Source organism: Schistocerca americana, chromosome 3 (assembly GCF_021461395.2).
Source record: "Schistocerca americana isolate TAMUIC-IGC-003095 chromosome 3, iqSchAmer2.1, whole genome shotgun sequence".
NCBI lineage: Eukaryota > Metazoa > Arthropoda > Insecta > Orthoptera > Acrididae > Schistocerca > Schistocerca americana.
In genome coordinates this window covers 403704113-403776201 of record NC_060121.1, presented here as the reverse complement: position 1 = coordinate 403776201, position 72089 = coordinate 403704113, and the positions used below count along the sequence as shown (strand labels likewise).

Sequence of the window (72089 nt, the reverse complement as noted above, 5' to 3'; positions counted from 1 at the left end):
TCTTCAGCATTCTTCTGTAGCACCACATTTCGAAAGCTTCTATTCTCTTCTTGTCCAAACTATTTATCGTCCATGTTTCACTTCCATACATGGCTACACTCCTTACAAATACTTTCACAAACGACTTCCTGACACTTAAATCAATACTCGATGTTAACAAATTTCTCTTCTTCAGAAACGCTTTCCTTACCATTGCCAGTCTACATTTTATATCCTCTCTACTTCGACCATCATCAGTTATTTTGCTCCCCAAATAGCAAAACTCTCATTTCCTAATCTAATTCCCTCAGCATCACCCGACTTAATTCGACTGCATTCCATCATCCTCGTTTTGCTTTTGTTGATGTTCATCTTATACCCTCCTTTCAAGACACTGTCCATTCCGTTCAACTGCTCTTCCAAGTCCTTTGCTGTCTCTGACAGAATTACAATGTCATCGGCGAACCTAAAAGTTTTTACTTCTTCTTCATGGATTTTAATACCTACTCCGAACTTTTCTTTTGTTTCCTTTACTGCTTGCTCAATATACAGACTGAATAGCATCGGGGAGAGGCTACAACCCTGTCTCACGCCCTTCCAAACCACTGCTTCCTTTTCATGTCCCTCGCCTCTTATTACTGCCATCTGCTTTCTGTATAAATTGTAAATATCCCTTCGCTCCCTGTATTTTACCCCTGCCACCTTCAGAATTTGTAAGAGAGTATTCCAGTCAACATTGTCAAAAGCTTTCTCTAAGTCTACAAATGCTAGAAATGTAGGTTTGCTTTTCCATAATCGTTCTTCTAAGATAAGTCGTAGGGTTAGTATTGCCTCGCGTGTTGCAACATTTCTACGGAATCCAAACTGATCTTCCCCGAGGTCGGCTTCTACCAGTTTTTCCATTTATCTGTAAAGAATTCGCCTTAGTATTTTGCAGCTGTGACTTATTAAACTGATAGTTCAGTAATTTTCGCATCTGTAAACACCTGCTTTCTTTGGGGTTGGAATTATTGTATTCTTCTTAAGTCTGAGGGAATTTCGCCTGTCTCATACATCTTGCTCACCAGATGGTAGAGTTTTGTCTGGACTGGTTCTCCCAATGCTGTCGGTAGTTCTAATGGAATGTTGTCTACTCCCGGGACCTTATTTCGACTTAGGTCTTTCAGTGCTCTGTCAAACTCTTCATGCAGTATCATATCTGCCATTTCATCTTCATCGACCTCCTCTTCCATTTCCATTATATTGTCCTGAAGAACATCGCCCCTGTATAGACCCTCTATATACTCCTTCCACCTTTCTGCTTTCCCTTCTTTGCTTAGAACTGGGTTGCCATCTGAGTTCTTGATATTCATGCAAGTGGTTCTCTTTTCTCCAAAGGTCTCTTTAATTTTCCTGTAGGGAGTATCTATCTTTCCTCTCATGAGATAAGCCTCTACATCCTTACATTTGTCCTCTAGCCATCCCTGCTTAGCCATTTTGCACTTCCTGTCGATCTCATTTTTGAGACGTTTGTATTCCTTTTTGCCTGCTTCACTTACTGCATTTTTGTATTTTCTCCTTTCATCAATTAAATTCAGTATCTCTTCTGTTACCCAAGGATTTCTACTGGCCCTCGTCTTTTTACCTACTTGATCCTCTGCTGCCTTCACTATTTCATTCCTCAAAGCTACCCATTCTTCTTCTACTGTATTTCTTTCCCCCATTCCTGTCAATTGTTCCCTTATGGTCTCCCTGAAACTCTGTACAACCTCTGGTTTTTTCAGTTTATCCAGGTCCCATCTCCTTAAATTTCCATTAATGTTTGCAATTTCTCTATAATCGTTAGAAATTCTTATAAAAATGTATTCCCTATTATTTGTGCATGGTGAATGTGTGATTACTCAATTTGTCGAACAACACCTGTCCGAGCGAATACCGACAGCACTTGATAGGAAACTTTGTCGGAGAATGTAGAACTTGTAGTACTCTAATTTTTCAGTAATTACAAGATTTTTAAAATTCTTGCTTTTCCAATACAAATTGGCTCAGAGAAAACTTTATTAGCTGTCTGGATGACTGGGTTGCAAAATCAGGCTGCCCTGAAAATAACTGGTCTCAAAGCTCTCCACGTTCATTAAATTCAGATGCCTGTGAGATTTTATGTTATGCATGCGCAGAAAAGTGCAATCAATTTGACGCCTGTGTTTTGAATGCCAATAACTGACAGAAATCATTTTGTTGTTGACGGCTTAGATTCTAACTGCTATCGCTGTTCCGTATTCATATTGCATGTCAAGATTTTCTTAAGATATTTCTGACTGGGGCGGATACATTTATGTTGTTAATCAGCCGCCTCGCCTCGAACTGACGCTAAACAACAGCGTGAGCCACTAAAGAGACCCCTGAATTGTTGGAAACTGCGTCACATTGCGAAATGTTGTCTACTCTAAGAGGATCTAGAGAAAATATTAACTGGATATTTACGTCAACTATCTAGCTAGGACTGGCTCCATAACATTTTTCCACACAAGCGACATGTCATTTGGCAGCCTCCTCCCACCCCTCTCCACTTTTTCATTTTGCCACACAGGCGTCTTATCATTTGGCGACTCCCTGTCTCGATTTTTTCACACAAGCTATCAGGTGTTTGTAATTAAAATGCAGCTACTCACAGAGATCCACCCTGGCCTGATCCTCTTCGAAACTTGACAGATATTACAGTGACTGAAGGTCGAACCAATTTACACTGGAAGAATATTAGTTCCAGTTTTAGACACCAGGTGCAAATCTGGCGCTGTGAATGCAAGAAAGATGTATAGAAATGTTCCCATATGTAATGGATTAGCAGGGCAGAACAGGTCAAACAAGTGAGAAAGTCATAATGTTGATATTATTATTAACCACTACTTACACTATTTGTTCAGTACAAGCACCGGACATGTCGACGAAATACTGCATCACTAGTAGGGCAAGGGCGTCATCAAGACAATTTGTTAGTGTGGGTTGCCTACATTCAGGAGCAAACCTATTGTTATCTTTTGTTTAACAAGTCCTTAAACCATTGTTCTGCTAAGAGGGTTATGGTCCCAAGGGGATAATCCATCTCTTTAAGCCACTTGTCCTTAACCTATTGTTCAGTTAAGTGGTTTTCCATGTCACCTCCCCCACCCCATCTTCCTCCCCCTCGCCCTCATCCTCCTCCTCTCCCCTCCCCCCTACCCATCTTGGAACTCCACTCATTGGTGCAAGCACACTTTTGATACAATTTGATTGACTAATTAATTAAATCTATCAATTAATTAACCTTTCCCCTTCAGGGAAACCCCCCAGCCCTCCTCCTCCCCTCCCCCACTTGAAAATTGGTGGGAAAAAGATTCAGCTGATCGGGCATTTGGAGGGAAAAGGATTTCCATATATGGAATATTCTTTAAACAATTTAGACAATATAGTTTATTTAAAGATTTTGGTGAGAAATCGACTGCAGTGTAAGCAATATTGTTTAAACAATTTAGACAATGTGTGGAACTTTGTTTATTTAAACAATTTATGGGATATGAGATTGTGTATGGAAAACAGTTTATTTATTATTGCAAAGAATTTGGCAGTTGGTGGGAAATAGATTGCAGCAAGTGGAATATTTAAACAATACAGCACTTTTTGCATTCCAATCACGTAAGGAAACACGTAATTACACTGTTAAAAAATCTTTTGACTGTGAAGCGTGCACCATTCTCTGGCCTGCACTCAGTGCCAGCTCACGCCACCTACATGGGCTGCCCGAAGTCGGGGTGCACCGGGGGCCCTAGGAAGCGACATGTCCGTCAGTGGCCATGCAGCTGTCTGGCCGAGTAACTTACAGACTGGATGTCACGCTAATCCCTGAACCAAAGCATCCAAGAAATTCCTGTCAAAATACATGCACTCTCTCTTTCTACTCTTCTAGCATCCCACAGTCAGGCCTGCATATGCCATCACTCACAGTCAGACCAAACTGCAAACAGAGCAGCATATACCTGGTGAATCATAGTGGTACACCAATGCACATGAAAACTCCTTCCAATGCAAATGACTGACAGAATGGATTCCACCATGGAGTGTAAGCTGTCATCTGTGCTGGAAAGGAAGGATCTCACAACAAGAAATTCAATTATATAGCACAGGATATAGTGTTTGTTTATAAAATTCGATTCACATGTGCTCGATCTCACTTTTATTTAGTGGGAAAAGCTCACATCCAGCAACTACATGTCCTAATTATGTAATTACCCTGCTGCATATTGGAGGTGTCGTCTTATTGGAAAATTTTCAGTTGTGCACTCACATCGACATGCAGGGATCGAGTGAGCTAGTGCACAATGCCACCACCAGAGGATGTCTCATGCCCCCGCACCCTATCCCTCGCCCTCTGCCTCCCCACCAATCCCAGAAAAACTTGGTAGGCGGAAAGATTTACTATGTACTGGAGAGGAATGGTGTCACGACACAAAATTCAAATCAAAGTCAATAATATATTGATACATATTCTGCATTTAATCAGTTTGTAGGAAACAGGGTTCCCCCACTTGGGTAGACATCATGATTGCACCCACCACCCTTGCTCCCCATGACATAATAACTGTAATCACCAGGGAACGGAATGAACTGCAGTATAGTAGCCACCATTTGGGGTCTCCCACATGTGTGTCTGTCGCCAGGGCGCCGCCACAAAGGTCAAAACAGCCCAAAGTCATAATCACAGATCACGTTACTAAATACCACCAACCACAGACCAGATATCAGCCTCCTTTCATCTCGTGGCCCACATACAAAGCATCAAGTGGCGACATTCTGTTGATCAGCAAATTACAGACTCATTTCCTGTCTCTGTCTCTCTCAAGATGCCACTCCTTGCTTGTCTTTGTGAACCAATGTCTCCAAACAGGAAGATGGAGGTTTTCATCTCTCCTCAGGATACTCTATTCCTATTGGCTAATGTTGGTGACAAAGTGGAAGCTGACGCAATTTCGATATCAAAAATAGAGAGAAGCAATCCATTTGCACTGCTTCATCAAATTAATTGTTTCACAATTTACAGGAGTCAACTAGATAACTTAAAACACTCACTTCCACCTTACATTGATCCTTCTTGATAATAAAACATATTTTCAACATTTGAGTATCAAACACAAACATTATGCAAATCAAGTAATGAAATTTCCGTCACAAATATATCGTAATGCTAAATACATAAGTGGTCTTTTACGCACTGATGTTTGAGAGCATATACACCCTCCTCCACCACGACGTTTCCACTAAATATACCTGGTGAAAAAGAATCCTAACCATCACGGAGCGTGCCGTCTGCCAACTGCAGGGTAGCCCCGTCTGTGCCAGCTGGGAGAGAGAGAGACCCACACCCATGCCGGCCATGCCTGCCCACACTGAATGCATGTGTGCACACAATACAACTATCGGAAATAATAAACTAATTAATCGGGAATTTGACGTCATGAGAAAAAGTACTACAGACTTACAAAAATTTTTCTCCCTGCTATATTTAAAAAGAGGGAGCAAGTTCTACTGCATGATAGAATAGAGACAATAGCAAATACCACTGCAAGACAGAGTCCACTGTGATGTACTGAGAAGCGCTAAACACGACACACTTAAATCGCAACCCAGTCCTTAGCATTAGTTGCTGTGGGTAGATGTCGGAGACCACTGAAACACTCGCACATCCCACGCACTCACCTCCCAGATGTCCAAACACAGCGCACCCATCCACGTGTACACTATGAGCACTGATGTTCAGGGATCAGAGGAAACTACAGCCACAGCTGCAGATGCAGTCGTGGCACACATGTGTGTCAGATTGCACCACCCCGGCCATGGAGGGCATCCAGAGGTGATTGGAGTGGTAGGATTTCGAATGTTATCAATGTTTCCAGTGGAAAAATCCATCATTTTGATCTTCTCTCACATAACACACACGTCCACCTCTGTCGCGTTCACGCAGCAAACTGGTCACTTCGCCAGCCCTTGCTGCTGGTGGCAAGCTCAGGCAGGTCAGCGCATTCTTTGTGCCCAAACCAGGCTGAGCTAATCCGCTGCTTCCGGTTTCCGACTCCTCGTGACCGCCGCTGCAGCCAGCCACGGTGCACTGCAAAACAAGCAGCTGCGGCTTGAATGTATACAGTAGTTCTAAGCAATTCCACCCCCGACATAGACTGACCAGTTTCAAAAATTTGCTTTAACCACTCTGAGGCAGCGATGTCATTGACCATACATCTCGAATTTCTCACGCAAAATTTAGATTTCTCCCTTTTGTACGAGTTATTTACGTTTTCACATTATCGTTATTTGTAGTGAAAATCCTGTACAGGGCTATGGCATGGGTTATATTCCATCTAAGCATTCTCTCATCAGACAGAAAAATATATTTTCATATCTGTCATGTCCTACATCACAGGACTAGAATATTAAACTCACACCACAGTCACAGGTCGCGTCCTCTTTTTCAGACTCTCTCTCAAGGTAATAACACAGAGATGTTGTAAATACAAGGTTTATACTATATATCACTTTATAAATTCGGTAATGCATCTGATTATATTACGATTGTCGTCTCTCCCTGTGTAGGTGAGAGATTCAAATATCGTTTAAAGATATCGTCCCAACGAAAAAAACTCAAAGTCAAGAATCATATCTGTGGGGCCCCATCCAATGCCTCCAGCCGCCAGATGGCATATCACTGACGTCAAATTGATAGGCTAATTAATTAAATTGATCATGAGAGTCACTTTGCATGGTGAGAAATGTTTCCTTTTGAGTGGTCGGATTATACTCACCAGGTGGTTCAAATGGGAATCCCTGGAGGGAAGACGACGTTCTTTTCGAGGAAGAATTTCGTGAACCGACATTTGAAACTGACCACACAAGGATTCCACCGCCGGCAACATACATTTCGCGTAAGGACCATGCTATTAAAAACACAATCACAATGACTATGTTACCTTCACCCTGCATAAAAAGCGGTCTCCGTTGTACAAGCACACGCAAGAGTCGCTTATAACACTGTGCTTTCTGGTAGAAATGCTCTCTACGATTTGGAATCAAGTCTCTCCATTCAACCACATATTTGCGTTGGATCCTATGGGGAAGTCTTTTAATTATAAAACCACTGGTGAATCATATTCTTGCCACGCTCATATCCCGAAACGAGTCATCTTTTTCGAACCTATATGCTGCAGCAAAACTCCAACGTGGCTTTAGACAGTCCTTCTGCATCTTGTAACTGTTCCTCAGCCTCTGCCCCACCCTACCTGCACCTTAGTCAATGTGATCGTCCCAATTTAAGACGGAACTGAGCAGAAGTCGGAGAGCGCTATGTCTATCACCTTCTGCATCCTGTGGAGAAACAAGTGGAGACGAGTTAATGCGACAGGACCGTCTTTTTTGACCACTCATTGCAAATGGGGGCAATTTGACGTAGCTCTGCCAATGGTGTACGTTGCGTAAGGTCAGCGCCAAAGCGAAGCTTTCTCCTGCAGCATGAGATAGAATAAAAAACAGCAAAGGAACTGGAGGAAGGACTGAAAGAAGGACGAGGTTTTGCTACTGCATTGCTGTGCATCTCCAGACCACATACACGTACTGCATCCCTGAGGGTGCATTCACGTCTGTCACCAAAACATTCCACCATCGATATTTTGTACCATCCAACAGAGAAAAACTACAAACTATAAAAGCTCTAACATCGTCCAACAGAGAACTTGACAAGATTTTTCGACGTCCCTGGCTTCAGAGATATATATCGAAAATTAAATACCGTCTGTGTGCTGGTGTCAAGCATATGCACTGACCCCTATTAAATATACAGTACTGACCCATTGGAGCAGGTGGTCAGTGATCTAAATCGTTTCCACAGACCAGTGTAGAGTTTCATCGCCTGTACTGCAGGAGGACCATATCCTACAGACTATCACGCGCAAGAGAGGGTCCCTGTTTTGTTGTTTGATACATTGTTTTTTTTTCTGCCGTAACACGTCCAAGCACTGATTACTGCAGCTTTGTACACAGCCATACATTTTGTTTTTTCCACCATGTCGTCGAGGTTTGTGTCAGGTTCTACAGTGGCATTAACATCTTTCAATCCATTGGTTCTAACTAAAAGATAGACATCACACAGTGTAAATCATGTTGCTGCTGCTCAGACAATGTACATATCGGATGATTGAAATAAAAGAGAGTCACAACATAAGAAAGCTGGCAGAGCTTTCCAGCATTGTGGAGTGTTTCCAAACAGCTGCCAGAAGATGACTGATTACTTCTACATTTAAACTCATCTTTCACAGTGACAGGGTAGCAAATGGCTCAGTTTTCCGTTTCGACTGATTCCTCATATTGCGGTCACGTATGCAATCACTGTTTCGGTGCTAGCCATCCCCAGAAGGTGTTGCCCCTCCACCAAGACTTTCTCCATCTCAAAAAAGTGATATCAATCAATCATTATATGGTAATCAACAGCATACCAGTTGGCAGATGGGATGGAAAAGACGCCTTCGATGTACTGTAACAAGCATCACAGTTGATAGTGCGATCTATTTTAGCAATTTTACCAGCTTTTCAAAGCCAACCAGTGACACAGCAGCATGCTTCCCAATTTCTGTATCATCTCTAAAATTGCCCCTTCACTACTTTGCGAATATCATATACTAGATTGCGAAGGTAGATAGATGACTGTGCAGTACGTCCATCACTGTTAATTGTCGAGCACATGTATATATACCAAAGTAGACCATACAGCGATCTACGTGTTTCTAGCACCTCGATCATAGGGCGTAATTTACAATTACGATTGCCCATCTTTCCCTGTGTGGATGGTAGTTACAGAGCATTCTCGCAATGGCATAATCGTCGATTTAATTTGCAGCTGACCAGAAGTAGACAGCTACTTCCCCCTTCTCTTGAAGGAGCAGAGTCCGTAACTGCTGTTTTGCACCAATCTTACTCACAGCACCTATCCAAGGGCAAAATATATCTCCAGATGCGCGCATGATATAAGAGACGGTTATGAAGAAGACACGTGTGGTTTATGCATGATGGAGGTCCAGACAGATGTAGTTTGAAGGATTTTAAGTAAATTTATTGCGCTATCAATTCAGAATTATTGTTCTAGTGTCTGAGGTCAGTACCAAGAAGGTATTGGTACGAGAGAACATAATCACATGCATTCCTAAGGCTACACGGCTCTGCACTTAAAATACGCTATAATGCTAGAGTGGTGCGGCTTCCGGCCTATTAGTCGTGCGGAATGCAACGCTGTTAATAATCCAATGTGAGAAATATATCCCCAGCACATGACATACATTCTCAATGCAAGTTTCCCTATGATAAACTATGGCGACAAACTGTCAAGAGATAAAAGAACTACTTTGCACGCCAAAGAAAACATCTGTTCTCTGTCATACAAACACTACATAGGTTTCCAGGGATGCATGACTGGAACTTTCCCCGATGATCCACTTACATGCATTTAGAACATGACTAACATGCAAAGTATAGTAAAAGTCGTTTCGTGCCCATATGAAACTAAAGATTTACATCCGAGATGTGGCAGAGAAATGGGCTATTTTGCATACATCTTCGTCCGTCTAGAGAACGGTACCGGAACAGTTTTTCATCAATAGACATGTTTCATCACACATGAGTTGGAAGTCCTCTGATTACTGTGGTTTGGGGAGGTTTGCTATTAACGATTGCAGGTAGACAGTGCTCGAAATCGCATACAGAAGACACAATTGTATACAAGTCGATTGCAGGCTATATCACAAAACTGATGCATCCTGAGAGAACAATGGAAAAAATGGTTAAATGCATCATAAATGACCTGCAGCAACATCTCCCTCTCTCCCTCGCAAAGGATCAATCCATCTACTTCCTATCGTCCTTTAATGCAGACCTATGTGAGTTTAGAGGCAGCTGGCTCTCTTTTCCAGGAAAACATCAAGGACAGTAGTCAACTTGCATGTATCACTCTTACCTCAATATACATACTGCAGAATGTTGCTATACAGCAACTGTTTGTTGGCTGACGCCGCAAGGTTGTGACTGGCGGCGAGTTCAGAGAAGCACATTGTAAATACTGTTTGTTAGGGTTTAAGCCACCTACATAGTCCTACATAGGGTCAAACTCGTGATCCATTCTGTAGCTGTATTCTGCGGTCACGCCAGCCGGTAATACAACGCTCTTTAGCTAAAGACCTTTTATAAAAATTTATAAGGCAATTATCGATAAGTTTGCGGTCACACCTGGTCTTGTGATCCGACATATATAAATTTATTACTCTGCATTTGGCAGTGGAGAGTGCGCTGATATGAAACATCCCGGCAGATTACAACTGCAGGGTGAAAATTTCATTCTGGAAACATCCCTCAGTCTGTGGTTAAACCATGTCTCCACAATATCCTTTCTTCCAGGAGTGCTGGTTCTGCAAGGTTTCGCAGGAGAGCTTCTGTGAAGTTTGGAAGGTAGGAGACGAGGTACCGACGCGAGTAAAGCTGTGAGGATGGGCAGTGAGTCGTGCTTGGGTCGGTAGAGCCCTTGCCTGCCAAAGGCAAAGGTATCGAATTCGAGTCTCGGTCCAGCACACAGTCTGAATCTTCCAGGAAGTGTGTGGTCATTGTTGTTGGATAGTGCTGTTGAGTTCTTGCATTCGATGGATATAAACTCCTGCATTCTCTGTTTGGTTCCGATCATCAACTTGTGATGGATCATGCATGCCTTTAAGATCAAAACTACTGTCTTCTTTTTTTCTTTCTTTTTGCTTCATCAGTCTTTTTACTGATTTGATGTGGCCTACCACGAATTCATCTCCTGTGCCATCTTCAACTTTTTCATTCTCAGAGTAGCACTTGCAACCTACATCCTCAATTAGCTGCTGAACGTATTTTGATCTCTGTTTTCCTCTACAATTTTTACCGTCCACATTTCTCTCTAGTACCACGAAAGTCCCTTTTTGTCAGTGTTCCTTTTTGCGCCGATTCTGCAGACAAACTTCTCATCCCTTACTTTATCAGTACCCATAATTTTCAACATTCTTCTATAGGATCAGATGCTTCAAGTCGTACTATCTTCAGTTACAGTTTTCCCAGAGTACTCCCATACAATGCTGTGCTCCAAACGTACATTCTCAGAAATTTCTTCCTCAAATTAAGACCTATGTTTGATATTAGTAGGCTTCTCTTGGCCAGAAACGTCCAATTGCCTGTGCTGGTCTGCTTTTGATGTCCTCCTTGCTCCAACTGGCAGCGTTATTTTACTGTCTAGGTGGCAAAAATCCTTAACTTCATCTTCGTGATCACTAATTGTGATGACAAGTCTCTCTCTGTTCTCATTCCTGCTGCTTCTCATTACTTTTGTTTTTCTTCTATTTACTCTCAATCCATATTCTGTACTCAAAAAACTGTTCATTCCATTTAACAGACACTGTAACTCTTCTTCACTTTCTTTCATCAGTGAATCTCGACACTTAAATCCTTTCACCTCGAATTTTAATTCCACTCTCGGACCTCTCTTTTACTTCCGTCATTGCTTCTTCGACGTACAGACGTAACAGCAGGGGCGAGAAACTACATCCCTGTATTACATCCTTTTTAATCCATGCACTTCATGCTTCGTCTGTCACTCAACTGCTTCCTCTTGGTTCAAGAGGGAACAGTGACTCGCAGAGCAACTACTTTGTATTTATATAACTCTTATATATTTGTATGACTTTGTGTAGAGAATGAAAGAGGGCAAAAAATTGATTTTTCTACAATAAAGCAGCATTTTGTACATAACTAGAAAGAGGAAAACCTCATTTAAGTGGTTATTGTTTTATGGGCATTAAGGCGTGGTCCAAGGCACGTTTACATGCTTAGCGTTTCATCTCCTAATGCTGGAGACATCATCAGAGGCTGTAAAGACATTGACGGCAGCTATAAACTTAAAGCTCAGCAAGCCGAACCAGGTTGGAGCTTCAAGTGGAGAATAGCTGGCGCTTTTTGCTGTATTTAGCGCTAACTTGTCTAATTTCAGTCCCTCAAAAGCACAAAAACAATTTGAACAGAAAAGGAAGAGGACCCAAATGAGACTTGTGGGCCTTGATGCTAAATAAAGCAAAAAATGTATTCGCAATTGCAAATATGATCAGACTCCAGCTGAACAATTTATTGGTGATAGTGAAAATTTGTGTTGTACCAGGACTTGAACCCTGATATCACGCCTTACACTAGTGGTCGTCTTAACCGTCATTTTTTCCAATTTTGTTCGTAATTGTTCGTTGTATTTCGTAGTAGTGAACGTCAATTGACATCCATTGAAGTTAGTTGTTGATCCCTTCACTAAGCTTTTATTATTATTATTATTATTATTTCTTTCTATCCGTTCGCAGATGTTATGTCTGGTTAAAAATGGAAAGTGACGCAGACCTTGATCAAGCGTGACTTCCTTTTAACTGTAGAGTATATGTTACATTGCATTTAGGAACTTTTGGGTAATTGAACATTTATCAATAATTACAGATTTCTGTAGTTGTATATATACATGTTTGGATGTAGCTGTATTGTGTTGTACTGGTGGATATTGTGTGGTATGACTCCTGTAGTTTATAGTATAATTGGTATAATGTCAACTTTATCCTGATGCCACATGTCCTTGACTTCCTCAGCCAGTTGGATGTATTTTTCAATTTTTTCTCCTGTTTTCTTCTGTATATTTGTTGTATTGGGTATGGATATTTGGATTAGTTGTGTTAATTTCTTCTTTTTATTGGTGAGTATGATGTCAGGTTTGTTATGTAGTGCTGTTTTATCTGTTATAATGGTTCTGTTCCAGTATAATTCGTATTCATCATTCTCCAGTACATTTTGTGGTGCATACTTGTATGTGGTAACATGTTGTTTTATTAGTTTATGTTGTATGGCAAGTTGTTGATGTATTATTTTTGCTACATTGTCATGTCTTCTGGGGAATTCTGTATTTGCTAGTATTGTACATCCGCTTGTGATGTGATCTACTGTTTCTATTTGTTGTTTGCAAAGTCTGCATTTATCTGTTGTGGTATTGGGATCTTTAATAATATGCTTGCTGTAATATCTGGTGTTTATTGTTTGATCCTGTATTGCAATCATGAATCCTTCCGTCTCACTGTATATATTGCCTCTTCTTAGCCATGTGTTGGATGCGTCTTGATTGATGTGTGGCTGTGTTAGATGATATGGGTGCTTGCCATGTAGTGTTTTCTTTTTCCAATTTACTTTCTTTGTATCTGTTGATGTTATGTGATCTAAAGGGTTGTAGAGGTGGTTATGAAATTGTAGTGGTGTAGCCGATGTATTTATGTGGGTGATTGCTTTGTGTATTTTGCTAGTTTCTGCTCATTCTATAAAGAATTTTCTTAAATTGTCTACCTGTCCATAATGTAGGTTTTTTATGTTGATAAATCCCCTTCCTCCTTCCTTTCTGCTTAATGTGAATCTTCCTGTTGCTGAATGTATGTGATGTATTCTATATTTGTGGCATTGTGATCGTGTAAGTGTATTGAGTGCTTCTAGGTCTGTGTTACTCCATTTCACTACTCCAAATGAGTAGTTCAATATTGGTATAGCTTAAGTATTTATAGCTTTTGTCTTGTTTCTTGCTGTCAGTTCTGTTCTCAGTATTTTTGTTAGTCTTTGTCTATATATTTCTTTTAGTTCTTCTTTAATATTTGTATTATCTATTACTATTTTTTGTCTGTATCCTAGATATTTATAGGCATCTGTTTTTTCCATCGCTTCTATGCAGTCGCTATGGTTATCCAATATGTAATCTTCCTGTTTAGTGTGTTTTCCCTTAACTATGCTATTTTTCTTACATTTGTCTGTTCCAAAAGCCATATTTATATCACTGCTGAATACTTCTGCTATCTTTAGTAATTGGTTGAGTTGTTGATTTGTTGCTGCCAGTAGTTTTAGATCATCCATGTATAGCAAATGTGTGATTTTGTGTTGGTATGTTCCAGTAATATTGTATCCATATTATTATTATTATTATTATTATTATTACCAAGCAACAAACTTAGGAACCAACACAACTGGATACGGATTATTATTATTATCATCATCACACTTATAATGACCGTAATGCTGTTGTGTCTTGAGTTTTCCTCAACTGTTCTGAATTTGGTTGAAAATATCGTGATCAAGAAGTTTTAGCTCTACAATAAAAGCACCATTAATGATTACTGTATGATGGCAAAATTACATTTGTAGGACCGTTTTTCTATTTTATTCTGTTTCTTTTTAAAATATTTGAAGTAATTATCCAAAGAAATGTATATAAAATATATTTGCAAGGTGATTTTTATGATCAAGTTTCATTACACTTGGGAGATCTGTTCTGACTGGTCGGATTACTCATCTTTTCTTGGCAGTTAGTAACTAAATTTTCCTACCTTGTTGTTTCTGTCAGCTACTTCACCAACTCCTCAAGAATAAATGTCTTTTATTTCACACATACAGAGAGTGATTGTGTGTCCTTGTAAATTTTTTAATAAAAATTGAAGTCTGAGGTTGCTTAAAATATGTAATCCATCTACAAACTAAAATTAGAAAACCACAATCAGCAACACATGGTGAAGCAAGCATAGCAACAGACTCAACATATCAAGATGTCACACACAGAACTGACTGAAATATGGAAGTGTTAACTAGGTTTTAAAAATGTGCATTTTCAGCCAGAAGATTGTGTGTAGCAACAAGGGCATGGTTAAAAAATTCTGAATTTTACCATCAACAAATGAACAGTATTTTTATTAGCACCACACAAAAATAGGATAAACAATTTCTCTGGCACTTTCTTCTGCGACAGGGTAAAAAAGGAATGTTTTATAAATTTGGTAACGTCTGTCTGCCACTGTCAATAAACCATTTCTTACAAAACAAAGACAGTTCATTTGTTATAAAATATGTCCTACAAAACGTTCATCTGTGTATACAAATAAAAAAAATGATTGTGTGTCATTGACATTTCCTCCCATACCCCCACTACAGATAAAAACAAACTATGAATTAAACAACTCGTGCTGTGATGTAAATGTTATTTAGTTACATTTCCATTTCAATATTCTTCCAGAAACTCCCTTCTCAGAACAGTTTCCTATCTGAAATATGATACTGAAAAAATAGAGAGAGGCATTGTGACTGTCTCTCTGAAACACCCATAAAAAATAGGAAACATTAAAATCACATCAAGTAAAAATTCAGTAACAGCAGATATCTGTCAGTTCATCATAGAGATAAAAAATTACCAAACACATAATAAAATTCAAGCAATGTAGTGCACATCAATTACAACTGTAAATATATTTGTGGCTACAGCTCATTTGCTTCTCTCTTTTGTGCAAAAACCTGAGGAATGCTAACAGTGACTAGATGGAATTATTGAAGTATTCATTACATTTCAAATACTCAGAATCAATCTCACTGCACAAATATAATGCAAAACACAGAAGAGGATCCTGCCAGCAGAATCTCTACCTTATTAAAGTGCTGCATATTCAATGCATACTCTGAATACTAGCAAAAATACCCAAAACAACAAAACAAAAAATTCCACTGTGTTGTTGGAGTTAACATCGTAAACTCTCAGTCAGGAACATACACTAACCTTTATTTCTACATTAAGTAGTAACGGATAAGGCTGATAAGGATGGACTAAGATTAACTTTTCCTCCACAGATTACTTGATGTTAACAGATTTGAGAAAAGCAAAGTTTTTTCCGAATATATGTAAGATCCACAGATCTCAAACCAGCATAGGTGCTGCTTATCTTTCCCATTGCAACAAATTAAAATAGATTGTAGCACTTCTCCACAAACCGACAATGCAAGTGTGTATCTAGTGGTGTAGTGTTTCAGTGGTTCAAGAGCTTTCCAGAAGAGTTTTCATTTATTAAATATGTTGGGAGATTGTATTTGAATATCTATTAGCAGAGAAACTAGTATCAGTAGGCTTGCTGCGGCACTCTGAGATGATAATGAGTAACATTACGTAAAATAAAATGTGAAGTTCATAGGATAGTGTCTTTACAAAAGTAAAGTAATAGTAGCACAGAAAAATAAGGAGTAAATTAAAACGAATATAAAAAACTGGTTATGTCTAAATTGATCAGGTGAAATAATTTTGTTATCTCTGTAGTATAATCACAAGGACGATAGAGGCTTAATGGAAGTGAAAGATTGCAGTGGTAAAACAGACATTTATGACAAAGAAAAACATTTTCACTAGCAAACATACGAGTAAAGATGTCAGAAAATCCTTTGCAAAATTATTTAAGTATTCAGAAGGGTAGACCTTGGGTTGGGTGGAAAGGGAATGAATTGCAAGCTATTGAAGTGTAGTTATAGCAGAAAATGACAAAAATGAGCTGGATGGAAAGGAAAACAACCTGGAAGCCTTAAGGAAAATCAACAAAGACAGAAAATTATTAAAGGAAATGGAAAAGAGAACAACACTTACTGGACACGTGATCACACAACACTTTTGTCATTAACATTCTTGAAGGGGAATTACCGGAAAAGAAAGGAAGAGGATGCCTAGGAAAAAGTACTTGGAAGACACTGAGATAAGGATAGGCTGTCACAATGAAATGGAACTGAAACAAACAGCCAATGATAGAAATGAGTGGTTGCACTGACAAGGCCTTAGCCCTTAGATTATCTATGTGTGAATGTATGTATATACCAATTCAATGGAGTGCCTACTGACTGTAACAAAAGGTTATGCATACAGAGATAAGCCAAGAGTTTCTCCACCTCTCTACAATTGGAGAAATGATTCTAAATTATGTTCAAAAGAACTTGCCACAAAATTAACAAATTTCGCAACCTTTAGAAAAGAAAATGATTCTGCTTGGGGAGAAGGTGATAAGGATATAAGTTTTTGCCTGTAAGGGAATGATTTACCAGTATGCAGCAACCACCTCCCTTCCCCCTCTCCCTCGCATTACCCTTACAAGAGTATTTCACGTGTGTTGCTGACAACAAGAAAGAATACTCCAAAGAAATGGGCACATAATCTTCAGTTGTGGAATGTTTTGCAAAATTCAAAATAATGTGTGTGTCATATCCATCTTTATCCTTGATCTCACTTGTCACTGGTAAGGCTCCAGGACATTCGTTCCAGGGTTAAGAAGCAGTGCTCAAGAAATATTGTGTGGTTCAAAATTATTCAACATACAATTACTTGTATCTGGAGTTTGAGGAATTATAGAAATGCTGTATTGTGCACACAAGCAGAGAGTTACTACTATGAAAAATGTTATGTAAACACACACGTAGATTTATAAACAAATGTGGAACAAATTAATCTCACTACTCCTTTATCAGCACTTTAACAGTCAAGATGCATTTTGTAAATTCTTCATTTAACTATTAGCTAGAACAATATTCTAGTTATGATGTTAAAAAGTTAACAATATGTGTACTGACACTTTCAGGTGCATTCAAGTGCAAATGATGGGTTCCTTCAATCTCGTAAAATTCAAATCTTTTTGCAGTCTTTTTAATTTTCTCAAGGACATCATGATAATGTTCAGGTTTATCAAACTTCAGGCCGGGTTTTGCTCTTATATTTAAGTACTCACATTTTATCCTTTCTGCTAACTCAAAAACTAAATCTGCTGATATGAGACCCAAACCAGCAACTTTCAGTCGGACATCTCTGCTAAAGAGGTACCCTTCTTTGGTTGATTCACAATTTGATTTTGTCACAGGATTCATACCCCTTTTCATTAGCACTTCACAAGACTCTCGTGTCAGTGAGTCTTTATAAGCACTCTGCACTATATCAATCATTTCATCATATGTATAACAAGGTGCATCCTCTGGCGTCAGGGTTTCATACTTAAGGAATCTGTCAATTCCTTGCCCCAGTTCGTGCACTATTCTGGACGGCTCTCTCACAGCTGGACTCACAATGTCTATCGAGACAAGTTTTTTTATGTCATCTGGGAATACTGAAGCATACAGAAAACCTATAGTACCACCCAGAGAATGTCCAATGATGGAAATATGTTCCCATTTAAAATGCTTCACCACACGCCGCACAATGACAAGACCATCCCAGACAATGTAATATTGTTGACCTTTAGGATAATGAGATGACAAGCCATGACCAGGGAGGTCAATACACAGAACAGCAATGTCAGCAGGGAACAGAGGAATTAGCTTGTCAAAGGTACCAGCATTGTCCTGCCACCCATGCAATGCAAGTATAGGTTGCTTCTCCCTTGGACCCCACCATTTTCCTAGAACAAATTCATAGAAGAACAGTTACATAAGTGACTAAATTATCATTAAACAAAAATACTTTTACCTTTCTCTTATCTATAACATTATTATAATATACTGTGCCATATTTTACAGACCACAAGACTCACTTTTTTCTCTGAAAAATTGTCTCCAAAATTTAGGTGTGTCATACTCAAAATTAATGCATAAATATCTAGAGTTCGATTTAAAATCCCCACCAGACTTAAAAATGGCCATTTATTCAGTGAAACCTATCTCTATCTATCTGGCTAAATTGGATTCAACTGTCAGCAGCAGTGCACTGATGTGATGAACATGAGTTGCAGGGATTTACAAAGCTGCTAACACAGTCCCCTGCCACGCTAACACAAACCCCGAACACCATCTAGACTATGATGCATCACTGCAGTCTACAATGATGATTTCCAGAGATTTTAAGTGTCACTTCAGTTTTATAAATAAAGATCCTATTTCCGTCTGGCTTTGTACTCTAATAACAAAAGTGGTAAAAATATTATTTTTTAATAAAGCTGCTTAAAAATTAAGGTGCATCTTATAGCCCATAACATCTTATAGTTCATAAAATACGGTAATTCCCTCCTAGAAGAAAGACTTTTTATATTGTAGATTATCTTGCCAGAAGCTACTGAGTTACTGAAATAGTTAAAGAATTATTTTCTACAACAAAGAGGAAATTAACAATAAATTGTTGCCACACCAGTCTCTTCCATCAAAGTTAAATAATTTACTACCAATTGAGATCACTGAATTTCCATTAGGCGATCAAAATTGAGAACTTAAAGATAATTGCCACATTGATACTGTACAAATGAAACAAAAGGAAAAAGAGAAACAGGCTTAATACTGTAATTCTAATAGTCCAAGTGCACATGCCAACATCAGATCACGATGATGAAGAAGCGGAGAAAATGTATGATGAAATAGAGGACATCATTCAGTCTGAAGGAACAGGAAAAGTAAATACCATAATCATGGGTGACTGGAATAGTGTGGTTGGACAAGGCAATGAAGCAAACATTGTTGGACAATATGGATTAGGAAAAAGAAACAACAGAGGAGGAATGCTAGTGGAATTCTGTCACCGAAATAATTTGGTGGTGATGAACACTTGGTTAAAGAAAAGGAAGAGTAAACTGTACACATGGAAGAGCCCAGGAGATATGAACAGATACCAGATAGACTACATACTCGTGAAACAGAGGTTTGGGGGCAGTGTGAAGGACATCAAGACTATGCCGGCTGCCGACATCAACTCGGATCACAACCATTTGGTTGCAGATATCAGCAGAAGGCTGAAGAAGATCTGACAGCATGGGAGGAGAAAACAGAGATGGGACTTGGAAAAGCTAAGAGAAAATAACATGGCAATAAGAGAATCGTTAGAGAAAAAATTTAAGAAAAGTGAGACGCAAAAATACAAGTGCAAGTGCGGAAGATCAGTGGTATAATGTTAAAATGGTTTTGTTAAATACTCTGAAGAGTGAAGTTGGGAGGGAGACAGAGAGCGAGAAAACCCTGGATCACCAATGAGATGCTGGAGAAGATGGAAGAAAGGAGGAAGTGTAAAAATGTTAATGAAGAAGAATACAGAAAACTTAACAATGCCCTCAGGAGGGACACAAACAAAGCAAAGGAAAAGTACTTAGAAGAAATGTGTGATGAAATAGAAGAACTACAAAGAAGAGGAAGGTATGACCTCATGTACCAGAAAATGAAGGAACTGGGAGAAGGAGAGAACAAAAGTGTAAGAACGTTCGGAATAGAAGATTCTAGAGAACAAGGAGTTACTAAACAAATGGAAGTGCTGAAAAATGGGAAGAATATATAAGGAAACTATATGATACAGAACATCGCCCAGATGACATCAACATAGAGCCAGAGGAATCTATTGACAAAGATGAAAAAGGGCCCAGTATACTGACAAGGTAAGGAGAGAAGGAGATAAAGGAGATGAAGAGCAGGAAAGCTACAAGGAATGATGACATACCAGTGGATTTCATTAAAGAAATCAGAAATGAAAGTTTGAAAGTTCTGACACAACTTATGGACAAAATCTATGAAACTGGAGAATGGCCTGAAGACTTTTTGGATGTCACAATGGTTACTCTAGAGAAGAAAAAGCAAGCCAAGAAGTGTAGTGATTATAGAACAATTAGTCTGAGGCATCAAGGGATCACAAATTTAGCTCTGGAGGGCAGCGTGGAGAATAGAAATCGTAGAGGGAGACCAAAAGATGAATACACTAAGCAGATTCAGAAGGATGTAGGTTGCAGTAAGTACTGGGAGATGAAAAAGCTTACACAGGATAGAGTAGCATGGAGAGCTGCATCAAACCAGTCTCAGGACTGAAGACCACAACAACAACAAGTCTGATATCGCACGTGGCAAAGATCATTGCAAGAATACTAAATAGACGGTTGGAAAACAAAATCGAAGAAGTGATGGTAGAAGACCAGTTTGGCTTCAGGAAAGGAAAAGGGACCAGAGACACCATTGGCACGATGAGGATATTGTCAGAGTTTGGCCGTTAACAAAGAAGTTTGCACTTGTTTTATGGACTGGCAGAATATCTTCGACAGAGTCAATTGGAATATAATGATGAACATCCTTAAGGAAATAGGAATCAACTGGAGAGATCGTATACTTATAAGGAACTTGTACTTGGGACAAAGGGTAAAGGTACGACTGAACTATGGAGAAATGAACAGTGTGGAAATAGGAAGGGGAGTGAGACAAGGATATTGTCTGTCGCCAAATCTCTTCAACCGGTATGGAGAAATGCTGGCGAGAGAAGTGCTGAAAGGATGCGGAAACTTAAAAGTAGGATGTCTCATGAACACCATCAAGTATGCAGACGACCTGGTAGTGTTCGCCAAAAATCAGAGACTGCAACATATGATGAACAATTTGGTGGAAACAGAAGAAAATGTGGCATAGAAACCAACATCGAAAAATCAAAAGTGATGCGCGTATAAAAACGTGAGAAACACTTGAAGATAACTGTTGACAATCGGGAACGGGAAAATGTGAATCAGTTCAAGTACCTGGGAAGTTTTATCACAAAGGATGCCCACTGCACCAACAAAATCCAAGCAAGAACCGCTATGGCCAGAGCTGCTTTCAACAATAAGAGGACTTTGCTGACCAGCAAGTTGAGTTTGGCATTGAGGAAAAAACTGATAAAGTGCTACATTTGGAGCATTGCACTGTATGGAGCAGAGACATGGACCATAAGAAAGAAGGAGAAAAAATACTTAGAGAACTTTGAAATGTAGTGCTGGAGGAAAATGGAAAAGATCAAGTGGACAGATCGCATAAAAAATGACGATGAACTGCGAAGAGTAGGAGAGAGGAGAAGTATTCTGCGTACAGTTCTTCAGAGAAAGGCCAACTGGATTGGACATGTACATAGACATGAGTGACTCATACATGATGTCATCGAACGTAAACTCAGAGGGAACGCAGGACGAGGAAGAAGAATTCAACATCTGGACGACATGAAAGATGGAAGAGGATACAACAGACTGAAGGAAGAAGCTGAAGACAGGGAACATTGGAATCAGAAATTCTCTGTATGAAGACAATAATAATAATAATAATAATAATAATAATAATAATAATAAACCCCGTGGAGGCCCGGGAAAATAATAGGCCTCCGGTATGTTCTGCCAGTCGTAAAAGGCGACGAAAAGAACAAACCACTAATAGGGCTAACCCCCCTTTTAGTGTGATTACTTGGTTCAGGACAGAACTAAAGAAGCCTCGGACAAGCGCCGTCATGGTCGGGGACGACACTTGAACCCTATGCCCGTCCACAATGGTAACGACACTACTAGCCACACGGAAAATGATTTAAATCCAAATAGAGGTGTTTTGCAGGATATGCTTCCTGCAACCACCCTAGAAGGAAAACAAAGACAGAGGATGAGATGGTCAGATGAAGTCAATCGACACCTCATGTTCTGTTATTACCAAGCAACAAACCTAGGAACCAACACAACTGGATACAGATCACAAGTATACACAACTTTTATTACCAGATACCCAGAATTAAAATTTTTAACAGAACAACGTCTAGCTGATCAGATTCGTGTAATAATAAAAAATAACAGGATACCCCAGTCAGAATTAGAAAACATCAAACAACAAGTACAACAAATACTGGAACAAAATAATGTGCAATCAGAAGAAGAAGAAAATACAGTAATTGACTGAAACATCCCAGAGCAAACAAACAAAGAACAACACGCATCAATTAAACAATCAGAGGAAAACGAAATCTTAAGACAGTCACCAACACAAGCACAAATAGAACATGAAGTGACACACGTTAGATATAGAAGAAAAATTTCAGTTGACATATATAGAATACAAAGACACAAATACAGACATTAGACCATTCTTGCATAGACCACCAAATAACCCACAAGTCGAAACAACAATAAAAACTATCAACACAATCATACACAACAAAATAAATGAATACACAACTATGGAAGAGTTACAATTACTGGTTTATGTAGAAGCACTCACTACACTAAATATACACACTAGGCAGAGATCAGAACGAACCAACACACAGAAGAAACCCACAAAACCAGCATGGCAACACAGGCTACAGATCAGAATAGAAAAAATGAGAAAAGACATCGGACAGCTAACACAATTTATAAGAAATGAAATATCAGACAAAAAAGGAAAAAGGTTAGGTAAAATCTCACAACAAGAAGCAATAGAGCAGTTAGACGAAAAGAAGCAGAAACTACAAGCTTTGGCCAAACGACTTAGAAGATACAAAAAAAGTGAAAATAGAAGGAAACAAAACCAAACATTCAACACAAACCAAAAGAAATTTTACCAAACAATAGATAACACACACATAAAAATAGACAATCCACCAAACATAACAGACATGGAACACTTCTGGAGCAGCATATGGTCAAACCCGGTACAACATAACAGGCATGCACGGTGGATACAAGCAGAAACAGACACATACAAGATGATACCACAAATGCCTGAAGTGATAATTTTGCAACATGAAGTCACCCAAGCAATTAATTCTACTCACAATTGGAAAGCCCCTGGAAAAGATAAAATAGCAAATTTCTGGCTAAAGAAGTTCACCTCAACACATTCACATCTAACTAAATTATTTAACATAAAAACAAAGATGAGGTGACTTACCGAACAAAAGCGCTGGCAGGTCGATAGACACACAAACAAACACAAACATACACACAAAATTCAAGCTTTTGCAACAAACTGTTGCCTCATCAGGAAAGAGGGAAGGAGAGGGGAAGACGAAAGGAAGTGGGTTTTAAGGGAGAGGGTAAGGAGTCATTCCAATCCCGGGAGCGGAAAGACTTACCTTAGGGGGAAAAAAGGACAGGTATACACTCGCACACACACACATATATGTGTATGTTTGTGTTTGTTTGTGTGTCTATCGACCTGCCAGCGCTTTTGTTCGGTAAGTCACCTCATCTTTGTTTTTATATATAATTTTTCCCACGTGGAATGTTTCCTTCCATTATATTAAATTATTTAACAGTTACATTGCAGACCCATACACATTCCCTGATACACTTACACATGGAATAACGTATCTGAAACCTAAAGATCAAGCAGACACAGCAAACCCAGCAAAATATCGCCCCATAACATGCCTACCAACAATATACAAAATATTAACTTCAGTCATTACACAGAAATTAATGACACATACAACACAGAACAAAATTATCAATGAAGAACAAAAAGGCTGTTGCAAAGGAGCACGAGGATGTAAAGAGCAACTGATAATAAATACAGAGGTGACATATCAAGCTAAAACTAAACAAAGGTCACTACACTACGCATACATTGATTACCAAAAAGCTTTTGATAGTGTACCCCACTCATGGTTACTACAAATATTGGAAATATACAAAGTAGATCCTAAATTGATACAGTTCCTAAACGTAGTAATGAAAAATTGGAAAACCACACTTAATATCCAAACAAATTCAAATAATATCACATCACAGCCAATACAGATTAAGCGTGGAATATACCAAGGAGACTCATTATGTCCTATGTGGTTCTGCCTTGCCCTGAACCCACTGTCCAACATGCTAAATAATACAAATTATGGATACAATATTACTGGACCATACCCACACAAAATCACACATTTGCTATACATGGATGATCTAAAACTACTGGCAGCAACAAATCAACAACTCAACCAATTACTAAAGATAACAGAAGTATTCAGCAATGATATAAATATGGCTTTTGGAACAGACAAATGTAAGAAAAATAGCATAGTCAAGGGAAAACACACTAAACAAGAAGATTACATACTAGATAACCACAGCGACTGCATAGAAGCGATGGAAAAAAACAGATGCCTATAAATATCTAGGATACAGACAAAAAATAGGAATAGATAATACAAATATTAAAGAAGAACTAAAAGAAAAATATAGACAAAGACTAACAAAAATACTGAAAACAGAATTGACAGCAAGAAACAAGACAAAAGCTGTAAATACTTACGCCATACCAATATTGACCTACTCATTTGGAGTAGTGAAATGGAGTAACACAGACCTAGAAGCACTCAATACACTTACACGATCACAATGCCACAAATATAGAATACATCACATACATTCAGCAACAGAAAGATTCACATTAAGCAGAAAGGAAGGAGGAAGGGGATTTATCAACATAAAAAACCTACATTATGGACAGGTAGACAATTTAAGAAAATTCTTTCTAGAACGAGCAGAAACTAGCAAAATACACAAAGCAATCACCCACATAAATACATCGGCTACACCACTACAATTTCATAACCACCTCTACAACCCTTTAGATCACATAACATCAACAGATACAAAGAAAGTAAATTGGAAAAAGAAAACACTACATGGCAAGCACCCATATCATCTAACACAGCCACACATCGATCAAGACGCATCCAACACATGGCTAAGAAGAGGCAATATATACAGTGAGACGGAAGGATTCATGATTGCAATACAGGATCAAACAATAAACACCAGATATTACAGCAAGCATATTATTAAAGATCCCAATACCACAACAGATAAATGCAGACTTTGCAAACAACAAATAGAAACAGTAGATCACATCACAAGCGGATGTACAATACTAGCAAATACAGAATACCCCAGAAGACATGACAATGTAGCAAAAATAATACATCAACAACTTGCCATACAACATAAACTAATAAAACAACACGTTCCCACATACAAGTATGCACCACAAAATGTACTGGAGAATGATGAATACAAATTATACTGGAACAGAACCATTATAACAGATAAAACAACACCACATAACAAACCTGACATCATACTCACCAATAAAAAGAAGAAATTAACACAACTAATTGAAATATCCATACCCAATACAGCAAATATACAGAAGAAAACAGGAGAAAAAATTGAAAAATACATCCAACTGGCTGAGGAAGTCAAGGACATGTGGCATCAGGATAAAGTTGACATTATACCAATTATACTTTCAACTACAGGAGTCATACCACGCAATATCCACCAGTACATCAATGCAATACAGCTACATCCAAACTTATATATACAACTTCAGAAATCCGTAATTGTTGATACATGTTCAATTACCCGAAAGTTCTTAAACGCAATGTAACATATACCGTACAGTTAAAAGGAAGTGACGCTTGATCAAGGTCCACGTCACTTTCATTCCGAACCAGACCTAAGGTCTGAGAAAGGAAAGGTAATAATAATAATAATAACTAACAACTGTACACCAATTTGTACACTTTCATCACTTTAAATATTTTACGTAATCTGGAAATTCCTCAGCAGAACAATAACTTCTCAAATTCATCACCATATGGGTCATAACTCTGTGAAACTTTTGTCTCACTTGACATGGGTGCCCTGCTTCTAATATCCACTACAGTGTCATTACTGTTAAAGTCATTCCACGAATAGGTCAGCCACCTGTGAAACACAACTTATTCATCTTTCCTCCAGCACAGATAGTTAAAGAGGTTAAGGCAACCAGACACACTATACTGATAGCACAACACACTGTCTTTTTATGGAGGATATATTATTACATTACAACAGTAAGGAACTTAAAGCTTTCTTCACTGTGTGGATGATTTCAATTAGTCTGCATTCTGCCTAAAAGCAGAACATTCTTGAGGGTAGTTGACGAACTCACTCACTCACGGCTAACTCTAATGGAAGATGCATTACATATAACAAGTGGTCAATAAATATGGCAAATCATTTGCAGGAAAGAATGTACATAAACACAAGAATATAGCTTACTCCCCTTCAAAATAGCCGTCTCACATGGTTATGCATTTCTGACAATATATGCCGAGGCCTAATAACTCTGGGCAAAGGCAGCCTATAGGATGCATTTGAGGTTATTATTCACAATGCAGTGCATATCAGCAATGCCCCACGACCATTGTCTTTTTAATTGTTTGTTCAAGAAAGGAAAGGGGAAACAATGTGCAGGGAGAAAGATTTGGTGAATCATGAAAGTCATGGAGCAAAATAGGTTCTTTTCACACTCCAGTGGCATTTGCTGTCTCATAATGTGACTGATCAATCAATCTTACCAATGGCTTGTCATAAGAAAAGCTGTGGTTGACTTGAATATTGACACACTGCACCACCTCGACTCAGGCTGGAGTGAACACCAATGGCAACTAGAACTCCAATACTTCGCTGATACCTAACTTTGCAGCCACATATCTAGTTAATAAAATTATGTGAAGAAAAGTCTTTTCCTCCTTGTTCATAGTGACAATGCAATTGTTGTATGCTAGGCATCCTGTACACAACATTCTCTCCTTTATATATCAGTATGTTTGACCAGTGTATATGCTTCTCGATGAGCTTGCAGGTTTCCAAATGAGAAATTCAAACTACTCTACATAAATGCACAAAATCATGAGCAGCATCTGCAGCAGTTTCAATACCAAACTTACCTAATGGTAGATTTGAGCAGGATGATTTACTATAGAGTCACCAAAAAGATAGTTTTCTGCATATTAACCAGGCCTGATAGAGTTTTTGAAAACACCAGTCAAATTGCTCACCCAATGCCATGTTTACACAACTGTGATAAATGATTGTTATCACTGCTCTCATTTTCATTAAACCCATATAGGATGATATTCTGAAGACAGAACATACGAATTTACAGATGACCACCTACAACTCAGTCAGCCGATATTTATTTATTTATTTTGGAAGATGCATCATCCTTGGAATTTCTGTAATTCTTTTGTTTGCAGATTTTCTAACCAGCATTCTGTAGACTATGTACTAACTCAATCCATGACCAAGCGACTTTGGCTCAAATAGCCCCACAGAAATTACTTTAAAAAATAAGAGAGATGGCTGAAGCAAAGATTCACAGGGGCAGGCACAGATGTGAGTACATGAGGCATAGTATATATGATGCAGGATGCAACAGGTATGCTGAAATGGAGAGGCTAGCTGGTAAGCAACATTACTGAAGAACTGTCTCAAACTAAGCTTACGGCTGATGACAAATAATGCACATCACAGTCATAATATTTTAATTCTGTCTTGCTGCCTGAAATTTCATGGCACTGGCTTAAGAGGCGGGTCCCCTTAACTCTCACCTATTTAATGTAAGACAAATGACCTAATACCTCAACTTCACAGTGTGAATTAGTTCAAGAAAACACACATTCCCCTGCAAGTTGACTGGTTAAATTTTGTCCCAAATACCCTCATTACTCGTGGCCAGCTGTTATACAAGTATTGTGCAGATACAGGGGTAGCAGCACATAATGCACAGGAAGTATGCCCAATGCTGCACTCAGAATGTAAACCTGAATACAATGAAGCCATAATCTAAATGTATGTGTAATCTAACCATAACTGATCTAGGCTCTTATTAAACTGCAATATGTATAATCTTCCTGCCCTCTGCATTGCTTTCAGATATTCTAACATATAACGGTTTTCAGACATTTTAAGCTTCAAGTCCCTCGGGTGAGGCAGCAGTGGCTGTGCATGAATGATATTGGATAGCTAGCAATGTCAATGTCAAATTGACTAGAGGGAATTGGTGTTTCCTGAAGACACACTGCAAATTACTGACAATTTATTGTTGCAATGACAAAGACCTACAATAGATGACTATTAACCACATGTTCAAGGGTCTTTTGTCATAGTCCATGGAAGTTACAATTTGAAAATTACTTGCATCAAGGCAACCACCTACTCATTTGAAGAACAGCATCTTGATATCTTCTCTCCACAAGTTCAGACGCCACCCTTCGGATCTAATTTAAAGGTGAGAGGGATGGGGGGGGGGGGGGGAGGGAGGGAGGGAGGGAGGGAGGGAGAGAGAGAGAGAGAGAAGAAATTTTCTTATATAAGGTACACGTCAATGACGTTTGCTAAGGTGGGGGTCATTAAGGCAACACAATAAAATACTCACATGAAATATGAAAGAGACCAAGTTGTAGACTCATCAGTAGTAAATGGCTTTCAAAAACTCTTCTCTCTGAGTATCCTTCAGTCTTCAATTCTTCTCTCAATAGGTGGGATTATACTAGGCACGGCCTTAATCTCATCAGGAAAGGGTAGGGTAAACTGGCTGGGAAAATAGCAGGAAAAGTTGGTTTAAAAGGGAGGGGGAGGGGGGGGGGGGGAAGGGACCAAACTTGCAGGTCATCGGTCCCTTGTTCCCAGTAAAATAATTACCTAAGGGAAAGAAGAAAAGAAAGAAGAAGTACAGCAGAATAACAGGGGAAACAAAGAACCAGAAGAACGACAGAAGGACAACCAACACTACTACGGACAAAACAGGAAAAAAATACCACACAGAGAAGCAAGAAACAGTATAAGGGGCAAAAACAAGAGAGCAGATGATCGTGGTTGGCCGACCATGAGAATAAAAAGGAAAAGCCAGCCACTCTGTGACACATTAAAACATCCACCCTAAAAGTATTAGAGTGGAGAACACAAAGAGACGAAGGACAAGTGCTAAAACTTATATAGAATGATAAAACCCACTGTCACGTATAAAACATAAAACTAAATTAGCCATGAGGTGTTGTCAGCTAAAATTAATGGCAGCGAGTCTGGTAACTGAAGAGCCTATCACAGGGCAGCCAAAGGAGGACAGCTCACCAAGATACGGGCCACTGTCAGCTGAGCACTGTACCAGCACTGAGGCAGGTCATCTCAGCACAGGAGGTAGCCATGTGTCACGTAAGCATGGCCAATGCGGAGCCAGCAGAGAACCACAGGGACTCAGCGAGAGGCCCGCATGAAGGACTGCCATACATTTGTAGCTCCTTAAGTGGCACACAGCTTGCTGTGCGTGCTGAGGTTATGCCATTTCGTCCCCCAAAACTGCAAAACCTTGCAGCATAGTACTGAATGTCAGTTGAAGTGAAGCCGATCTCCATAAGCGGTTTTCCGCATAGCCTGTTTGGCCGGCCTGTCGGCAAGTTCACTGCCTGGGATTCCAAGGTGGCCTGGGGTCCAGACAAACACCACTGAACAACCGGACCATTCCAAGGTGCAGATGGACTCCTGGATGGTCGCTACCAAAGGCTGATGAGGGTAGCACTGGTCGATAGCTTGTAGGCTACTCAAGGAGTCAGTACACAGAAGAAACAACTCCCTTCCTTGTGAGGACCCTCTCAGAGGGTGCTCCCACCTTAGGTGAATGTTTACACCTCAGGTCACACCACCTGAGAAACGGACAGAGGGACCAATCGGCATGGTCAGAAGGTGTCAGCTTGGGCAATCACCCTTCCCCAGGCCTGGCCTTTACCAGGGGGTACGCACGGGCCCTACTTGTCTACCCTGGGCGGGGAATTACGCTTTACCCCGTCACCGGCTACACATGCGAACGCGTCGGTCGGCCTTCAGGCATGCACAGGGAGGAAAGAAGAATCGGAAAAAAAAGGGAGAGAAAGGACAGGCTGTGTCAAACACCGAGGCAGAGACCATAGAAGAAAAGTATCCGAAAATACATGACAACAACAACCATAGGCTGGAAAAGTTTTTCTTCCATTTATTCATAACATCACAGACCGTATTGGGAAAGTTTTGGCCAAGTTTCAAGTGGAGACAGTCTTTCGACCTACCAAGAAAATTAGTGAAAGTTTAAGATCGGTGAAAGAGACACGACACCCCTTAGCTACCCAAGGTGTGTGTAAAATTCCGTGTAGCTGTGGCATGGTTTATATTGGAACAACTAAAAGGAGTGTTAATACCCACCTAAAAGAACACAAAAGGAACTGTAGACTGGGACAAATAGACAAATCAGCTGTAGCGGAACACGTTTTCAAAGACGGTGATCACGAAATAAAATTTAGTGAGACAAACGTGATAGCTAGGACCTCACATTATTATACTTGCATGTATAGAGAAGCTATAGAGATCTACAAGCACGAAAATTATTTTAATAAAAAAGAACGAGGATTAAAACTAGACAAGATATGGTGGTCAACTCTGTACCAACAGTGACTATCGAATACCTATGATCGAGAGAGATGGTACTAGCCAGAGATAGTTTTAAAGTCGAAAGCACATCATGAGTGGTGGTGCCATCTAAGTGTTCTATATAAGCGGGACCTCCAGCGCCTAGCAGCCAGTCGCCGACTCACCTCAGAAGATGTTGCCCGCAGTAGGCAACGAAACGTCAGGAAGGAGAAGCAGTTTTATATATGGACCACGGCAATTCAGCCCGGAAGTTTTAATTAATGAAGACGCCATCCATGAAAGCTTACGTGTTATGATTAGACAGTTATTTCCTGCATTGTCCTTATTCTGACAGCCACAGCTACAAGAGGTGTTTGAAGAGGCACAGGTTCACTACAGACTGAGTTTCGGATATAAATACAAATGCCATCTGACACTGGACTATAGTCGCTACAGTTCCTGTAGTATCCCTTATAGCCACAGATGGCAAGGGTCCGCATTGCTGAGAACCAGGTTTCCTGGAGGGCAATGCAGAAAGTAGATGTAAAGCTTAACAGTTGACATAGCTCAGCTATGTTGTGGAAAAACCCACCACAATTCCACTGAAGGATGACGTCATAGCGAGACTGGGAAGGCATGGAACATTCAATTAGGTAGTTTACACCTCAGGCTCACCTGCTGCCACCGACTTTTTGCCTGAGCAGTCTATATCCATTGCGTCTGAGGGTCCGGCGAGATCTAGGTCCTCAGCGGACGCCAGAATCTCCATGTCATTCACAGACACAGAGTTTGTAGGTAGCGGTGGAGTAGGTGCCACCGCAATTCCCTTAGTCTTGGGAACCTCCTTTTTGGATTTCTCTCGCTGCTCCTTGGGTTTCCCTGGCTGGGAGGACTTCACTGATTCAGTCTCCGGGACTGAGGATGAGCGTGAAGCCCTACGACCAGTTACAGGAAGGGAAGTGCCCCCCCTCCATCAGGGGGGCAGGTGTCGTCTTCCGGTTCTGAGAAGGATAGGAATGCGAGGAACTGATAGGATGACAACTGTTCTCGTAGCAGCGGCGTAAGAGGAGGCCATAGCCAGAAGATGTAGGCGCTCAAATTTCCTCTTAGTCAGTATAGGTCAGTTGGTCCAGGGTCTTATATTCTATGATCTTCCTCTCTTTCTGTAAAATCCTACAGTCTGACAAGCAAGGTGAATGATGCTCTCCACAGTTGACACAGATGGGAGGCAGGGCACATGGAGTATAGGGATGTGAGGGGCGTCCACAACCTCAACATGTGACACTGGAAGTACTGCGAGAAGACATACAGCCAAAATTCCAGCACTTAAAGCACTGCATCAGGGGAGGGATATAAAGTTTGAAGTCACAGTGGTAGATCTTCACCTTGACCTTCTCCGGCAATGTGTCACCTTCAAAGGCCAAGATGAAGGCACCAGTGGCAACCTGATTATCCCTCAGATCCCGATGGACGTCCCAACAAAATGAACACCTTGCCACTCCAAATTGGCAGGCAACTCGTCATCAGATTGCAAATGAAAGTCCCTGTGGAATATAATACCCTGGACCACATTTAAGCTTTTATGGGACATGACGGTAACAGAAACATTCCTCAAACTTGTCACAAATGAGTCATGCCTGTGACTGGGCAGAGGATGCTGTTTTTATCAAGACTGACCCAGAGCGCATTTTGGACAAGCCCTCCACATCCCCGAACTTGTCCTGTAACTGTTCCACAAGAAACTGAGGCTTCATGGACATGAAAGATTCCCCATCAACTCTAGTACATACGAGGTACCAGGGCGAATAAGCTTCACTGCCATCCATAGCATGGCGTTCCTCCCATTGTGTAGAAAGGGAGGTGAACGGTTTGGGGTCATATTTGTTAGCACTGAAGTTAGACTCTGCGGGCTTAGAGACTGCTGGCGGTGGACCACCAGCAAGAGATGCCGTACAACGCTTCATGATGTGTCATCCGCCCTGATGCCACCCACTCCGACCAGGGGCCTCCCTACATGCACCACCCAACCTCAGCAAGGGCCACCTGTCAGGATGACCATTGCTGTGAGTCTCGAAGCCCCGGGGAGATGGGCAACTACTCCATGGCATACGTGGGGAGTTAACGGCACAGGTATCTGTGTAGTCAGGGGGCCACAACAAACAGGGTACATGGCGGCCCCACCACAACAGACTGGCTACCATGCTGGATATGAGGTGCTAAGAAGCCCATGGTCATTGTCAATGCAGAAAGCGACACTACATAGTGTATGGTGGAAAATGCACCCAGGAAGGTGTCCTCACCCAAGAGATGCAATGTGATGACGAGAAAGTGGACACAACGTACCATGTAAGACGCCCTTCCCCAATTGGCTTGCTCTTCGGGAAAATTTAGAAAGATGGAGGTCAAACCTGACAAGGGACCATCACATTTTAGTCGAAACACAGGAATACCTCGGGCCTATTCTAACACCCGAACCTGCAGGCGAGAAAATAGTAGGAAAGTTAAGGGGGGAGGCACTGTCATGAGTGATAAAATATCCAGTGGTTGTAGTGTTCAGAAAATACCTTTTTTTTAGGGTAGAGAGGATAGAAAGAAAACAAGTTTTAAGAGAGGTTAGGATTGAGAGAAACCTTCAGTTTGAGAAAGAAACCAAACAAACATAATTGTAGTTTATTACATCAGCACTAACAGCTGTTGGTTAAGAATTTTCAACTATCAGCAGAAATTTCAACTATACCCATTTTTAACTCAGTCAATGTGAAATGTCAGCTATCTTTATTGCATCAAAATATTTGAGGACTGACAAATAAAATTAATGAATTAATTATCTACATAGATGAATCAGAGTCCTCAAACCCAGCTGACATAATCTGCCTCTCTCAACAGAAATAGAATTTCATAAAAAATCCTTCATAATATTATAATAGAAGGAAACATTCCACGTAGGAAAAATATATCTAAAAACAAATATGATGTGACTTACCAAATGAAAGTGCTGGCAGGTCAACAGACACACAAACAAACACAAACATACACACAAAATTCATAATATTAAGTGTATATGGAGCACCTGCAGGTAAATTTAATCTGTTCAAAAACCACCTCGAGGCTGTACTGGCCCATTCAACAACCAAACACAAAAAAGTATTGGCTGCTGGTGACTTCAATGTATGTCCTTAAAGACTCTCCCAGTAAGAACTTATTTGAGTTAGTAACACTATCATTCAACTTAATTCCCACTTTTCTATAACGTCCAACTAACAAAATTATATTAAAAACGAATAGTCAATGGCCTCTCAGACCATGACATGCAGTTCCTTCTGTTAAATGTTAATACTGAACAGGATATAAAATCTGTTAAATCTGAACTCAAGAGGGTAATCAACAAGCCAAAAATGTTTTAGGTCACTCCTCTGAGACATTCACTGGAGTGAGGTTTATAGTGATCATGGCATGAATGAAAAATATAACACTTTTGCTAATGAAGTGCTTACCTTATTTGAACACTGTTTTCCCCCAAAAGAAACCAAGGTTAGAGCAAAGTCTACAAAGAAGCCATGGATTACTCAAGGAATAGAGGTATCTTGTAAAACAAAAAGAAAACTGTATCTCTCAATCCGAAACAGTTCTGAAGTTGATGCTATAGCACATTACAAGAAATACTGCAAAATATTAAAGACTGTGATATGGACATCAACACAAATTTATTACAAGGAAAAGATAGTTATACCAGATAACAAAACAAAGACAATTTGGGATATATTTAGTGAAGGAGGAGACCGGTAGAACCAGACATGAAGAGGGGCAAATAGCATTAAGAGTAAAGGATACAGTGGTGACAGATGTATATAGTGCTGCAGAACTTAGTAACAAACATTTTATAGCTGTTACTGAAAATATGGGGTTGTCAGGTTCTGTGGATGCTGCCATGGGTGTACCTCAGACCAGACATTTCAAGTAACTTCCATAATATGAAATTGACCCTCACTATCTCAGCAGAAGTAATGTCCACCATAAAATCTTTAAAAACATCTATTGGGTATGATGAAATATCAACAAAGTTAATTAAAGAATGTGATTCTCAGTTCAGTAACATATTAAGCTATATGTGTAACCAGTTGTTTATCAGTGGAATATTTCCTGAATGGTTGAAATATGCTGAATTAAGCTACTGTTTGAGAAGGGAGATAAAGAAATAGTGTTAAATTTCCGTCCAGTTTCAATTTGCCAGCATTCTCAAAAATTTTAGAGAAGGTAATGTACAATCGGCTATATAATCATCTTATCACAAATAGCATCCCGTCAAAGTCACAGTTCACTTACAGAGAAAATGTACCTAATTCATTTGACAAAAAATTGCAGGCAACTGGTATGTTTTGTGATGTGTCAAAGGCATTTGACTGTGTAAATCACAATAGAATTTTAAGTAAATTAGAATATTATGGTGTAACAGGAAATGGTGCAAAATGGTTCAAATCTTATATCCCTGACAGGAAACAGGGTGTTATTAGGAAAGAGAGATGTATTAAGCTATCAAGCATCATCCAACTGGGAACTAATTACATGTGGGGTCCCACAAGGTTCCATCTTAGGGCCCTTACTTTTAATTGTGTATATCAATGACCTTTCATCAGTAACATTATCAGATGCCAAGTTAGTTTTGTTTGCTGATGATACAAACATTGCAATAAATAGCAAATCAAGTGTAGTCTTAAAAGTATTGGCTAATAAAACATTTGTGGATATTATTCACTGGTTCCTAGCCAATTCTTTGTCACTAAACTTTGAAAAAACACATTACATGCAGTTCAGAACTTGTAAGGGGTGTTCCACAAATATATGCCTAACATATGATGACAACCAGACAGAAGTAGTGGACAGTGTTAAATTCTTGGGATTACAACTTGATAATAAATTCAACTGGGAGGAGCACACCACAGAACTGCTGAAGAGTCTAAACAAATCTCTATTTGCAATGCGAATTCTGTCAGACATAGGGGATATAAAAATGAAAAAGCTGGCATACTATGCTTACTTTCACTCCATAATGTCATATGAGATAATTTTTTGGGGCAATTCATAAAGCCAAGCTAAAGTTTTCCGGGCACAAAAGCGTGCAATAAGAGTTATATGTATTTTTATTCCTTAACGAAATTTGTCCTTAAAAATTTATCACTTTTTTAAACAAACACTTCAGTTCAGATCAAAGCTAGAAGTAAAGAATAATTTTCACAAGAATTTAAAGTCACAAAAAGGTGTGCATTATTCAGGAACACACATTTTCAATAACTTGCCAGTAGCCACAAAAAGCATAACTGCTTCTACTCCATTGATGAGCTTCTCAGTAGAACTAACTGATTTGTGTGTGTGTGTGTGTGTGTGTGTGTGTGTGTGTGTGTGTGTGTGTGTGTGTGTTTTGTGAGAGAGAGAGAGAGAGAGAGAGAGAGAGAGAGAGAGAGAGAGCGCACGCGCGCGAGCGCAACTTCTGCACCATTTCAGTGCAGTAATGTGTTCACTGTAAATAAGTATTGTGGTAGTTCTATTATATGCTTATTACCTTATAAATAATTTTTTTTTTTTAATTTTAAATTCAGTGCATAAATGCAATCTTAGTAAATGACTGTTATAAAATGATCCTTTCATATACTGTTCAAAATATAATAAACAAGTTCTCACAGCTCTGGAAAGCAAAGAGCTTGCAGTAGAAGAGATTTATTTTGCAGTTAGAGAAGTTGAAGTAGTGCTCACAGCTCCTAAGATATGCACTTTTGAGCATGTTTACTAGACCTTTTGTGCTTCAAATGGTTGTCCCTACACATTCCTAAATACTGACCATTCCTCCTGGGACAAACTGAGGAATGCCTCAGCAGCTTTCCAGATTACACTAGGTGACACAGAATTGTACAGAGTGGCTGTGAATTTCACTCAGTAGGCCTTACACCACACTCTCCTGTTAAAATACAACCAGTTGGCAAGAGTGAAATTAGGTTGCCATACGAAGGCTCCATTTTGGTGGTTTACTTTTCAGCACTACTATTTCAGGGGATTATAGCTGGACTGGGATGTTATCACTGGAATGAAGAACCTCCATCAGACTGTACCAAACAGTATGTGTGATGGATTGAGAGCCGATGAGGAAAATGGATGACTCATATGTTGTGCCATTCACCCTTGATGAGAAGACATATGTATTTAAGTAACATCTTGCTCTAAAACAAATCTGACCCCTCAGGCCCCTCTGGATAGTTAGTTGTTCTGTGGAAACAGCCTTGTTGAGGGTGTCATAAATTGCTAAGTACAGTGTTCAAACTACAAGCATTGTGATCACATGTATGAATGAAGAGTTACACCAGTCATTCACACACAAACTCTGTCCTCCACTAGGATAATATTTTCCTACGAGATTACAATATTTTTGCACAGTTTCAGTAAATAGTTTAAAACAGTCTTGTACAGAGAAACAAACAGAGGACGTTTCTTGCACTAGACACTCCAATTCTTCCACACAGACCAATATCATTTACAATTGGAGGGGGGGGGGTGTTGAGGATGGGCATGGGGTGGCCACCAAGGACATTGTTTTTTGTATAGACTGTGTTCTGGAAAACTTTCATCTATGCTAAACAATCAAGCTTTGTGCTCTGTGGTTAGACTCTCCTTACAGATAAACTTGCAAGTACAAGTGGAGTCTAATCTCCCTAACGGCTGGGTCTGCACTGAGGTAGTTAGCATGATCACTAAGAGTTTTCATTGTCGTAACACAAGATGTTTTAAGGAGTGAGGTTATGTTGCCTTACATTTCTTCAGAATAGGGTAGCTTTTTTTTTGCCAGCCATAGTTTCTTCTTCTTTGCTCATAGAACACAGTGCAATGCTCACTATAAGCCAGCTGGTTATTTGAGGAATTAAAATTTCTGGGGATGTACATGCAGTACCTACCTCATGAGCAGCTATGCCTCACTTTCTACAAGTTACTTCACCACTTGCTCTTAATGCTGGGTCCAAAATTCTGGCACCTGAAGAATTTAATTGGATTTGGGATAAATAGCTTTACCTACAGAGCATACAAATCCTACCTCTACATAGTCAGCTAAGACTGGAATATTGAAAGATTTGATAAAAAAAACAATCATCTCTTCAAGTTCATTATTTAGCATACTCAGTAAGTTCCTTATTTTTGTAACACGTTCCTTCTCCCACTCCCTACAGAAGCACTCAAACAATAATATATACCCACTTCAACACCAATCAAATTTTACAGTTCTGTTACTTCATATTTGCTAAAAGTTTTAACTTTGACAGGATTTCTAAGTCAGCTGGATGTAAAGTTTACATGAGCTAGATCCATCAAAGAATTACATCAAAGACTTGAATGTATGTGTCAAACTTCGTATACCTAGAATTGTGGTACTTTGGTAAATGTCCCATAATACAGATGCTATGTCTCCCATGATTCTTGCCAAGTAATGGTATTTCAGCTGTAGTTATTTCCAATTACCTTTTTATCTATTTTTAGTATAGCTTCAGCATCAAGCACGAAGTTTTAATTCATTATTTCTTTACTACTACCTCTATTTGCAACACACGTAGCACATAATATCCACATATATCACTGATTGAATCTGCAAAATTATATCTGTGTACAACACACAGTTTAGGAGATATGCCAAGCATTAAGATATGTGACATACTAAAATTTCTTCAATTATAAATGTTTTATCCCCCCCCCCCCACGAACCATGGACCTTGCTGTTGGTGGGTAGGCTTGCGCGCCTCAACGATACAGATAGCCGTACGTGCAACCACAACGGAGGGGTATCTGTTGAGAGGCCAGACAAATGTGTGGTTCCTCAAGAGGGGCAGCAGCCTTTTCAGTAGTTGCAGGGGCAACAGTCTGGATGATTGACTGATCTGGCCCTGTAACACTAACCAAAACTGCCTTGCTGTTGTGGTACTGCGAACGGCTGAAAGCAAGGGGAAACTACAGCCGTAATTTTTCCCGAAGGCATGCAGCTTCACTGTATGATTAAATGATGATGGCGTCCTCTTGGATAAAATATTCCAGAGGTAAAATAGTCCCCCATTCGGATCTCCGGGCGGAGACTACTCAAGAGGACGTTGTTATCAGGAGAAAGAAAACTGGCGTTCTACGTATCAGAGCATGGAATGTCAGGTCCCTTAATCGGGCAGGTAGGTTAGAAAATTTAAAAAGGGAAATGGATAGGTTAAAGTTAAATGTAGTGGGAATTAGTGAAGTTCGGTGGCAGGAGGAACAAGACTTTTGGTCAGCTGAATACAGAGTTATAAATACAAAATCAAATAGGGGTGATGCAGGAGTAGGTTTAATAATGAATACAAAATAGGAGTGCGGGTAAGCTACTACAAGCAGCATAGTGAACGCATTATTGTGGCCAAGATAGACACGAAGGCCACGCCTACCACAGTAGTACAAGTTTATATGCCAACTAGCTCTGCAGATGATGAAGAAATTGATGAAATGTATAATGAGATAAAAGAAATTATTCAGATAGTGATGGGAGACGAAAACTTAATTGTCATGGGTGACCGGAACTCGATAGTAGGAAAAGGAAGAGATGGCAACATAGTAGGTGAATATGGAATGGGATTAAGGAATGAAAGAGGAAGCCATCTGGTAGAATTTTGCACACAGCATAACTTGGTTCATGAATCATGAAAGAAGGTTGTATACATGGAAGACCCTGGAGATACTAGAAGGTATCAGACAGATTATATAATGGTAAGACAGAGATTTAGGAACCAGGTTTAAAATTGTAAGACATTTCCAGGGGCAGATGTGGACTCTAACCACAATCTATTGGTTATGAACTGTAGATTAAAACTGAAGAAACTGCAAAAAGGTGGGAATTTAAGGAGATGGGACCTGGATAAACTGACTAAACCAGAGGTTGTACAGAGTTTCAGGGAGAGCATAAGGGAACAATTGACAGGAATGGGGGAAAGATACACAGTGGAAGAAGAATGGGTAGCTTTGAGGAATGAAATAGTGAAGGCAGCAGAGGATCAAGTAGGTAAAAAGACGAGGGCTAGTAGAAATCCTTGGGTAACAGAAGAGATACTGAATTTAATTTATGAAAGGAGAAAATACAAAAATGCAGTAAATGAAGCAGGCAAAAACGAATACAAACGTCTCAAAAATGAGATCGACAGGAAGTGCAAAAGCAGGGATGGCTAGAGGACAAATGTAAGGATGTAGAGGCTTATCTCATGAGGGGTAAGATAGATACTGCCTACAGAAAAATTAAAGAGACCTTTGGAGAAAAGAGAACCATTTGAATGAATATCAAGAGCTCAGATGGAAACCCAGTTCTAAGCAAAGAAGGGAAAGCAGAAAGGTGGAAGGACTATGTAGAGGGTCTATACAGGGGCGATGTTCTTGAGGACAATATTATGGAAATGGAAGAGGAGGTAGATGAAGATGAAATGGGAGATACGATACTGCGTGAAGAGTTTGATAGAGCACTGAAAGATCTAAGTTGAAACAAGGCCCCGGGAGTAGACAACATTCCATTAGAACTACTGATGGCCTTGGGAGAGCCAGTCCTGACAAAACTCTACCATCTGGTGAGCAAGATGTATGAGACAGCCAAAATTCCCTCAGACTTCAAGAAGAATATTATAAATCCAATCCCAAAGAAAGCAGGTGTTGACAGATGTGAAAATTACCGAACTATCAGTTTAATAAGTCACAGCTGCAAAATACTAACACGAATTCTTTACAGACGAATGGAAAAACTGGTAGAAGCCGACCTTGGGGAAGATCAGTTTGGATTCCGTAGAAAGGTTGGTACACGTGAGGCAATACTGACCTTGCGACTTATCTTAGAAGAAAGATTAAGAAAAGGCAAACCTACATTTCTAGCAATTGTAGACTTAGAGAAAGCTTTTGACAATGTTGACTGGAATACTCTCTTTCAAATTCTGAAGGTGGCAAGGGTAAAATACAGGGAGCGAAAGACTGTTTACAATTTGTACAGAAAGTAGATGGCAATTATAAGAGTCGAGGGGCATGAAAGGGTAGCAGTTGTTTGGGAGGGCGTGAGATAGGTTGTAGCCTCTCCCCGATGCTATTCAATCTGTATATTGAGCAAGCAGTAAAGGAAACAAAAGAAAAGTTCGGAGTAGGTATTAAAATCCATGGAGAAGAAGTAAAAACTTTGAGGTTCACCGATGACATAGTACTTCTGTCAGACAGTAAAGGACTTGGAAGAGCAGTTGAACGGAATGGACAGTGTCTTGATAGGAAGGTATAAGATGAACATCAACAAAAGCAAAACAAGGATAATGGAATGTAGTTGAATTAAGTTGGGTGATGCTGAGGGAATTAGATTAGGAAATGAGACACTTAAAGTAGTAGAGGAGTTTTGCTATTTGGGGAGCAAAATAACTGATGATGGTCGAAGCAGAGAGGATATAAAATGTAGACTGGCAATGGCAAGGAAAGCATTTTTGAAGAAGAGAAATTTGTTAACATCGAATATTGATTTAAGTGTCAGGAAGTCGTTTCTGAAAGTATTTGTAAGGAGTGTTGCCATGTATGGAAGTGAAACATGGACGATAAATAGTTTAGACAAGAAGAGAATAGAAGCTTTTGAAATGTGGTGCTACAGAAGATTGCTGAAGATTAGATGGGTAGATCACATAACTAATGAGGAGGTATTGTATAGAATTGGGGAGAAGAGGAGTTTGACTAGAAGAACTTGACTAGAAGAAGGGATCGGTTGGTAGGACATGTTCTGAGGCATCAAGGGATCACCAATTTAGTACTAGAGGGCAGTGTGGAGAATAAAAATCATAGAGAGAGACCAAGAGATGAATACACTATGCAGATTCAGAAGGATGTAGGCTGCAGTACATACTGGGAGATGAAGCAGCTTGCACAGGATAGAGTAGCATGGAGAGCTGCATCAAACCAGTCTCACAACTGAAGGCCACAACAACAACAACAACAACAACAAATGTTTTACATGCTTAACATCATGCATCTAACACATTAACTCATTTATAAAGTAATCACACATCTGGAGCTGTTTCACACATTGGGAGTTCAATTCTTTAACACTTTGACCACTGTGAGGCCACCAGCAGGGATAGCACCAATTCATGCTTGGCACCGTGTGCCTGTTGGCAGCCACACAATCCACTCTACTTGGTACAGTGTATTTTTTGATGCTATGTGTAAAAAACAAAAACAAAACAAAAATGTCAAAGTGCTGAACAAGATATTGTACTCAATTTGCAGGACTTTGGTGTCAACTCAAGAAATACAAATTAATGCTCAATACAGCATTATACAATGTGATTAAAACAAATGTTTACAAGCTGGCATGGCACATCAGGCGTACAACGAGGATCAGTTATCACGCAGGAACCAGGAACCGCAAACGTCACAAGAGGACGAGGAAACATTGAGAGTAACATGGCTAGCTACACTTACCATGAAATGGCTGAGATACATCAACTGCAGTGGCAAAGAAGCTGTGCGATTGTATTGTGCAAAATATCCTGATAGAAGGGTACCTTGCCACACATTACTCACTGGCCTGTATCACTGAGTGTGCGAAACCTGCTTATTCCACTTGCAAAAGCCGGATGCTGGTTGCCAATCAACAACATAGACAGTTGTGGCAGAAGAAAGTATTCTTGAAAGGGTGCAGCATATGTCAAAAAGTACAAGAGGTGTATCCTGTGCCATTAATATCGCCCAACCCTCCGCCTGGCGCATTGTACATGACATAGGACTGCGCCTGTTTATCATTTTCAATGGATCCATACATTGCAACCGGGGGACTACAACAAACGCCTGGGATTTGCATGGTGGTTTCTGCAGGAATCCGCTGCAGACTTAAGTTTTCCGGTGAGGGTTCTCTTCAGCAATGAGGCTGCATTCCCACTTGACAGTGTGATGAAGAACGTTGGAAATCTGTGTATGTGGGTGGATGTCAATCCACATACTACACCTAAGCATGCCTCACAATGCAAATTTACTTAACCTGTGGGCTGGCATTGTTGAAGACTGTTTAATTGGCCTATACATTCTCCCAGACTGACTTGATGGTTGCACATATCCCTTATTCCTGCCAGGCATGCTTATTCATCACCACATTCGATTTCAGCATGACGGTGCCCTCATGCGTTTCAGCAGACAAGTGAGTGCACATCTGCAGGCAACCTTGGCTGCTGGACTGGTCACAGTCTCCAGTCGACTTTTTCCTGTGGGGTGTATCTGAAGGGTCTTGTGTATAAATCGCCAGAGGACCTAAGGGGCAGGATTTTTGCACAGCAGGGTGTCTTCAAGATGCAACAGTTATCTTCGAGAGGGTGCACCATCCAATGTAGCTTGGATGTCAGGCATGCCTCAATGCATCTAGAGATAAAAATCTGATACACATCTTGTAGAGAACGTCAATTTGTACCGTGCGACAGAATAACTGCAAAGCCATTTACTAACCCCATATGGCCTTTGCAATCTCCAGTTCCTATGTGATTAATGACCCTTTTTGTATGCTTGATCTGCAATGTCAGCTTGTAAACATTTTTTGGATAATCCTGTATACCACACTAAACATACTGGAGCATGTGGCTACCAGCATACACACACAGTATCAGAGGTGCACCTCTTGTGTGTCCACCAACGGTCCTGTTGCAGCCAATGTTTTAAGAATCAGGAGTGGCAAGGTACTGGTTACATGTCTAATACATCAGCATCAAATTATCACAGAATAAGTCTGTCTCTCTGATGATGTCACTGATACATTATACACAGCCAACCCAACACGGCACAACTCAAGAAGCAAACAGTGAATGACATTAGTAACATGAAAATATTCCCAAAATAAAAACTGATAAACTAATGTAACTTCCAGGGGTATAGAGTTTTCTTTTCTTAACATTTTCACACACATTAAAAACCATGACAATATCAGACTATAGTTTGACAACAGGGGAGGGGTTTTCTTTGAGGGTATAAATGTACAGGGTTATTACAAATGATTGAAGCGATTTCACAGCTCTACAATAACTTTATTATTTGAGATATTTTCACAATGCTTTGCACACACATACAAAAACTCAAAAAGTTTTTTTAGGCATTCACAAATGTTCGATATGTGCCCCTTTAGTGATTCGCCAGACATCAATGAGTTCGAAATCATCGTTGTTGTGAGCTCGCAGTTCTGGCACATTTCTTGGTAGAGGAGGTTTAAACACTGAATCTTTCACATAACCCCACAGAAAGAAATCGCATGGGGTTAAGTTGGGAGAGCGTGGAGGCCATGACATGAATTGCTGATCATGATCTCCACCACGACCGATTCATCGGTTTTCCAATCTCCTGTTTAAGAAATGCCGAACACCATGATGGAAGTGCGGTGGAGCACCATCCTGTTGAAAGATGAAGTCGGCGCTGTAGGTCTCCAGTTGTGGCATGAGCCAATTTTCCAACATGTCCAGTTACAGGTGTCCTGTAACGTTTTTTTTGCAAAAGAAAAAGGGGCCGTAAACTTTAAATCGTGAGACTGCACAAAACACGTTAACTTTTGCTGAATTGTGAATTTACTGCACGAATGCGTGAGGATTCTCTACCGCCCAGATTCGCACATTGTGTCTGTTCACTTCACCATTAAGAAAAAATGTTGCTTCATCACTGAAAACAAGTTTCGCACTGAACGCAGCCTCTTCCATGAGCTGTTGCAACCGCGCTGAAAATTCAAAGCGTTCGACTTTGTCATCGGGTGTCAGGGATTGTAGCAATTGTAGACAGTAAGGCTTCTGCTTTAGCCTTTTCCGTAAGATTTTCCAATCCGTTGGCTGTGGTACGTTTAGCTACCTGCTTGCTTTATTCGCCGACTTCCGCGGACTACACGTGAAACTTGCCCGCACGCGTTCAACCGTTTCTTCGCTCACTGCAGGCCGACCCGTTGATTTCCCCTTACAGAGGCATTCAGAAGCTTTAAACTGCACATACCATTGCCGAATGGAGTTAGCAGTTGGTGGATCTTTGTTGAACTTCGTCCTGAAGTGTCGTTGCACTGTTATGACTGACTGATGTGAGTGCATTTCAAGCACGACATACACTTTCTCGGCTCCTGTCGCCATTTTGTATCACTGCACTCTCGAGCGCTCTGGCGGCAGAAACCTGAAGTGCGGCTTCAGCCGAACAAAACTTTATGAGTTTTGTGTCATGACCATATATCAATGAATGGAGCTACAGTGAATTTATGAAATCGCTTCAATCATTTGTAATAGCCCTGTAACTGTTGTTGTTGTTGTCTTCAGTCCTGAGACTGGTTTGATGCAGCTCTCCATGCTGCTCTGTCCTGTGCAAGCTGCTTCATCTCCCAGTACCTACTGCAACCTACATCCTTCTGAATCTGCTTAGTGTATTTATCTCTTGGTCTCCCTCTACGATTTTTACCCTCCACACTGCCCTCCAATGCTAAATTTGTGATTCCTTGATGCCTCAAAACATGTCCTACCAACCGATCCCTTCTTCTAGTCAAGTTGTGTCACAAACTTCTCTTCTCCCCAATCCTATTCAATACCTCCCCATTAGTTACATGATCTACCCACCTTATCTTCAGCATTCTTCTGTAGCACCACATTTCGAAAGCTTCTATTCTCTTCTTGTCTAAACTAGTTATCATCCATGTTTCACTTCCATACATGGCTACACTCCATACAAATACTTTCAGAAAAGACTTCCTGACACTTAAATCTATACTCGACGTTAACAAATTTCTCTTCTTCAGAAACGATTTCCTTGCCATTACCAATCTACATTTTATATCCTCTCTACTTCGACCATCATCAGTTATTTTACTCCCTAAATAAGCAAAACTCCATTACTACTTTAAGTGTCTCATTTCCTAATCTAATTCCCTCAGCATCACCCGATTTAATTTGACTACATTCCGTTATCCTTGTTTTGCTTTTATTGATATTCATCTTATATCCTCCTTTCAAGACACTGTCCATTCCGTTCAACTGCTCTTCCAAGTCCTTTGCTGTCTCTGACAGAATTACTATGTCATCGGCGAACCTCAAAGTTTTTACTTCTTCTCCATGAATTTTAATACCTACCCCCAATTTTTCTTTTGTTTCCTTTACTGCTTGCTCAATATACAGATTGAATAACATCGGGGAGAGGCTACAACCCTGTCTCACTCCTTTCCCAACCACTGCTTCCCTTTCATGTCCCTCGACTGTTATAACTGCCATCTGGTTTCTGTACAAATTGTAAATAGCCTTTTGCTCCCTGTATTTTACCCCTGCCACCTTCAGAATTTGAGAGAGAGTATTCCAGTTAACATTGTCAAAAGCTTTCTCTAAGTCTACAAATGCTAGAAACGTAGGTTTGCCTTTTCTTAATCTTTCTTCTAAGATAAGTCATAAGGTTAGTATTGCCTCACGTGTTCCAACATTTCTACGGAATCCAAACTGATCTTCCCCGAGGTCCGCTTCTACCAGTTTTTCCATTCGTCTGTAAAGAATTCGCGTTAGTATTTTGCAGCTGTGACTTATTAAACAGATAGTTCGGTAATTTTCACATCTGTAAACACCTGCTTTCTTTGGGATTGGAATTATTATATTCTTGTGAAGTCTGAGGGTATTTCGCCTGTCTCATACATCTTGTTCACCAGATGGTAGAGTTTTGTCATGACTGGCTCTCCCAAGGCCATCAGTAGTTCTAATGGAATGTTGTCTACTCCCGGGGCCTTGTTCCGACTCTGGTCTTTCAGTGCTCTGTTAAACTCTTCACGCAGTATCTTATCTCCCATTTCGTCTTTATCTACATCCTCTTCCATTTCCATAATATTGTCCTCAAGCACATCGCTCTTGTATAAACCCTCTATATACTCCTTCCACCTTTCTGCCTTCCCTTCTTTGCTTAGAACTGGGTTGCCATCTGAGTTCTTGGTATTCATACAAGTGGTTCTCTTCTCTCCAAAGGTCTCTTTAATTTTCCTGTAGGCAGTATCTATCTTACCCCTAGTGAGACAAGCCTCTACATCCTTACATTTGTCCTCTACCCATCACTGCTTAGCCATTTTGCACTTCCTGTCGATCTCATTTTTGAGACGTTTGTATTCCTTTTTGCCTGCTTCATTTACTGCATTTTTATATTTTCTCCTTTCATCAATTAAATTCAATATTTCTTCTGTTACCCAAGGATTTCTATTAGCCCTCGCCTTTTTACCTACTTGATCGTCTGCTGCCTTCACTACTTCATCTCTCATAGCTACCCATTCTGCTTCTACTGTATTTCTTTCCCCCATTCCTGTCAATTGTTCCCTTACGCTCTCCCTGAAACTCTCTACAACCTCTGGTTCTTTCAGTTTATCCAGGTCCCATCTCCTTAGATTCCCACCTTTTTGCAGTTTCTTCAGTTTCAATCTGCAGTTCATAACCAACAGATTGTGGTCAGAATCCACATCTGCCCTTGGAAATGTCTTACAATTTAAAACCTGGTTCCTAAATCTCTGTCTTACCATTATATAATCTATCTGAATACCTTTTGGTATCTCCAGGATTCTTCCAGGTATACAACCTTCTTTTATGATTCTTGAACCAAGTGTTAGCTATGATTACGTCATGCTCTGTGCAAAATTCTACAAGGTGGCTTCCTCTTTCATTTCTTCCCCCCAATCCATATTCACCTACTATGTTTCCTTCTCTCCCTTTTCCTACTGACGAATTCCAGTCACCCATGAGTATTAAATTTTCGTCTCCCTTCACTACCTGAATAATTTCTTTTATCTCGTCATACATTTCATCTATTTCTTCATCATCTGCAGAGCTAGTTGGCATATAAACTTGTACTACTGTAGTAGGCATGGGCTTTGTGTCCATCTTGGCCACAATAATGCGTTCACTATGCTGTTTGTAGTAGCTAACCCGCACTCCTATTTTTTTATTCATTATTAAACCTACTCCTGCATTACTCCTATTTGATTTTGTATTTATAACCCTGTAATCACCTGACCAAAAGTCTTGTTCCTCCTGCCACCGAACTTCACTAATTCCCACTACATCTAACTTTAACCTATCCATTTCCCTTTTTAAATTTTCTTACCTACCTGCCCGATTAAGGGATCTGACATTCTACGCTCCGATCCGTAGAACGCCAGTTTTCTTTCTCCTGATAACGACATCCTCTTGAGTAGTCCCCGCCCGGAGATCCGAATGGGGGACTATTTTACCTCCGGAATATTTTACCCAAGAGGACGCCATCATCATTTAATCATACAGTAAAGCTGCATTTCCTCGGGAAAAATTACGGCTGTAGTTTCCCCTTGGTTTCAGCCACTCGCAGTACCAGCACAGCAAGGCCGTTTTGGTTAATGTTACAAGGCCAGATCAGTCAATCATCCAGACTGTTGCCCCTGCAACTACTGAAAAGGCTGCTGCCCCTCTTGAGGAACCACATGTTTGTCTGGCCTCTCAAAAGATACCCCTCCGTTGTGGTTGCACCTACGATACGGCCATCTGTATCGCTGAGGCACGCAAGCCTCCCCACCAACGGCAAGGTCCATGGTTCATGTAACTACAGAATGCATAAAGTGCATTAAAAATTTGTAATTGCACACTACTGCCAGCAGTGATGCCACTGACCAAGGCAGTGAGACATAGCAACACTATACCGAACTACCCTTCCTCTTCAAATACCCATGAATAGATCTAGCACAAGGTCCTAATGTTCTCAAGTACACATTTTAATCTTATGTTGTCTTCAGCTTGATTGGGAGAATTCTGTACACTATCATGAGTGTACACAGGCTGATTATCTATACAAATTACTACAAGTCTTTAGACCGCTCTGTAAATAGGTGCAGTTTGACTTCAAACAATGAAAATATGGATGGCAGGACAGCAGTCTGAGCTCAACTAATTCCTGATGCAAGAGTATAATGATGGTTAATCTACCTTCATGTTCAATACTGCTTCATCAACACACAACCAAACTATCACTTTCCAACTAAATCTAGACCTCGGGCTACTCTACAGATCAGTATGTCAGCACAAACACGATTTTGTATTACCATTAATTGACTTTGCCAACTCCCAAACAAACTGTCACCATCTAACCAAGTCTCACTTACAATGCCACACCATTATGTTACAGGATAAAGCAGACATCCAATGTTTGCAGGTACAGATGACCAATAAAGAAGTAGTTCACATGCCCCTTAAAAGACCATAGTTTGATTACACTGCAAGTGTACAGGATTCCCAGCAAAAATACTGTCAAAGGAGACTGTACAAGTGCAATGGAGGTTGGACAGGTATATAATGGGAGACTACAGATGGGAAATTAGTGTCGCGGAAATATTTAAGAAATTGAAATGGGAAAAACCTTGCAGAGAGAAGGGTTCAAGCCAGACTTTGGAGAATTTACCAAGTATGTGAGTGAGAATGCATGGGAGACATACGACATGGTCTTGTCGTCTTCAGTTGATATACAAGGAACAGAGAACATCAATACAAAACAATGCTGGAATCATACAACACTGGATGTAAATACTCTTATTTGTAACGGAGTAAAGGAATGGAAAAATTTGCAACAGTATACTCTCCGCCCATTTTCATAAAGCATCGCTAATTTTAAACACCAAACCAAACTCCAGCAAGCCACCAAAGATTATGGAAAATAACTGTAAATCTTAGTTTCACCTAGGCGCAATTCCATGTCAAATCAACAATTAAGTATGCATATACTACTCATAAATCATGACACAAATTAATTTTTTCACATTTTTCTGACGAAAAGTTATCAAGTAATGGACCTTCAAAAATTGAAAAGGTGACAAATTTTTGACTCGCGGAACAATGTTGTTTTCTTTACAACTTGTGTTCTAATTAAGCTAGAACAATAAAATTTACTTCATTGGAAAGCTCTTTCAAAGAGCTTTTATATGATACCAAACATCATTAGTTCAATATATAGATACACATTGTTTATAAAAACAACATTGTTGAATTTATCGAATTCTGAAAAACTGTATTTTTAAAACTCTCAAAAAAATATATGTGAAAGATACACTTTACATTTACATATTCTGAAAGTTTCAACTTGGGATGAGCATGGGATCACTATCAAGAGCAATTTTACGTTAAGGGTGGTGCTTTAAAAATTCCTAAAAACTAAATTATTTTAGATATTAGGCCTACTTCTCACCAGCTGCATGTTGTTGTAAAATGTGGAAATTAAAAATAACTTATAATTGACAAAACAACATATGTTTCATGGTTCTGTAATTAATAAATACAAAATGAAAACTTAAAAAATAAATAAATAAAGAAACACAGAAAAATGAATACCTGAGATCAGACCTAAATTCAGTTAGTAATTACTATTATATACAAATAGGCGTCCTATTAGTGCCGTCCTTCATACTTCGAACTAATCAGTCTGTTGCACATCAACATTTCTGCAGTGGATAACTTATATGTTCGCCCTGTAGCAGTTTCAGGGTTCACGATTGCCACTACTTCCCTACCGCTTATGGAAAGAACGTCTGGATGACTCGGAAATATAAAAGATGGTGATGGTCCATGTGGATGTAAGAAACTAACTGTGATTTCATCCTTCTCCTGATTTTTTTTCAAGTACACAGGTTAACCACCAGTATCCATTATAATCACAAGCAACATATCCTTTTATGTCTTTGAACAGTATTGTATCACTGTCAGAAACTTGTCACCAGTTCAATTTTGCTATAATCAGAGTTTGAATACACTTTTGTTATTATTTTGTCCTTGCTAAAATGAATAAAAGTGTGAAGCTTTTGTGTCCCTACAATTTTGCAGCATTTCTCAAATCTCTCCATAAGTTTCATTTCTTCATTTTTGTGATCTTCTTTAGTAGCATACTTTGAGTTCATTCCTTCTACGTTATCCTTGGCAAACATATAAAGTTGTTTTGGTGCCATTATTTGATCACTGTATGGCCTTTGCAGACTTGTTCGAGCTGCAAGTAGTTTAACTGTTCCACCAACATCATCACTAGCTCCCTTTCCATGCGAGTCAAAAATTTGTCATTCTTTCAATTTTTGAAAGTCCATTACTCAGTAACTTTTTATCAGAAAAATGTGAAAAAATTAATTTTTGGTGCTATTTATGAGTACTATAGGCATACTTAATTCCATTTAAATCCAAGAGGGTAAGGTGGAAAATGATGGTTTCATTTGTTGATTTGATGTGGAATGACCCCTAGCCTATAATACAGGAATGCACTGTGATTAAGTGCTCTACAAATTTCATGTTCACCACATTGTCAACACCCATAATTGTGAGCAACAGCAAATTATCCACCAAGTAAGTCCAGTCATCTGTCATTCCACTCAGTGGTCAAGGGGCATCTCTTTCCGATTTGCACCTACACTAATTGCCCTGTTAATGAAATTATTATTGTAATGCTACTTCATGACGATATGAACGAAGATAAAAGGGAAAACATCTGGGCATGGCGAAATGCAGTCAATTTTATCGTAACTAACGCCTGATCAGTAGTTCTGAAACATAACTGTCAGAAAATATCAACAATTTGTGAGGTCTTAGCCAATGAGCTTGCTATATAACGAAAAAATGTTTTATTGAGTATTAATTTACAGTACTAATATGAAACCATCAAGTTTCATGTAGTTCTGTGATCAAATTATACTGTGTTTGGCAGACTTCCTTCTGCTTGTTTATTCATTTACACATTTGTGATTAACTTCAAAGAAGGAACGCGACGGCTTTAAGGATCCAAATTTACAGTCTTGCCTGCCGAAAACTAACACATTTCATTGAAACATCTACACAAATCTTAGCTATAACGCCTGGCAAAGTGTTTGTTGCACGAATGGACAACTTGCTTCAACAGAACAAGGGAAATACTAATTTTTGTTCAAACAATTCCCCAAGCAGCACGGCACTCATTAGTTTTTCATGCGCTCACACTGCTATCATCTAGTAAATGTCGTTCCCACTATCACACGATGACTCGCAATTACACGCATGTGCACGAAACGGCTATACTGTGAACTGTCACTGTACCCCATTCTCGTGTATTAAAGAGTCGATCCAAATACGTTTCCTTTCATAGCCAAAATTACATTTAATCCGACAACGAAATACATCCTGTCCTCTTAAACGGGAATTTAACTGAACAACAACTCAACTTACTGTGAAACTTACCACTTATATACCCCCAGGGCATAGGGATTTTAATTTCTGTGACTTCGGAATTCATTGTAAGTAATTTAGCAACAACACGAAACTCAAACTTCCAACTTCTACTTCGTCAGCTCCGCAGAACCTTTGCAATGTGCTGTCAAAACTTATCACGGCAGCTCCATGCATAGTAATCTTTATTACACCATACCGGTCAACAGAAAACTGACCTTCAATTCCATATATGACATTAAGATATCATAAACATTTTACCAGACCCTTGAATAAATTAAAATTCTTCAATACACAGAGTGGGACATCAATGACATCTTACGAAAAAAAAAAAAAATTAATTTAGGGCATATAATAACTCTCCCGCTCGATGCAATCAACAACGAGTGCCGCCTCTTCATTCAAAGATCTTACTACTCTCGCGGCGAATATACGATAATTTTAACTATAATACAGTACAGTATTATTGACATTCTCTCCTGGACTGCTCAATAATATTGCGCTTCGGAAAATTGGACGACAACGATGCAGCTGCTATAGTATTATCTCTACGCTGTTGCAAGCAGAAAAAAAATTGAATGAAAAATTGGTTCAAGGACCGTCAAAGATCACTTATAAATACTTGTTCACAGAATTGAGGCGGAAAGGAAAAGAAAAAGTTTATCATAAGTTTTGCGTGGCGACAGTCCAGCATTTGATACATTACTAGAAATGGTTCTCGTCATAAACTGGCCACTTGCCGCCCGGCCCTCATCGCGCGCAAAACGCCGGCGGACGCCCATATCCCCATCACCAGAAAAACAAAATGACGCAATAAGAGAAGCAGTTTCACTGCGAGAGCACTTAAATATTACGCTACCATACCTTGCTACTGGCAATTCTTTCGAAGATCTGAAATTTAATTTTACAGTTCCATCTTATAGTGTCTGAGACATAGTTATGGCAATATGTCATGCAATAATATGTGCACTACTCAGATAATGAATGTATAAACAGAGACAAATATCTGTACATAATCTTATTTATAACGTTTCATTAGTTAAATGTTTTGGAAACATCTTACTTTGTGGCCATTTCTGAGCAACAAATCATATGCTTCGTTATTCTTAACACTTCTGTTTATGTACTCATTTCCTCTAACATTCCACAATGCCAGCAATTACACATACTTTTCGATGGACTCTAATAATAACCCTGTTTCATCTTGTTTTGAACTCATTTTCTACGCAACAGAAAAGTGAAAAAACTGTGGATGTAGGAATAAAGCTGTTGGAATTTGGTGACCAAAATATGTGTTATGTCGGCAGAACTCTTTGCCTGTTTTATGTAGCCTATTCTGTGGTGTCTATGCTACGTATTCACGCTAGTACGCCTTTGTATAGTGCTAGGAATACATTATTGTTCTTAAATAGTGTTACTCTGTCAACATTATTTTAATGGGCAAATAAATAATAGAACAGGTTATGAGCCCAGGAAGAATCAATTGAATAAGTTTGGCTCGTGAATGGCGAAAACCATAATATTGTTTGTGAACAGTTTAGAATTTACAGTAATTACAATGTAAATGTGCAAATGGCTTCTGCCGAGATACCACAGATTGAGAAGCTCATGGGTCAATAGAATTACGCAATTTGGAAATTTGCAGTAGAAGCCTGTCTACAGTTGGACGATTTTTGGGCTGTCATTTATTATACCTTAAAGTTCATGGATCCAGATTTCCAGAACAGAGATCATAAGGCAAAATACAAATTAATTCTTCTGTGTGATGCTGTAAATTACGTTCATGTACAAAAGGTCAGCACAGTAAAGGAAGTATGGGACAATCTAAGAAGAGCTTTTCAAACTGGAACTTTAACAAGGAAAGTGGCTTTCCTAAGAGAGATTATCACTAAACATTTAGATAAGTATAAAAATGTTGATGAAAATGTAAACAAAATCATCTTCACATAGAATCGTCAAAGAGATATCAGAGTCGACATTACTGAAGAGTATATTGATACCTTGTTGTTATCTGGACTACCTGATAAGTACACCACCACAAAAATGGGGTTAGAGAGATCAGGGATACCAATTACAGGTGATAGCGTCAAGACATTATAGATGTAAGAAATTACAAGAATATCCCATCCAGGACAAGGAAACAGTTTTATATTCAAAATATAAAAAGAAGAAATCTGTTCGATGTTATAAATGCCGAGGAATGGGACATTTTGCATCGCAGTGCAGGGGAGAAAACAAGTACATAAGAAAAAAAGTCAGGTTTCAAATGATCCAGAAAGGAAGGCACTTACTGAATATTATTCTTATGGTAAAGTATAAAATGAATGTTTGACCATCAGCTCCTTTTATTTTAAACCCAAATATAGATTAGGTTCAGTCACGGACCTTCTTAATAGGTTAGGGTAAAATGGTTTAAGCCCCAACATTACATTTGTCATTACTTAAATAATGTGTAGAGATTGTCATGAGTATCCATATATGACACAGTATAAGCAAACTTACCAAGTGGACACATAGCAGTCTTGTGTCATACATTGATACTCATAACATGCTCTACACATTATTTAAGTACTGACAAATGTACTGTTGTGGCTTAAAACATTTTAACCCTTATCCATAAAGATTGTCCATGACAAATTGGTCGATGTTTGGGTTTATGATAAAAACACCTTATGGTCATACATGCATTTTATACATTTCTTGATGGCTGTTGACAGTCACTGTCTGTGGTAAAACTGAAAGTAAGAGTGCAGATTGTTTCCTGGTTTCTGGAGCTTCAATGCATATTACCAAAGACTATTCAGTTTTATATGATAATTCTCCAAAAACAAACATTGCTGCAATTACTTTGTGAACCGGTTTGAAAGGTAAACTTTGAATTTAATGTCAAAGAAGAATCACAAGACATTACAGCACATAATTTATATTTTGTGAAGAATGCTGCCACAACTTTGATTTCTGTGAGTGAAATAGTGAATAATGGCAACAAGGTAATTGTTGCTTTAAATGGCGTAGAAATAACTGATCAGAGTGGCAGAGTTATAGCCACAGCAAGTAAAAGTATCAATCAAATGTTCTTCAAGTTGAAAATAGTTATCCAATATATTCTGCAAATAGTTTTTTGTGGCATCAAAGATTCAGACATGTTAATAGGAAAGGTATGGCTTTTTTAAATGGTATGGCAACAGGGACTAAGAAAACCATTAATTGTAACTTACCATGTGAAATTATATATAAGGAAAGCAAACCAGATCACTTTCAACTACAAGTAAAAATAGATACTTTGATCTCTTGCAGATGATGCACACAGACCTCTGTGGGCATATGAAAGAAGAATCTACAGGAGGCAGTTGTTATTTCTTAACCTTGTTTGATGATTTTTCAAGATATACCCACGTTTATCTCCTTAGAAATGAGAGAAATATTTGCCACTTTTCCCATCATGGTTGAAACACAGAGTGGTTAGAGGATAAAAGTTATCACATCAGACAGTGGTGCTGAGTATGTCAGGAAAGAGTTTGGGCATCATCTGAGTGAATTTGAATCCGACATCAAATTATAATTCGCTGTAGTTCTGCTCAAGACAGAGTAGCAGAACAGCTAACAGAACAATTGTAGGGAAAGCAAGGAGCATGTTAAAGGATGCAGGACCACCAAAATGTTACTGGACAGAAGCAATATCAACTGCATTGTATCTGACTGACAGATCGTCAACTACAGTGTAACAAACAAGACTCCAAATAAAGTTTGAATTAGAAAGAAACTTGATCTTGTTCATCTAATAATTTTTGGATGTACGGTCATGGTACAAATTCCAAAACAACATAGAAGAAAATGGTACCCTAAATCTGAAAAAATATATTTTTAATGGATACTGCGAAGATTTCAAAGGTTACAGAGTCATAAATCCTAGAAATAAAAGGGTAATAACTAGCGTAGATGTAGCATTTTTATAATTTGGTGAAAACAAAAGAAACTGTGAAAAAATGTGTGTACATATTAATCTCGAAGAAGATGTCCAAGAACATGCAAAATCATCAGTAAATTTACAATCAAAAGGGCGTGAAGGAGTTGTTTAGGAAAAGTCAAATTGGTTTATTGAAGATAAAATGGATAACGAGATCCAGGAAACTCCAGCAGCGTAGGATCTAAATTTATGGCGTTGATCACATACAAGAATACCTAATTTGTATCCAGATTATGAGATGTATATGCCTGCTCAGACATTTAACAATGATTCTCTTACAGTTGAAGAAGCCTTGGCCAGCCCAAACGCAGATAATTGGAAAAAAGCTATAGAAAAGGAATCACAATCTTTCTCCAAGAACGATTCTTATGAATGAGTTGATGTACCACAACAAAAGAAACTATTGCAAGTTAGATGGGTCTTTAGTATTAAACACCCAGAAGATGCAAACCAAATTTTGAAGCTTGTTTGGTAGTTAAAAGCTGCTCTCAGATAGAGGGCTTAGACTACCAAGAAACGTTCTCACCTGTTGTGAAATATGCTTTTGTAAGAAACTCCTGTCCCTTGCTGTAAAGGAAAATTTATTAATCCACCACATGGATGTATAGACCGCATATCTCAATGGAGAATTGAAATAAGAATTTTTTGCGATTCCGCCAGAGGAAGCCAAGAAAAGTCTCAAGGAAGGTACAAAATTTGGCATCTGAAAACCAGCATGTATGGTCTTGAATAGAGGGGATACTGTTGGAATCAGTGCTTACATAAAGCATTAACAAGGATGAAAATGAACCGATTGTCAGCTGATCGTGGTATATACATTGAAGAGCCAAAGAAACTGGTACACCTACCTAACATCATGAAAGGCTCCCGCAAGCACACAGAATTGCCGCAACATGACGTGGCATGTGCTCGACTAATGTCTGAAGTAGTGCTGGAGGGAAGTGACGCCATGAAACCTGCACAGCTGTCCATAAATCCGTAAGAGTACAATGCAGTGGAGATCTCTTCTGAACAGCATGTTGCAAGGCATCCCAGATATGTTCAATAATGTTCATGTCTGGGGAGTTTAGTGACCAGCGGAAGTGTTTAAACTCGGAAGAATTTTTCTGGAGCCACTCTGTAGCAATTTTGGATGTGTGGGGTGTTACATTGTCCTGCTGGATTTGTCCAAGTCTGTCGGAATGCATAATGGTCATGAATGGATGCAGATGCTCAAACAGGATACTTACGTACATATCACCTGCAAGAGTCGTATCTAGACGTATCAGAGGTACCATATCACTCCAACTGCATGCGCCTCACACCATTACATAGCCTCCACCTGCCTGAACAGTCCCCTGCTGACGTCCAGGGTCCATGGATTCATAAGGTTGTCTCCATGTCCATCCGCTCGATACAATTTGAAACGAAACTCGTCCGATCCGGCATCATGTTTCAAGCCATAAACAGTCCAATGTTGGTGTTGATGGGACCAGGTGGGGTGTAAAGTTTGCACACTGACACTTGTTGATGGCCCAGCATTGAAATCTAAAGCAGTTTGCAGAAGGGCTGCACTTCTCTAATATTGAACGGTTCTCTTCAGTTGTCATTGGTCAAGATCTTGCAAGATCTTTTTCCGGCCACAGCAATGACAGAGATTTGGTGTTTTACTAGATTCCTTATATTCTCAGAACACTTGTGAAAAGGCCGTATGGGAAAATTCCCACTTCATTGCTATCTCGTAGATGCTGTGTCCCATCGCTCGGGCGTCTACTATAATTCCACGTTCAAAATCAGTTAAATCTTGATACCTGCCATTGTAGCAGCAGTAACGGATCTAACAACTGGGCCAGATGTTTATTGTTTTGTATAGGCATTGCCACCCAAATTGCAGTTCTCTCCCTGTTTACATATGTCTGTATTTGAATATGCATGCCTATACCAGTTTCTTTGGCGCTTCAGTGTATATCACAGAAGAAATAATGAAGAAACTATAGTTTTAGCGATATGGATCGACGATATTTTTATTTTGACAAAAGGTGAAAGTTCGATGAATAGTTTCAAGAAACAACTTAAGTCTGAATTTGATATGTATGATTTAGGTGAAGTGAAACAGTATCTTCGTATGAAGATCGTAAGAAGTGATAATGGATAAAAATTGTCAATTTACCAATCAAAGTACACAAGGACAATGCTAGAAAAATTTGGTATGAATAATTGCCTGCCAGTTTCAACACCTATGGAACAGGATGTGAAGTTGTTAGCAGCAGAAGAAGATGAAATGTGTAAAAAGGAAGTACCTTATTTGAAGGCAGTCGGACTGTAAAACATTTAGCACAAACTTCCAGGTCAGGTATTGCCTTTGCTGCTAATACTGTAAGCAGATTTTGCAGAAACCCTACAATTAAACATTAGGTTGCAGTTAAAAGAGCATTTAGATACTTAAAAGTAACTGGTGATTATAAAATAAGGTACTGTAAGGCAGGAAACTGGAATGTTATATCGATGCAGCCTGGGGAAATGAACTTTATAACAGACGTAATATTACAGGTAGCTGTTTCGAGTTGAAGGGACCAGTATATTAATAATGGTCTTGCAAGGAACAAAGAACAGTGGCTTTGAGTACTGTTGAGGCTGAGTATATGGCATTGTCTTTCACCATATAAGAAATGCTGTTGTTAAGTACTCTAATATGTGAAACTGAGCCACATACATTTATTGAGTCAACAAACATATTTTACAACAACATGGAAGCAATCAAGTTGGTTCAGAACCAAATTACAATTGTGTGATCCAAAAACATTGCTATTAGGCACTGTTTTCTTAAGTGACACACAAAACAGACGGACGTTCCTAAACCAATTTGGGTACAGAGGAAATGCTTTCTGATTTATAGAGCAAGTCTCTCATTGAAGACTAATTCGAGAAATTGGTAAAACTGTATGGTTTAACAATATAATATTCCATGCATAGTGCTTTGAGATGTTGTGTTCAAGATCATTGTGAGCACATAAAAACATTTGTTCAGTGGCAAGTGTTGGGATTTGATGGCAAAATATTTCTTATGTTGGCAGTAATTTCATGTGTACAGATCTCTCTGTCTGTTAGATGTATGCTTAGGTATCTATGCTAGACTTCCGTGTCAATATACCTTTGTAAAGTGCCAGGAAAACATTAATTATAGTAAAATATATGTTCCTAAATAGTGTTTCTCCATCAACATTATTTTATTGTGCAAATATGTAATAACCAAAAGCGAAATGGCATTACCTATACTGAGAGTAGGCACTAGCTGAAGCCAGGGGGCAGGGCAGTCCGCCATCTTGCTCATGTTAAAACAAGAGTTCAAGGATTTCGCTGTTGAAACTATATGCGACACATGCTCTCTCTACTTAAAGCCTCTGAATTGACTGTCATGTCTTATTATGCACTTAGATACAAAATACTTTTGTGGAGGTATAATCGTTATCAGACAGCTGAGAAGTTAATTTATCGATGCGAAATTTCATTCGTTAGACATTGACCACATCACAGCAAAACAGCCAATGCTTGAACGATTAGCTGCAGTGCTTAACAGCACAAATGGTATAAGATCCTTACGATCATTTCACTACCAAAACGTAAGATTTTTATGTAAGCACTGAAATTATGCTTTTCAGACAGAGGTACATGCCAATATTGTACGAAAGTTACAGATTGAACTTAGGTACAATTAAGTACTAAAATTAAACCTTACAATTTAAGTCAATTGAAGCCTATCTTTCTCTCACACACATATTTTCGCTCGTTCTAATAATGTTTAGGTCATTCCACTCTCTAGCAATTTCGTTTGACAATTTTGCACAATCAGAAATATATATTTGTCATAACTTTAACTTACCATTATAATTACTAGTGCCCTTGCGTGAACATATAGGGCAGAATTTAGACGCTCATCAGTTCCTTCTCTTCATGGCATTCTCCTCAGAAGTACTTGGTACAGCATGACATTTCATTTATCAATGTAGTGCAGCATTTTTCGGTCGATAGGACTTTATTCAGTTCAGCAGAATCCTGCTTTCTCACTATTCATCCTTTGCTATTAATTTATGGTGTAAAGGAAGTATATAGTCCAGCAGCTGTTTGCACAAAAATTCAGTATTTCGATCAACGTATTTGTGTGAAAGGATTTGATTGATTGTGAAAATAACTGAGTCACAGTTATGTGGGAACTTGAGTGATAAAAATCTGCTAAATTGTTTACATCTATCTCTATGTTGACATTTTGTACAGGATAAAAATTTTATTGTATCTTCAGCACGCCAAAAACAATTAAATAATACTGAATATTGGTGCTGTTTGTGATCTTTGATACTGAGAAATATGAAACAAAGTCACATGCAAACTTTTCAGTGTTCTGCATGTGTCCAAAAGCTCTGCAAGTACACAGAATTCTTGACTAACTCCACTATACGACATTAGACAAGAACTCTCTTTAGCACTAAATGGTAAAATTACACTAGTTTTGGGCACCAATAGCTCAGTACATACATTTCACCTGAAATGTTAAAGTAATGTTCCACGACACATCAAAATTACAAATAGATCAATAAACCTAAACTTTAAAACTGCGGAAGGAAAAGAACAGGAATACTAATTACAGTTACAAAGAACTGCTGCCAGTAATGGCCTAGAAGCAGGTAATGTTCATAACACTGAGACTGGTCATTAAAATTGTGCCATTAAAATTGTCAGTTACTGCAGTTAAAAGTTCCCACCAGCAACGCTGTAGCTGCTGCGCTTGAGGGTGCTGGGATTAATCCCAGAAATTCGTTGCATTTGGGATTATTCATTATGCTAGTTTCTACCGACTACTTATACAAGAGTGCACACCAGTAAAAACTTTTTAAAAACAATAGTACATAAAAGTCAAAATTGCAATGAGTACACTAAAAACAATAACAAATGAGTATCAAAATAATAAAAGATTAAAACTGAAAAAATGGGGAGAAAAGGAACAAGCTCATTAGGTGAAGAGTGCCTCCTTTGAGGATATGGGCACAAGACGTGAAGTCAGGTACTGGCCCACTCCATGGTTCTTGAAATCTGAGCTGTTGCCTGTACCCCCTGTGGTCAGTGGACAGTACTACTGCCCTGTGGTCCTCAGAGAATAATTGATCACGACGTTTTTGCCTTTTTGTGTGAACATCAAAGAGCGGTACACAGCAGCACCATCCAACCACTGTGTGAGAGTAAGTTACGTTCACTTAAAAAATTCGGTTTAATCAATACAACTGCGTGGCTCTAGACAGTGTTTTTGGGGCATAAGGCTGACAAATAATGAAGACACTGCTTTGGCCCAGTACCTACTACTGTGTGGAGGCAGGGGGGGGGGGGGGGGGTTGCATCCAGCTGCTGCAGAGGACATCTATCCATCAGCATCAGCCTTCTGCTGTCGCAGTGAGCAGGTCGGTGTGGTGCGAGTGTCATTTCTCACCTGAGGCCAGCGTGAGGCCGTCATTGAAGAGTTCCCTGCTGTTGCAACTGGGCCATGGTCAACGGGGCTGTGTCCTAAGCAAAAAAGAGTGACCAGATCACCGATTGAGCGGAACTCGACGTGAGTGGGACGGCGAACACTTGTACCTCCTGAGGCAAAGGAAAATAAAATGTTTACAGATTGCCTCAGTGTTTCTCTGCAGCAATGAGCTGCCTTGTGCCCTGCCCCACAGCTTCCACTCCCACATACCTCTGACGACTGAACCAACAGCTGCAGCATATGATAGAATGGCACATGCGATCTTTTTCTTGTGTACTGATGTTTTGTATGTACTTGTAATTTGGTAGATTTCATTGAGATTTTTGTGCTAGATCTGAAAATTTTGTGTGAGGGTATTGCTGTGTATAAGTTCATTTGTTCATGTTAAATGTTGAGCAGTAATTATCAGTTTCATCTCCTCCATATCTGGAGAAGCAGGGAAAGTTTGTAGCCAGGAAGATTCGATGGAATCAGATCAAGCCACATCGAATATTTCTGTGGGAGTGTGTCAGCTGCGGATGTGTTGCCTAACACCCAGGAAACTCTAGCGGCAAGTGAACACAGCGAAACGAACGAGATTTGCGAAAGGGAATCGACAAGAGCACAGAACACCTCAAACTCTGGAAACAATGGTAAAACAGATGCTAGAGAAAGAGAAACAGACCGAGAGGAAGCAGATGCAGACAGAAGGAAGGGAGAAGGGGAAAGAGATAGAAAATCTGAGGCAGTTAGGAACAAGTGAAGGAAAGAGAGAGAAAAATCGACGAAGGTAGAAAACGAGCAAAAGCAGATAGAAAAAGTAGGAGCAGACAGAGAGTAATTTAGAGAAGAGATGGCGGCGATACGAGGGGAATTCGATGGTCATATTAAAACAATTGACGAGAAAGTGGTTGTGGTGTCTAAGACAGTTAAAATCAATGTGAATAGACTGGTCCAAGCTGAGACAAATTTGAAGACAGTGGAGGAGACAAACAACTATCACAGAGAGTGCATACTCTGGATGACCATACGAAATCCACAACCACAGAACCCATGCAGTTCTCGGAACTGAGGTTTTGGCTGTCTTTAAATGGGGTCCTGAGAACCTAAGAAAAGGGATTGAGCGACTGCAAGCTGTGGACCCACTGCTGCACCTGGCAGAGAGAAGAATAAGAGCTAATAATGAGCGCCATGTTTGGGATAATTCTGTGTCTGCTGCCGCACTTTCAGCGATGCGAGACAGAGTCAAAATGAGGGAAACATGTCTATTGCCAAGGACTGTGTCCATCAACGAACAAGACTTTGATGATAAACAAATTTCTCACCTACCCTCTAAGAACTGTATGGCGCAATTTAAGGACAGTCTACCAAAATCCTGGCCAGTCCTAAGAAAGTTAGAATTTATTAGTAGTCATATGAGCAGGAAGGTTATTCTGAAGGTTTTGGCGGTCACCAGACACTGTGTAACATTTACAGAGGTCAAATCTGAGAACATGATGTTGTACTGGTGGGCTGCAGAACAAAATAGGTTAGAATTAAGTACCATAAAACCCTCTCTACTGGCTGCAAAGTGCTTCTGATATTACCCACAATATGTCGAGGATATTTTAAAATGGAATCACCATCTTGACCATCCATACAGTAATGGTGAAATAGTAACGCACTAGATCACTTTGGATTCCACCAAGATACGTCCAACTAAGGTTTCAACGAACATAGAACCACAAGAGAGAATTAGAGAAGTTGTCGGATTTCTGCCATAGCAGCTGCCAGACATATGCAGGTGATGGTAGATATAGCTACCAACATAAATAAACCGATTCTACAATGGCAGAGGATGTGGTGTAAGCGCTTTGCTAGGGCAATTAATTATCAAATAAAAGTCTTTATAAATGTTAATCTCGAAGTTGGACTGGTCTAACTTAGATTGTTCAAAAAAATATTGGAATCATCTTCACTCCTTCTCGTTGCTCTGCTGGAGTTAGGTCTTCCTGTAAATTTCTTAAGTTTTAACAGGCCAGCAAAAGCCAAGATTCTCTAATAATGGAAAAAGTCAGTTGTTTGAAATTACAGAAAATGTTATCATTTGGAAGTTACAACTAAAATACATGAAATAGTATATGAAGTCAAATACATATTTGACATATTCATGGAAATATAAGTGGAATGATTCATATAAAGCTGGCCACGGTGACCGATTGGTTCTAGACGCTTCAGTCCAGAACCATGCGGCTGCCACCATCGCAGATTCGAATCCTGCCTCGGGCATGGATGTGTGTGATGTCCTTAGGTTAGTTAGGTTTAAGTAGTTCTAAGTTTAGGGGACTGATGACCTCAGCTGTTAAGTCCCATAGTGCTTAGAGCTATTTAAACCTTTTGATTCATATAAACGATGTTGATTATAGTTATGTTAATTCTACTGAAACTATATTACCCTATATATTCCTACCATGTTCCTCACTTCAGATATGAGTACATTATTTTTTTAGTGTAGATGGAATTTCAATATCTAATCCATTAGCCTAAATAAACACTTTGTTTTCATTTGGTTTCGTATTGTAAATTACAGTAACTGTGAAGTAATTAGAAGCCATTATTTTATAAAATAGTACAGAAAGTTGATAGTGTGACAAACAGAGTTGTAACAGGTTTTTGCTGTTATAATTTATGGCATATTTGGGTCTTCCTTTGTTATATAACTGTTTGTTAATGAAACATCTTAATTAAAACTGAACGAATCTGCGATTCAGGCCCTACCAATGGATGGATGTACTACTAACCAACACTTTGCCATCATTAAGTTGTTGAAAATCGCATTGAAGAGCTCAAGAGATGAAATTTTATACATGGGTCACACCTAATGACTTGACAATTAACCAATCGATGCAGATTAGCTTCGAAATCATTTGAAAAATAAGCTGTATGTTTCGAAAAGAAATACCAAGAATGTAAATCAACGTCTCTTTTATATTGTGCAGATGATGGTGGTAAGAAACCACCAACTCTCCTGCAAGGTAAAGGGTAAGTCATCTAAGCTATTCCCCATGTAGACTAAGCATTTCTGAACAAAACACCTGGTGTCTGCAAACGTAGCCATCCTGAAGCCTTTACAAATGAGGAATATAACTGGGGTGCGGCACTTCTCCAAACTCAAATTTTTTGTACGATAACGTTGCCACAGTTTTAGTTTATTTTGTGTAATTTATGTTTGCTATGGAAGTGATTTAAAGATGCTCCATACACAAATCTTCTTTCTAGTGATTAACAGTAAGGTTTTTATGTAATTTGTGTTGTGACTTGACTTGCTGTTACTGTATATTGTGCATGTGCATGTGACCCTTAAAGGCATGTAAAGAGTAAATAGATTTATAGGGTGTTGGAGCTAGACACACCATGCAAGATCATTCTCATTTTAAAATTTGTGTGCAGGCCCTCGTCTGCTGGTCGCAAAATCGCCTGATGTGGTAATTCTTTATTGCAGAAGCATAATTCCTGTTTTACAAATATTTTAGATTGAAGTGAAGTCACAATCAGTTAGAATTATCGATGATTCCTGAGAAATTGCAGTAGTTTTATATCAGAAATACAAAGAAGGTATAAGGTAGCAAAGTATAGTATCATTCCACTAGAATTGTTTTTCTTGTGGTGCCTCACCTCATTCTTTTGTTTATTAACGACTAGTGCATATTGTGTGGGATTTAAGTTTTCTGGAGCTGAAACAATATTCCTTGGGAGAAACTAATTGTTTCAGTCTGTTGTCGTAGGGTTTTGAAGTATGTAACAAATCATGATGTATCGTGAGAGGTGACTTTTTGTGTGTGGCATGTAGAAGACTATGCATAGTCATGGAACACACTAAAGACATTATTATGAGTTTTTCAGTCTAACGACAGCTCCAAAAAATACTTTGTTGTATTTGCCGAGTGGATATTTGGAATTTGTTGGATGCCAGCGTTTGGCAATAGAGTGCTGAGCGATTTAGACCATCTTTTCTGTAAGGAATTGTATACTCCTCTATGTCATTATCTCTATGTTAACTGCCCTCTGCAGCTAGAAAATGTTATTAATTTGAATGTACACCACCCACTCTGTACTTGATTCACAGCAGTAATAACCTGTTAAATTTAAGACTTTTGGAGGCAACAAGATTTTAAGAGTTTTCTTTTTGACTAAGGAAGATTTTTGACTCAGGATTAAAAACTAACTTTATGTGAATTAACCATGAATTTATCTGCATTAAAATATGGTGCAATAAGCAGAGCTAAAGTCTTTCACTAAATTCTTCGTGAGTGCATATTCTCATTCTTGCAAAATGCAACGATAGTGTTATGTGTGCTTCGCTGAGCTTGTATGAAGTGAACGAACTTTGCTAACTGAAGTTCATGAATATATCAGAAGTATGCCAGTTGCGAGGAAATACCAGAGGAGGATTAGCTGGCAGGTACAAATGGTTCAAATGGCTCTGAGCACCATGGGACTTAACATCTGAGGTCATCAGTCCCCTAGACTTAGAACTACTTAAACCTAACTAACCTAAGGACATCACATACATCCATGCCTGAGGCAGGATTCGAACCTGTGGCTGTAGCAGCAGCGCGGTTCCAGACTGAAGCTCCTACAACAACTTGGCCACAGAGGCTGGCCAGCTGGCAGGTACAGTGGTGGTCCTCTGTCTCTCACAGGGGCTGCCGAGTCCAGGGTGCCAGCATGTGCTGGGATGCCCAGGTGCCACGTTGCGCTGGTATGTCTGGCATACAGCCCAGTAAATTGCCAGGATCTGCGAAACTGTAGTCACTGGAGGGGTAGTCCTTTCGCTAGAGATGTCACTGTCTGTTATAACTCAAACATTTTCATTGTAAATGCACACAGCGAGGATTGCAAAAATAATTCATTTTTGTACATCCACACAAGAATATACTTAGATTTATTTTAATTCTGTGTGCCACAGGGAATGTAAATAATATTTCACACACATTTTGTACACGAAATCGTCCAACGCGCCGCCAGTGTTTAATCATGTTCCCTACCTTTTACTAATTCATAGACACTAGATTCATTACGCCAACAGCCTTTCCACAGTGGTAATACCAGTACCCATTAGATTGCCGATGTTAAGTGCTGTCGGGCTGAGCTAGAAGTTGGATGGGTGACTATTGGTACCTGCCAAGAGCTGTTGGCAAGTGAGGTACACTCAACCCTTGTGAGGCGAATTAAGGAGTTACTTGATTGGAAAGTAGGGGTTCTGGTCACGAAAACCGACGGTGGTCGCGAGAGGGGTGTGCTGACCACATACCCCTCCATATCTGCACCCAATGATGTCTAAGGGATGAGAATGTCACGGCGGACGGTCGGTACCATTCGATCTTTTGAACCCTGTTTTGACAGGGATATTAATTATTGTCACATATCACTATGTCACATTAATTCATTTTCTGCCACTTTTTTTGTTGTTTTAGTGAGAATACTGGAGATATGTGCTTGCAAAGATAGCCTTGCACGATCTGCACTGGGATCGTGTGTCACCAGAAACGCCTCTATGACCTCACACAAGGCAGTCTGTGAAAATCATTATGTGAGAAGTGCACCCTTAGGGACAATGCGCTTTTCACAGAAGTCAGACTGTAACACACAAGCATCTTTTGAAATCTAAGGTGGTTCCTGTATCCCCTTTGGTCAGTGAACGCCTTGGTTGCCCTACAGTTTCCAAATAATAATTAAAAATGTCTTATTACCCTTCTATGCAAACAGCAAAGAAGAAACTGTGGCACCATGCAAGAGGAGGGTAGTTGCATGTACTTTTCCCAGCTTTTTCCTGAATTTAGCCATAATTCTCACCCATCGCTTTTGCGACAGCATACTCATACCCTCCAGGTAGAGTTTATAGAAATGGAAAGTTGTGAAAGAGCAAGAAAGTTAAAGGAATTTGGGACCAGCTACGGTCTGGAGAGATTATTCTGGACAGATCGCATCCTAGTGGCTGTCTGTTACTGTTCAACGAAGTTCTTTATCGTTGGGGAAATGTAAAATAGCAATCAGTGTAGCGTGATTCATATTTGTGCGGCTCGCTTTCTCGTGTACACACACCTATTGTTGCCAATTTGATTTACTGTAAGCTTTAATTTTGGATTCTATAACTTTTGAATTCGCAAGCTCCACAAATAAGGAGCTTGGTGCTTTATTCTTCATGCAGTCTTCCATGTAAATTTTGGTACCACCACAGTGTTACCGTCTTTCTTGCTCAGTTTAATTGAATATTCAGATAGCTTTGCTTTTTATCAATTTGTTGATTTTTCTTGAAGCATAGAGAACAAATAATTTCCTGTTATATGCAGGCTTGACTAAAATTTCAAGATCCATTAACTTGGCCTACAACTTTTCCTGTTTAGGTGACCCATTAAAAATAAATGTAAACTGTTGTATAACCAACTGGTTAACTTCACTGTGTCAGCATTGACACAGTGACAAGTACAAAAATACTTATAAGATCGTTTTCTATCTTTCTAAAGTAATTCTTTAAAATATTGATGACTAGTTGGCATCAGATACTTGTCCATCTTCTAGCCTAAGACAAATATTTTGTGCCTATTTCAGAGTTGATGTTGTTCAACACAGCCCGAGTGTGGGGTTCCAAATGTGGTTAAACTGGGATGGTCCCTTTTCTTAATAAATTATCCTGGTGTCCTTAACCATTCTCTGGGGACTGAGCAATATTCCCTAAAATTCGTCTTTTATGGAGAGTACTTGTTTTTTTAAACTGATGATCTGACCTTACATCATGCTTTTTTAACACTGAACACTTTTTCCTTGCATTATTTCTGTTATGGCATAAATTTGAGTAATGTTAATATTAGCCTCATTCTCGTGAGCTTTTGTCATGTATTGTAACTCTTCTTTGAGACTGAATCATTCACCAATCGATACAGTAACTAAGAAAATCCAAAAAAGAACAAAAAAAATTTTATGCTTATACCTATGGTTCTTTCTTGATACAGGCAGTATATATGAGGTAAAACATCATTCTGCACATTTTTGTAATTACACAATTTCTTACTATATCTTTTGACAATTTGTGCTATCTTGAATTTCCTTGTATGTGTGCTGTTACAGATTAGTACTGCTGGAACACACTGATTTTCTTTGCTACTCATTGCAAAGATAGAAAACTTATTTTGAGAAAATACAGAAAAACAAGCCAAATAATTTCTATTGCAATGTAAATCTTCAGAATCAACAAGACAAGATACTGACAGAATTTAACACCATTACTGTTGCAGTTACGCTATATGTGTACATTCATCATTACATTCTCAGTCCTTAGTCAAAAGGTTTTGTAGAACACACTTGCAGATCCGCTATTCTCTTGGTAGTTGCAAGCAGAGGTCACATACTGAGACATGTCAAATAAGTCTTCCTTGTTGGCACTAATGACTGGCAATAGTTAATAGTGTGAGATATGTAAAACTGAAATGGTAGATGGGTTCTTTGCAATGCTTTGATAAAATTGCTAAGAAATCCTGCATTCACATATGCTGTGATATTTAAATCAGCCTCTATATAATCTGTGTTCTAGTACGTTAAGATTCCTGAAGGTCTCAGGGTCCTTCTTGTCATTGCTGTTGGTAATGAACGGAATCCAATCATCTGGGTGATACACATTAAGGGATCTATTTTGTTCCTCTCTATAAGAGCAAATCTCCATCATATGGTAGGAAACTATGACCTGTAATGAGAAATTTCGGGTCTACAGCAGTGAAAATTTATGGACCACAAGTTTTTCTATAAAGGAAATCATTCATCAGTCGTTGTTCTGCCTAATGAAGTGGTCACCAAGATTATCATATACAGGAACCTCACCATCATTGAGAAGATTGAAATGTGTAGGAAAGTACTTCAGAAAACATGAAAATATACCTGCTGAACTGTTCCTGGCGGTCCTTCCATGCCAAAAAACAAGATAGCACCCTAGCCTGGTGAAGTGTACACAGTTTAAAATCACTTCAGAAAATAAATTCATTTGGCAGAATCTGCACTAATCCTCTGCATGAAAAGTTACTAGAAATGTGAACACAACTATGATCTTAGCACACCACAATGTAATTTAAAATCACTTCTGAAAATAGGTGTGTACATATTTTCACTGATATGAAATTTAGGGAGCATCTTCTGGGAAAGAACAGAGATTTTGCTCACACTCAGATCTGAACTCATATAGCAACTAACACTGTTACACCTAGAATTGTGGCTTTCTTGCTTTGGCAACAATTCAGTGTGTTTCTTCACTAAGTGTCTGCCATGATCCAGGATTTTGTAAGACCTGTTGGAATGCTTTTCTCTTTTGCTTTCGATGGGCATGTCATTCTTTAATTTGTTGACCACTGCTGCAGGTCCCGACAGGCTGGGCTGTTGTGCTGCTCCAGGTCTTGACAAGCTGGATGGCACCGTTGCTGCAGGTGCCAGTTGTATCGCTGAACAAAGAAGAAGAACCGTTACATGTGATAACAATAATGGTAGCTACAGACACAGGCGTAACAGATACAGATGTAATATTCTTAAGCAGAGGGTACTTACTCTTTTGCTTCTTCCTATTCCACTGGGAGGTAATGGACAATGTCGGCTGCTGCTGATGTGTTACAGTCCTTCCACTGACTGCAGTTGGGACAGGTGAGTTACTGTGCTGTCTTTATACCTCTGGTATTGCCAGATCACTTGGTGGTGTGGCTGTAGGACGGGGAAAAAGTCAGTGACAAATTTGGCGTAACCCATAGGAACGGTTCTTCAGAGTGGTAACATGTGAAAATTCAGTTATGTGAGCAACAGACCCATTTGGAAAGGGGTGGTTCACAAGGTCACCATTTCGAGTTTGCAGAAAGCATGGTTTTTCCGGCATGAGGTGAGGTAATGTGAATGACGAATATTCTGGCTGTTTTGCTCCATTGGAGTTGTAATAGCGACATATTACCGCTAAAAGGGAGGGAGGAGCGTGTCATAATGTCTGAATATACAAAGTGTGATTGGGAAGCTTTAAGAATGGGCTTGTAATTGTACAATGGTGGTACTTACATGCTACTGTGATGCTTCTCCTTCAAAATAGTCCCCTTCTGACTGAACACACCGACTCCAACGGTGTTTCCACTTTTGGAAACATTATTGGAAATTTGTTCACTGAACTGTGTTAAGGACGGTCTTTGTATTTGCCTGGATGTCTTCAATCGAGTCAAGTCGCTTTCCTTTCAGTGAAAATTTCAGTTTAGGAAACAGGTAGAAGCCCACAGGGGCAAAATCAGAGGAATATGGTGGTTGTGGAAGCATAGGAATTTTGAATGTGGTCAAAAATTCAACGATGAAGAAGGCATGATCAGCTGGAGCATTGGCATGGTGTAACAACCAATTCTTGTCTTTCCACAGTGCATGCCTTTTCTTCCGCACCTTTTCGCACAAACGCTCAAGGACACATTTTTAGTATTCCTGGTTAATTGTCTGTCCTCCAGGGGCAAATTGGTGATGCACAATACCGGTAGAATCGAAAAAAATTACCAACATTGTCTACACCTTCGACTGACTTTGCCGTGCTTTTTTCAGTTGTGGTGAACATTGCGAAGACTACACTTTGGTTTCAGGATCACATCCATATACACACGATTCATCCCCTGTAATTATCCTACTTAACAAATCTGTGTCATTTTTAGTCCGATTAATCAGTTCTTGGCACACTTCAAGTCAGTATTGTCTCTGGTCACTTGACAATACTTTTCGAATGAATTTTGCAGACACTCGACGCAGATCTTCAGTTAAAATTGACTGAACTGCATGGAAACTTAAATTAAGTTCAGCAGCCATTTCCCTAATTGTAAGTCTATGATCAGTGCGCACTAAGTTGCGAACTTGCACAAAATTTTCATTCGTTTTGAGGTGGAAGGACGGCCAGACAGTGGTCCATCTTCAAATGATTTGCGGCCATTTTTAAATCCGTTGAACCAGACAAAAACATTTGACTGGCTCATATAATTATCTCCAAAAGCTGTTTTTAATAGTTTGTAAGTCTCAGAAGCTTATTTCCTGGTTTTAAAACAAAATTTCACACAAACTCGTTGCTCCAATTTTACATCCATTTTCACGCAGACAGAATCTGGCAATATGCCCTAACAGACCTGCACTCAACCAGCTGCCACAACGAACTGAACAAAGGGAACGCAGTTTCCTGTCAGAGGGGGTTCAAGGACAAGGAAATGACTCACTCCCCACCCTCTGTGTACCTGCCCGCCAAACCGGTAAGCAGTAGCGGATTCATTCTTAAAACTTTCCAATCGTGCCTCATATTATGCGTCTGTAAAGTCATACTGCAATGGCCAGCGTTGCGTGCCTCGCCTTGCGGGCTGCGTAGGGTTGGCAGAACATTAAAGTCTCGCCTTCACGTATTCTGTAAATCTGCTGTGGCAGTGTGGGGGGTAGGAGTGTTCGGTGTGCGTTGCAGCTGTTATTTGTGTTATTGTTGTGTAAGCTGACTGTAGTGACAATGCTTAAAGTTGCAGATGGAACGTTTTTAGTGCAGGAGGGAACTTTACAGGCCACGTGTGGTGGCAATTTAGATTGCGTTTCGCTGCTTTGAGGTGTACACATGTGATGCTGTACATGATTTAATTTGCAGTCAG

General features: G+C 39.4%; 1 protein-coding gene across 2 annotated transcripts; it reads right to left on the bottom strand.

Moving 5' to 3' along the window:
- Window positions 1-14870: 14870 nt before the first annotated feature.
- Window positions 14871-52295, bottom strand: LOC124605313 (probable serine hydrolase). 2 transcript variants are annotated; one of them, XM_047136898.1, is made up of 2 exons: window positions 52001-52295; window positions 14871-18269 (listed from the first exon to the last, which is right to left on the bottom strand). In XM_047136898.1, exons 1-2 carry the CDS (start codon window positions 52065-52067, stop codon window positions 17416-17418), a joined length of 921 nt encoding a protein of 306 aa, XP_046992854.1. In that variant the 5' UTR covers window positions 52068-52295; the 3' UTR covers window positions 14871-17415. The 2 variants fall into 2 exon arrangements, with proteins under 2 accessions (XP_046992854.1, XP_046992855.1); XM_047136899.1 differs by having other exon boundaries at window positions 52013-52291.
- Between the last annotated feature and the right edge of the window lie 19794 nt (window positions 52296-72089).

Coding starts and splice junctions, on each gene's coding strand:
- LOC124605313 (XM_047136898.1), bottom strand. CDS start 52,067: ATGAATTCCGAAGTCACAGAAATTAAAATCCCTATGCCCTGGGGGTAT. Junction 18,270..52,000: donor TATAAGTGGTAAGTTTCACA/GTAAGTTGAGTT, acceptor AATTTGTTCTAG/GAAAATGGTGGGGTCCAAGG.